The following is a 69,343-nucleotide window of genomic DNA, read 5'->3' as shown; positions in this document are numbered from 1 at the left end:
GGCACCGTCACCGGGCTGGCAAGCCCGGAGCCCCCGTGTCTGTGGGGCTGTGGAAGGGCTGCCAAGGGAAAGCGAGGGCCAGCAACACCTGGCAGCCCTTGCCTCTTTGGTGGGGGAGCAGGCGCTGGACGTTGGCCATTTCGGAGGTGGGCTCTGGCGGCGGCGCTGAGAGCGAGCAAGGCAACGTCAGCGCAACCACCGGGCTGGCGAGCCCGGAGCCCCTGTGTCTGTGGGGCTGTGGAAGGGCTGCCAAGGGAAGGCGAGGGCCAGCAACACCTGGCAGCCCTGGCCCCTTTGGTGGGGGAGCAGGCGCTGGACGTTGGCCATTTCGGAGCTGGGCTCTGGCGGCGGCGCTGAGAGCGAGCAAGGCAACGTCGGCACCATCACCGGGCTGGCAAGCCCGGAGCCCCCGTGTCTGTGGGGCTGTGGAAGGGCTGCCAAGGGAAGGCGAGGGCCAGCAACACCTGGCAGCCCTGGCCCCTTTGGTGGGGGAGCAGGCGCTGGACGTTTGCCATTTCGGAGCTGGGCTCTGGCAGCGGAGCTGAGAGCGAGCAAGGCAACGTCGGCACCGTCACCAGGCTGGCAAGCCCGGAGCCCCCGTGTCTGTGGGGCTGTGGAAGGGCTGCCAAGGGAAGGCGAGGGCCAGCAACACCTGGCAGCCCTGGCCCCTTTGGTGGGGGAGCAGGCGCTGGACGTTGGCCATTTCGGAGCTGGGCTCTGGCGGCGGCGCTGAGAGCGAACAAGGCAACGTCGGCACCGTCACCAGGCTGGCAATCCCGGAGCCCCTGTGTCTGTGGGGCTGTGGAAGGGCTGCCAAGGGAAGGCGAGGGCCAGCAACACCTGGCAGCCCTGGCCCCTTTGGTGGGGAAGCAGGCGCTGGACGTTGGCCATTTTGGAGCTGGGCTCTGGCGGCGGCGCTGAGAGCGAGCAAGGCCACGTCGGCACCATCACCGGGCTGGCAAGCCCGGAACCCCCGTGTCTGTGGTGCTGTGGAAGGGCTGCCAAGGGAAGGCGAGGGCCAGCAACACCTGGCAGCCCTGGCCCCTTTGGTGGGGGAGCAGGCGCTGGACGTTGGCCATTTCGGAGCTGGGCTCTGGCGGCGGCGCTGAGAGCGAGCAAGGCAACGTCGGCACCATCACCGGGCTGGTGAGCCCGGAGCCCCCGTGTCTGTGGGGCTGTGGAAGGGCTGCCAAGGGAAGGCGAGGGCCAGCAACACCTGGCAGCCCTGGCCCCTTTGGTGGGGGAGCAGGCGCTGGACGTTTGCCATTTCGGAGCTGGGCTCTGGCGGCGGCGCTGAGAGCGAGCAAGGCAACGTCGGCACCATCACCGGACTGGTGAGCCCGGAGCCCCCGTGTCTGTGGGGCTGTGGAAGGGCTGCCAAGGGAAGGCGAGGGCCAGCAACACCTGGCAGCCCTGGCCCCTTTGGTGGGGGAGCAGGCGCTGGACGTTCGCCATTTCGGAGCTGGGCTGTGGCGGTGGCGCTGAGAGCGAGCAAGGCAACGTCGGCACCATCACCGGGCTGGCAATCCCGGAGCCCCTGTGTCTGTGGGGCTGTGGAAGGGCTGCCAAGGGAAGGCGAGGGCCAGCAACACCTGGCAGCCCTGGCCCCTTTGGTGGGGGAGCAGTCGCTGGACGTTCGCCATTTCGGAGCTCGGCTCTGGCGGCGGCGCTGAGAGCGAGCAAGGCAACGTCGGCACCATCACCGGGCTGGCAAGCCCAGAGCCCCCGTGTCTGTGGGGCTGTGGAAGGGCTGCCAAGGGAAGGCGAGGGCCAGCAACACCTGGCAGCCCTGGCCCCTTTGGTGGGGGAGCAGTCGCTGGACGTTCGCCATTTCGGAGCTGGGCTCTGGCGGCGGCGCTGAGAGCGAGCAAGGCAACGTCGGCACCATCACCGGGCTGGCAATCCCGGAGCCCCCGTGTCTGTGGGGCTGTGGAAGGGCTGCCAAGGGAAGGCGAGGGCCAGCAACACCTGGCAGCCCTGGCCCTTTTGGTGGGGGAGCAGGCGCTGGACGTTGGCCATTTCGGAGCTGGGCTCTGGCGGCGGCGCTGAGAGCGAGCAAGGCAACGTCGGCACCGTCACCCGACTGGCAAGCCCGGAGCCCCCGTGTCTGTGGGGCTGTGGAAGGGCTGCCAAGGGAAGGCGAGGGCCAGCAACACCTGGCAGCCCTGGCCCCTTTGGTGGGGGAGCAGGCGCTGGACGTTGGCCATTTCGGAGCTGGGCTCTGGCAGCGGAAATGAGAGCGAGCAAGGCAACGTCGGCACCGTCACCGGGCTGGCAAACCCGGAGCCCCCGTGTCTGTGGGGCTGTGGAAGGGCTGCCAAGGGAAGGCGAGGGCCAGCAACACCTGGCAGCCCTGGCCCCTTTGGTGGGGGAGCAGGCGCTGAACGTTCGCCATTTCGGAGCTGGGCTCTGGCGGTGGCGCTGAGAGCGAGCAAGGCAACGTCGGCACCGTCACCGGGATGGCAAGCCCGGAGCCCCCGTGTCTGTGGGGCTGTGGAAGGGCTGCCAAGGGAAGGCGAGGGCCAGCAACACCTGGCAGCCCTGGCCCCTTTGGTGGGGGAGCAGGCGCTGGACGTTCGCCATTTCGGAGCTGGGCTCTGGCGGCGGATCTGAGAGCGAGCAAGGCAACGTCGGCACCATCACCGGGCTGGCAAGCCCGGAGCCCCCGTGTCTGTGGGGCTGTGGAAGGGCTGCCAAGGGAAGGCGAGGGCCAGCAACACCTGGCAGCCCTGGCCCCTTTGGTGGGGGAGCAGGCGCTGGACGTTGGCCATTTCGGAGCTGGGCTCTGGCTGCGGAGCTGAGAGCGAGCAAGGCAACGTCGGCACCGTCACCGGGCTGGCAAGCCCGGAGCCCCCGTGTCTGTGGGGCTGTGGAAGGGCTGCCAAGGGAAGGCGAGGACCAGCAACACCTGGCAGCCCTGGCCCCTTTGGTGGGGGAGCAGGCGCTGAACATTCGCCATTTCGGAGCTGGGCTCTGGCGGTGGCGCTGAGAGCGAGCAAGGCAACGTCGGCACCGTCACCGGGCTGGCAAGCCCGGAGCCCCCGTGTCTGTGGGGCTGTGGAAGGGCTGCCAAGGGAAGGCGAGGGCCAGCAACACCTGGCAGCCCTGGCCCCTTTAGTGAGGGAGCAGGCGCTGGACGTTGGCCATTTCGGAGCTGTGCTCTGGCAGCGAAAATGAGAGCGAGCAAGGCAACGTCGGCACCGTCACTGGGCTGGCGAGCCTGAAGCCCCCGTGTCTGTGGGGCTGTGGAAGGGCTGCCAAGGGAAGGCGAGGGCCAGCAACACCTGGCAGCCCTGGCCCCTTTGGTGGGGGAGCAGGCGCTGGACGTTTGCCATTTCGGAGCTGGGCTCTGGCGGCGGCGCTGAGAGCGAGCAAGGCAACGTCGGCACCGTCACCGGGTTGGGAGCCCGGAGCCCCCGTGTCTGTGGGGCTGTGGAAGGGCTGCCAAGGGAAGGCGAGGGCCATCAACACCTGGCAGCCCTGGCCCCTTTGGTGGGGGAGCAGTCGGTGGACGTTCGCCATTTCGGAGCTGGGCTCTGGCGGCGGCGCTGAGAGCGAGCAAGGCAACGTCGGCACCGTCACCGGGCTGGCAAGCCCGGAGCCCCCGTGTCTGTGGGGCTGTGGAAGGGCTGCCAAGGGAAAGCGAGGGCCAGCAACACCTGGCAGCCCTTGCCTCTTTGGTGGGGGAGCAGGCGCTGGACGTTGGCCATTTCGGAGGTGGGCTCTGGCGGCGGCGCTGAGAGCGAGCAAGGCAACGTCAGCGCAACCACCGGGCTGGCGAGCCCGGAGCCCCTGTGTCTGTGGGGCTGTGGAAGGGCTGCCAAGGGAAGGCGAGGGCCAGCAACACCTGGCAGCCCTGGCCCCTTTGGTGGGGGAGCAGGCGCTGGACGTTGGCCATTTCGGAGCTGGGCTCTGGCGGCGGCGCTGAGAGCGAGCAAGGCAACGTCGGCACCATCACCGGGCTGGCAAGCCCGGAGCCCCCGTGTCTGTGGGGCTGTGGAAGGGCTGCCAAGGGAAGGCGAGGGCCAGCAACACCTGGCAGCCCTGGCCCCTTTGGTGGGGGAGCAGGCGCTGGACGTTTGCCATTTCGGAGCTGGGCTCTGGCAGCGGAGCTGAGAGCGAGCAAGGCAACGTCGGCACCGTCACCGGGCTGGCAAGCCCGGAGCCCCCGTGTCTGTGGGGCTGTGGAAGGGCTGCCAAGGGAAGGCGAGGGCCAGCAACACCTGGCAGCCCTGGCCCCTTTGGTGGGGGAGCAGGCGCTGGACGTTGGCCATTTCGGAGCTGGGCTCTGGCGGCGGCGCTGAGAGCGAACAAGGCAACGTCGGCACCGTCACCAGGCTGGCAATCCCGGAGCCCCTGTGTCTGTGGGGCTGTGGAAGGGCTGCCAAGGGAAGGCGAGGGCCAGCAACACCTGGCAGCCCTGGCCCCTTTGGTGGGGAAGCAGGCGCTGGACGTTGGCCATTTTGGAGCTGGGCTCTGGCGGCGGCGCTGAGAGCGAGCAAGGCCACGTCGGCACCATCACCGGGCTGGCAAGCCCGGAACCCCCGTGTCTGTGGTGCTGTGGAAGGGCTGCCAAGGGAAGGCGAGGGCCAGCAACACCTGGCAGCCCTGGCCCCTTTGGTGGGGGAGCAGGCGCTGGACGTTTGCCATTTCGGAGCTGGGCTCTGGCGGCGGCGCTGAGAGCGAGCAAGGCAACGTCGGCACCATCACCGGGCTGGCAAGCCCGGAGCCCCCGTGTCTGTGGGGCTGTGGAAGGGCTGCCAAGGGAAGGCGAGGGCCAGCAACACCTGGCAGCCCTGGCCCCTTTGGTGGGGGAGCAGGCGCTGGACGTTTGCCATTTCGGAGCTGGGCTCTGGCGGCGGCGCTGAGAGCGAGCAAGGCAACGTCGGCACCATCACCGGACTGGTGAGCCCGGAGCCCCCGTGTCTGTGGGGCTGTGGAAGGGCTGCCAAGGGAAGGCGAGGGCCAGCAACACCTGGCAGCCCTGGCCCCTTTGGTGGGGGAGCAGGCGCTGGACGTTCGCCATTTCGGAGCTGGGCTGTGGCGGTGGCGCTGAGAGCGAGCAAGGCAACGTCGGCACCATCACCGGGCTGGCAATCCCGGAGCCCCTGTGTCTGTGGGGCTGTGGAAGGGCTGCCAAGGGAAGGCGAGGGCCAGCAACACCTGGCAGCCCTGGCCCCTTTGGTGGGGGAGCAGTCGCTGGACGTTCGCCATTTCGGAGCTGGGCTCTGGCGGCGGCGCTGAGAGCGAGCAAGGCAACGTCGGCACCATCACCGGGCTGGCAAGCCCGGAGCCCCCGTGTCTGTGGGGCTGTGGAAGGGCTGCCAAGGGAAGGCGAGGGCCAGCAACACCTGGCAGCCCTGGCCCCTTTGGTGGGGGAGCAGTCGCTGGACGTTCGCCATTTCGGAGCTGGGCTCTGGCGGCGGCGCTGAGAGCGAGCAAGGCAACGTCGGCACCATCACCGGGCTGGCAATCCCGGAGCCCCCGTGTCTGTGGGGCTGTGGAAGGGCTGCCAAGGGAAGGCGAGGGCCAGCAACACCTGGCAGCCCTGGCCCTTTTGGTGGGGGAGCAGGCGCTGGACGTTGGCCATTTCGGAGCTGGGCTCTGGCGGCGGCGCTGAGAGCGAGCAAGGCAACGTCGGCACCGTCACCCGACTGGCAAGCCCGGAGCCCCCGTGTCTGTGGGGCTGTGGAAGGGCTGCCAAGGGAAGGCGAGGGCCAGCAACACCTGGCAGCCCTGGCCCCTTTGGTGGGGGAGCAGGTGCTGGACGTTCGCCATTTCGGAGCTGGGCTCTGGTGGCGGCGCTGAGAGCGAGCAAGGCAACGTTGGCACCGTCACCGGGCTGGCAAACCCGGAGCCCCTGTGTCTGTGGGGCTGTGGAAGGGCTGCCAAGGGAAGGCGAGGGCCAGCAACACCTGGCAGCCCTGGCCCCTTTGGTGGGGGAGCAGGCGGTGGATGTTGGCCATTTCGGAGCTGGGCTCTGGCGGCAGCGCTGAGAGCGAGCAAGGCAACGTCGGCACCGTCACCGGGCTGGCAATCCCGGAGCCCCTGTGTCTGTGGGGCTGTGGAAGGGCTGCCAAGGGAAGGCGAGGGCCAGCAACACCTGGCAGCCCTGGCCCCTTTGGTGGGGGAGCAGGCGCTGGACGTTGGCCATTTCGGAGCTGGGCTCTGGCGGCAGAGCTGAGAGCGAGCAAGGCAACGTCGGCACCGTCACCGGACTGGCAAGCCCGGAGCCCCCGTGTCTGTGGGGCTGTGGAAGGGCTGCCAAGGGAAGGCGAGGGCCAGCAACACCTGGCAGCCCTGGCCCCTTTGGTGGGGGAGTAGGTGCTGGACGTTCGCCATTTCGGAGCTGGGCTCTGGTGGCGGCGCTAAGAGCGAGCAAGGCAACGTCGGCACCATCACCAGGCTGGCAAACCCAGAGCCCCTGTGTCTATGGGGCTGTGGAAGGACTGCCAAGGGAAGGCGAGGGCCAGCAACACCTGGCAGCCCTGGCCCCTTTGGTGGGGGAGCAGGCGCTGGACGTTGGCCATTTCGGAGCTGGGCTCTGGCGGCGGCGCTGAGAGCGAGCAAGGCAACGTCGGCACCATCACCGGGCTGGCAAGCCCGGAGCCCCCGTGTCTGTGGGGCTGTGGAAGGGCTGCCAAGGGAAGGCGAGGGCCAGCAACACCTGGCAGCCCTGGCCCCTTTGGTGGGGGAGCAGGTGCTGGACGTTCGCCATTTCGGAGCTGGGCTCTGGTGGCGGCGCTAAGAGTGAGCAAGGCAACGTCGGCACCATCACCGGGCTGGTGAGCCCGGAGCCCCTGTGTCTGTGGGGCTGTGGAAGGGCTGCCAAGGGAAGGCGAGGGCCAGCAACACCTGGCAGCCCTGGCCCCTTTGGTGGGGGAGCAGGCGCTGGACGTTTGCCATTTCGGAGCTGGGCTCTGGCGGCGGCACTGAGAGCGAGCAAGGCAACGTCGGCACCATCACCGGGCTGGCAAGCCCGGAGCCCCCGTGTCTGTGGGGCTGTGGAAGGGCTGCCAAGGGAAGGCGAGGGCCAGCAACACCTGGCAGCCCTGGCCCCTTTGGTGGGGGAGCAGTCATTGGACGTTCGCCATTTCGGAGCTGGGCTCTGGCGGCGGCGCTGAGAGCGAGCAAGGCAACGTCGGCACCATCACCGGGCTGGCAAGCCCGGAGCCCCCGTGTCTGTGGGGCTGTGGAAGGGATGCCAAGGGAACGCAAGGGCCAGCAACACCTGGCAGCCCTGGCCCCTTTGGTGGGGGAGAAGGTGCTGGACGTTGGCCATTTCGGAGCTGGGCTCTGGCGGCGGTGCTGAGAGCGAGCAAGGCAACGTCGGCACCGTCACCGGGCTGGCAAGCCCGGAGCCCCCGTGTCTGTGGGGCTGTGGAAGGGCTGCCAAGGGAAGGCGAGGGCCAGCAACACCTGGCAGCCCTGGCCCCTTTGGTGGGGGAGCAGGTGCTGGATGTTCGCCATTTCGGAGCTGGGCTCTGGTGGCGGCGCTGAGAGCGAGCAAGGCAACGTCGGCACCGTCACCAGGCTGGCAATCCCGGAGCCCCTGTGTCTGTGGGGCTGTGGAAGGGCTGCCAAGGGAAGGTGAGGGCCAGCAACACCTGGCAGCCCTGGCCCCTTTGGTGGGGGAGCAGGCGCTGGACGTTGGCCATTTCGGAGCTGGGCTCTGGCGGCGGCGCTGAGAGCGAGCAAGGCAACGTCGGCACCATCACCGGGCTGGCAAGCCCGGAGCCCCCGTGTCTGTGGGGCTGTGGAAGGGCTGCCAAGGGAAGGCGAGGGCCAGCAACACCTGGCAGCCCTGGCCCCTTTGGTGGGGGAGCAGTCGCTGGACGTTCGCCATTTCGGAGCTGGGCTCTGGCGGCGGCGCTGAGAGCGAGCAAGGCAACGTCGGCACCGTCACCGGGCTGGCAATCCCGGAGCCCCCGTGTCTGTGGGGCTGTGGAAGGGCTGCCAAGGGAAGGCGAGGGCCAGCAACACCTGGCAGCCCTGGCCCCTTTGGTGGGGGAGCAGGCGCTGGACGTTTGCCATTTCGGAGCTGGGCTGTGGCGGTGGCGCTGAGAGCGAGCAAGGCAACGTCGGCACCATCACCGGGCTGGCAATCCCGGAGCCCCTGTGTCTGTGGGGCTGTGGAAGGGCTGCCAAGGGAAGGCGAGGGCCAGCAACACCTGGCAGCCCTGGCCCCTTTGGTGGGGGAGCAGTCGCTGGACGTTCGCCATTTCGGAGCTGGGCTCTGGCGGCGGCGCTGAGAGCGAGCAAGGCAACGTCGGCACCATCACCGGGCTGGCAAGCCCGGAGCCCCCGTGTCTGTGGGGCTGTGGAAGGGCTGCCAAGGGAAGGCGAGGGCCAGCAACACCTGGCAGCCCTGGCCCCTTTGGTGGGGGAGCAGTCGCTGGACGTTGGCCATTTCGGAGCTGGGCTCTGGCGGCGGCGCTGAGAGCGAGCAAGGCAACGTCGGCACCATCACCGGGCTGGCAATCCCGGAGCCCCCGTGTCTGTGGGGCTGTGGAAGGGCTGCCAAGGGAAGGCGAGGGCCAGCAACACCTGGCAGCCCTGGCCCTTTTGGTGGGGGAGCAGGCGCTGGACGTTGGCCATTTCGGAGCTGGGCTCTGGCGGCGGCGCTGAGAGCGAGCAAGGCAACGTCGGCACCGTCACCCGACTGGCAAGCCCGGAGCCCCCGTGTCTGTGGGGCTGTGGAAGGGCTGCCAAGGGAAGGCGAGGGCCAGCAACACCTGGCAGCCCTGGCCCCTTTGGTGGGGGAGCAGGTGCTGGACGTTCGCCATTTCGGAGCTGGGCTCTGGTGGCGGCGCTGAGAGCGAGCAAGGCAACGTTGGCACCGTCACCGGGCTGGCAAACCCGGAGCCCCTGTGTCTGTGGGGCTGTGGAAGGGCTGCCAAGGGAAGGCGAGGGCCAGCAACACCTGGCAGCCCTGGCCCCTTTGGTGGGGGAGCAGGCGGTGGATGTTGGCCATTTCGGAGCTGGGCTCTGGCGGCAGCGCTGAGAGCGAGCAAGGCAACGTCGGCACCGTCACCGGGCTGGCAATCCCGGAGCCCCTGTGTCTGTGGGGCTGTGGAAGGGCTGCCAAGGGAAGGCGAGGGCCAGCAACACCTGGCAGCCCTGGCCCCTTTGGTGGGGGAGCAGGCGCTGGACGTTGGCCATTTCGGAGCTGGGCTCTGGCGGCAGAGCTGAGAGCGAGCAAGGCAACGTCGGCACCGTCACCGGACTGGCAAGCCCGGAGCCCCCGTGTCTGTGGGGCTGTGGAAGGGCTGCCAAGGGAAGGCGAGGGACAGCAACACCTGGCAGCCCTGGCCCCTTTGGTGGGGGAGTAGGTGCTGGACGTTCGCCATTTCGGAGCTGGGCTCTGGTGGCGGCGCTAAGAGCGAGCAAGGCAACGTCGGCACCATCACCAGGCTGGCAAACCCAGAGCCCCTGTGTCTATGGGGCTGTGGAAGGACTGCCAAGGGAAGGCGAGGGCCAGCAACACCTGGCAGCCCTGGCCCCTTTGGTGGGGGAGCAGGCGCTGGACGTTGGCCATTTCGGAGCTGGGCTCTGGCGGCGGCGCTGAGAGCGAGCAAGGCAACGTCGGCACCATCACCGGGCTGGCAATCCCGGAGCCCCCGTGTCTGTGGGGCTGTGGAAGGGCTGCCAAGGGAAGGCGAGGGCCAGCAACACCTGGCAGCCCTGGCCCCTTTGGTGGGGGAGCAGGTGCTGGACGTTCGCCATTTCGGAGCTGGGCTCTGGTGGCGGCGCTAAGAGTGAGCAAGGCAACGTCGGCACCATCACCGGGCTGGTGAGCCCGGAGCCCCTGTGTCTGTGGGGCTGTGGAAGGGCTGCCAAGGGAAGGCGAGGGCCAGCAACACCTGGCAGCCCTGGCCCCTTTGGTGGGGGAGCAGGCGCTGGACGTTTGCCATTTCGGAGCTGGGCTCTGGCGGCGGCGCTGAGAGCGAGCAAGGCAACGTCGGCACCATCACCGGGCTGGCAAGCCCGGAGACCCCGTGTCTGTGGGGCTGTGGAAGGGCTGCCAAGGGAAGGCGAGGGCCAGCAACACCTGGCAGCCCTGGCCCCTTTGGTGGGGGAGCAGTCATTGGACGTTCGCCATTTCGGAGCTGGGCTCTGGCGGCGGCGCTGAGAGCGAGCAAGGCAACGTCGGCACCATCACCGGGCTGGCAAGCCCGGAGCCCCCGTGTCTGTGGGGCTGTGGAAGGGCTGCCAAGGGAACGCAAGGGCCAGCAACACCTGGCAGCCCTGGCCCCTTTGGTGGGGGAGAAGGTGCTGGACGTTGGCCATTTCGGAGCTGGGCTCTGGCGGCGGCGCTGAGAGCGAGCAAGGCAACGTCGGCACCGTCACCGGGCTGGCAAGCCCGGAGCCCCCGTGTCTGTGGGGCTGTGGAAGGGCTGCCAAGGGAAGGCGAGGGCCAGCAACACCTGGCAGCCCTGGCCCCTTTGGTGGGGGAGCAGGTGCTGGATGTTCGCCATTTCGGAGCTGGGCTCTGGTGGCGGCGCTGAGAGCGAGCAAGGCAACGTCGGCACCGTCACCAGGCTGGCAATCCCGGAGCCCCTGTGTCTGTGGGGCTGTGGAAGGGCTGCCAAGGGAAGGTGAGGGCCAGCAACACCTGGCAGCCCTGGCCCCTTTGGTGGGGGAGCAGGCGCTGGACGTTGGCCATTTCGGAGCTGGGCTCTGGCGGCGGCGCTGAGAGCGAGCAAGGCAACGTCGGCACCATCACCGGGCTGGCAAGCCCGGAGCCCCCGTGTCTGTGGGGCTGTGGAAGGGCTGCCAAGGGAAGGCGAGGGCCAGCAACACCTGGCAGCCCTGGCCCCTTTGGTGGGGGAGCAGTCGCTGGACGTTCGCCATTTCGGAGCTGGGCTCTGGCGGCGGCGCTGAGAGCGAGCAAGGCAACGTCGGCACCGTCACCGGGCTGGCAATCCCGGAGCCCCCGTGTCTGTGGGGCTGTGGAAGGGCTGCCAAGGGAAGGCGAGGGCCAGCAACACCTGGCAGCCCTGGCCCCTTTGGTGGGGGAGCAGGTGCTGGACGTTCGCCATTTCGGAGATGGGCTCTGGTGGCGGCGCTGAGAGCGAGCAAGGCAACGTTGGCACCGTCACCGGGCTGGCAAACCCGGAGCCCCTGTGTCTGTGGGGCTGTGGAAGGGCTGCCAAGGGAAGGCGAGGGCCAGCAACACCTGGCAGCCCTGGCCCCTTTGGTGGGGGAGCAGGCGCTGGACGTTGGCCATTTCGGAGCTGGGCTCTGGCGGCGGCGCTGAGAGCGAGCAAGGCAACGTCGGCACCGTCACCGGGCTGGCAATCCCGGAGCCCCTGTGTCTGTGGGGCTGTGGAAGGGCTGCCAAGGGAAGGCGAGGGCCAGCAACACCTGGCAGCCCTGGCCCCTTTGGTGGGGGAGCAGGCGCTGGACGTTGGCCATTTCGGAGCTGGGCTCTGGCGGCAGAGCTGAGAGCGAGCAAGGCAACGTCGGCACCGTCACCGGACTGGCAAGCCCGGAGCCCCCGTGTCTGTGGGGCTGTGGAAGGGCTGCCAAGGGAAGGCGAGGGCCAGCAACACCTGGCAGCCCTGGCCCCTTTGGTGGGGGAGTAGGTGCTGGACGTTCGCCATTTCGGAGCTGGGCTCTGGTGGCGGCGCTAAGAGTGAGCAAGGCAACGTCGGCACCATCACCGGGCTGGTGAGCCCGGAGCCCCTGTGTCTGTGGGGCTGTGGAAGGGCTGCCAAGGGAAGGCGAGGGCCAGCAACACCTGGCAGCCCTGGCCCCTTTGGTGGGGGAGCAGGCGCTGGACGTTTGCCATTTCGGAGCTGGGCTCTGGCGGCGGCGCTGAGAGCGAGCAAGGCAACGTCGGCACCATCACCGGGCTGGCAAGCCCGGAGCCCCCGTGTCTGTGGGGCTGTGGAAGGGCTGCCAAGGGAAGGCGAGGGCCAGCAACACCTGGCAGCCCTGGCCCCTTTGGTGGGGGAGCAGTCATTGGACGTTCGCCATTTCGGAGCTGGGCTCTGGCGGCGGCGCTGAGAGCGAGCAAGGCAACGTCGGCACCATCACCGGGCTGGCAAGCCCGGAGCCCCCGTGTCTGTGGGGCTGTGGAAGGGCTGCCAAGGGAACACAAGGGCCAGCAACACCTGGCAGCCCTGGCCCCTTTGGTGGGGGAGAAGGTGCTGGACGTTGGCCATTTCGGAGCTGGGCTCTGGCGGCGGCGCTGAGAGCGAGCAAGGCAACGTCGGCACCGTCACCGGGCTGGCAAGCCCGGAGCCCCCGTGTCTGTGGGGCTGTGGAAGGGCTGCCAAGGGAAGGCGAGGGCCAGCAACACCTGGCAGCCCTGGCCCCTTTGGTGGGGGAGCAGGTGCTGGATGTTCGCCATTTCGGAGCTGGGCTCTGGTGGCGGCGCTGAGAGCGAGCAAGGCAACGTCGGCACCATCACCGGGCTGGCAAGCCCGGAGCCCCCGTGTCTGTGGGGCTGTGGAAGGGCTGCCAAGGGAAGGCGAGGGCCAGCAACACCTGGCAGCCCTGGCCCCTTTGGTGGGGGAGCAGTCGCTGGACGTTCGCCATTTCGGAGCTGGGCTCTGGCGGCGGCGCTGAGAGCGAGCAAGGCAACGTCGGCACCGTCACCGGGCTGGCAATCCCGGAGCCCCCGTGTCTGTGGGGCTGTGGAAGGGCTGCCAAGGGAAGGCGAGGGCCAGCAACACCTGGCAGCCCTGGCCCCTTTGGTGGGGGAGCAGGCGCTGGACGTTGGCCATTTCGGAGCTGGGCTCTGGCGGCGGCGCTGAGAGCGAGCAAGGCAACGTCGGCACCGTCACCCGACTGGCAAGCCCGGAGCCCCCGTGTCTGTGGGGCTGTGGAAGGGCTGCCAAGGGAAGGCGAGGGCCAGCAACACCTGGCAGCCCTGGCCCCTTTGGTGGGGGAGCAGGTGCTGGACGTTCGCCATTTCGGAGCTGGGCTCTGGTGGCGGCGCTGAGAGCGAGCAAGGCAACGTTGGCACCGTCACCGGGCTGGCAAACCCGGAGCCCCTGTGTCTGTGGGGCTGTGGAAGGGCTGCCAAGGGAAGGCGAGGGCCAGCAACACCTGGCAGCCCTGGCCCCTTTGGTGGGGGAGCAGGTGCTGGACGTTCGCCATTTCGGAGCTGGGCTCTGGTGGCGGCGCTAAGAGCGAGCAAGGCAACGTCGGCACCATCACCGGGCTGGTGAGCCCGGAGCCCCTGTGTCTGTGGGGCTGTGGAAGGGCTGCCAAGGGAAGGCGAGCGCCAGCAACACCTGGCAGCCCTGGCCCCTTTGGTGGGGGAGCAGGCGCTGGACGTTGGCCATTTCGGAGCTGGGCTCTGGCGGCGGCGCTGAGAGCGAGCAAGGCAACGTCGGCACCGTCTCTGGGCTGGCGAGCCCGGAGCCCCCGTGTCTGTGGGGCTGTGGAAGGGCTGCCAAGGGAAGGCGAGGGCCAGCAACACCTGGCAGCCCTGGCCCCTTTGGTGGGGGAGCAGGTGCTGGACGTTCGCCATTTCGGAGCTGGGCTCTGGTGGCGGCGCTGAGAGCGAGCAAGGCAACGTCGTCACCGTCACCAGGCTGGCAAACCCGGAGCCCCTGTGTCTGTGGGGCTGTGGAAGGGCTGCCAAGGGAAGGCGAGGACCAGCAACACCTGGCAGCCCTGGCCCCTTTGGTGGGGGAGCAGGCGCTGGACGTTGGCCATTTCGGAGCTGGGCTCTGGCGGCGGCGCTGAGAGCGAGCAAGGCAACGTCGGCACCGTCACCGGGCTGGCGAGCCCGGAGCCCCCGTGTCTGTGGGGCTGTGGAAGGGCTGCCAAGGGAAGGCGAGGGCCAGCAACACCTGGCAGCCCTGGCCCCTTTGGTGGGGGAGCAGGCGCTGGACGTTGGCCATTTCGGAGCTGGGCTCTGGCGGCGGCGCTGAGAGCGAGCAAGGCAACGTCGGCACCGTCACCGGGCTGGCAAGCCCGGAGCCCCCGTGTCTGTGGGGCTGTGGAAGGGCTGCCAAGGGAAGGCGAGGGCCAGCAACACCTGGCAGCCCTGGCCCCTTTGGTGGGGGAGCAGTTGCTGGACGTTCGCCATTTCGGAGCTGGGCTCTGGTGGCAGCGCTGAGAGCGAGCAAGGCAACGTCGGCACCGTCACCAGGCTGGCAAACCCGGAGCCCCTGTGTCTGTGGGGCTGTGGAAGGGCTGCCAAGGGAAGGCGAGGGCCAGCAACACCTGGCAGCCCTGGCCCCTTTGGTGGGGGAGCAGGCGCTGGACGTTGGCCATTTCGGAGCTGGGCTCTGGCGGCGGCGCTGAGAGCGAGCAAGGCAACGTCGGCACCGTCACTGGGCTGGCGAGCCCGGAGCCCCCGTGTCTGTGGGGCTGTGGAAAGGCTGCCAAGGGAAGGCGAGGGCCAGCAACACCTGGCAGCCCTGGCCCCTTTGGTTGGGGAGCAGTCGTTTCCTAACAACAGCAATGTCCAGGACCAGAGTCACCAGCTTCATCGCATTTGTTTTACACAGGTAGCTCGCGGCAATGACCCCAAACCCCCGCTGGTGGCACCCTGTTCCCTTAGGTACTGCGTTGCATTGACGGTATCAGTTGCGCCACTAGAGACCAGGAAAAGGCGAAAGCACAGCACACAGAAACTACCCTCGACAGCAAAACAGCAGCACCCGTGTAGAAAGCCACACGTGGAATTCAAAAGACACTGAAGGAACTGAAGTGGATACTTCTGGTTGTTACGGATGCGGCAAAGCAGCGCACCCTCTCCGTCACAGCCTACCTTTGTGGTAGGTGACAAATGGTAGCACCTTCCTCACCTGGTTGCTGCACTAGCAATGAGCAATGTCCCCCATTACGTAGCTCTCCCCGCCAACACCTTCCCACCAAGACAAGGACTGTGGCAGATTCTTCCAACAGTTGTGCCTTGCGCCTCCTTCACACCTTTTTCAAGAGCTTTTTGTCAAAACCACCGGAGTGATCCCAAACCTCAGGGCACCAGGACACTCAGGGGCAAGTTGTCAGTGCACACATACCTCGAGCAGCGGCTGTGGCACTGCTGTGCCATTGCTGTGCTGAACACTGAGCATCCAGCCTGGCTGACGCACAGCTGCCGTCTCCAGGTGTCCAGCTCAGTGCTCCGACGAGCTTCATGACCAGAACGGCCAAATTAACACCCTCTTAATGATGCGCTCTGGCACTTCTACACCAAACTGCAATCGCACAGCTCATGAGGTAACCTAGATGAAGGCTGGTGTCTCAAATTTCTTATTTGAGACGGAGGCCTTCCAAAAGTTTCCAAAAGAGGACCAGTGGAAGTTCTCCTTCTCGTTGCCATGTGAGGAGAGGCTGAGAGAGCTGGCACTCTTCAGCTGGGAGAAGGGAAGACTGGGTGGGGGGGTGGGGGGTGCTGTGTGTGTCTCCTCAATGTGTATACAAACCTGCTGAGAAGGAAAGAAGATGAGGGAGGCAGGCTCTTCTCAAGAGCGTGCGCTGAGAGGACCAGAGGAAAGGGGCACAGATTAAAAGACGTGATATTCCAGCTGCACATGAGAAAGCAGTATTTTACGGTTGGGGTGATCCATTTTACTGGCTCCAGGTGAGCCTGCTTGAGCAGGTCCTGCTTGGACCCAGATGACCTCCACAGGTCCCTTCCAACCTCCACCCTCCTGTGTGACTCTGTGCTTTGGTTTCACTCCTAAGGCACCTGAACTCAGCCCTGATGCCCGCCGGAAAGGATTCTGGACCAAGGGATGATCCCAAACTCCTCCCCGAGTATTCAGCACAAAACAACAGCTCCCCACTCCAGAACATCCTATGGGAGACGCAGTCAGAAGAGAGGAAAGATCCTTTTATTGTGGACATCAACTGTGGGGGCCCAGGAGTCACAGCGGTTCAGCCGGTGAAAATGAATCGGCACCTGCAACGACAGAGTCAGAAAGATCGGCTGAATCCATAAGGGCAGGAAGAGGCAGGATTTTGTTCCCCTTTCTTTGGGGAACACAGCTGACGAGGAGTTGTTTATGGCCCAGAAGAGGGAGCTGGTGCTGGCATTGACTACAGGATGGCTCTGGCGCCTTATCCCCATGGGCAATACCCTTAGAGACCTGTGAGTGTACAGAGGTGCACCGTGCCCCTGTGCCAGGCAGCAGGGCTCCATGGGGAGCCCCTGGGGAGCTGCCGTGGAGCTATTTCCAAACGCTGCGCAGCACCATCCCTCGCCGTCCCTTGCCAGCGCGTTGGACTGACTTCGAGCAGCGTCAGAGTTGGGAAAGGTGGGCAGCAGAGCCCGGTACCCACCTGGGCTTCTTCACCTTCTGGACCTCCCTGCTTTTTTTCAGCCCCCATCTTTTTCTTTCTTCCTTCCTTCTTTTCTTTTCTTGTTGGCATTCCCTCTCCTCTGCCCAGGCCTCTTTTCTCTTTCTTTTTCTTCGGTCTTCATTTTCCTGGGGGGAGCCTGCAAACCTTTCCATCCCACCCCACAGTGTGATTAGATAGGTAAAGCCAGGACCAACTGGAATCAGTTCTTGATTTCGCCAAAGCTGACTCATGTTACCTCCTTTCCTCCGAAAGGCTCTTCAGTTCTACACGTACCAGGGAGGCTACCGTGGTCTCTGGGGTGCTTGGAGGCAAAGCAACGGGTGCCTAAAACAGAAACGTCGGCGTTAGCAGGTGGCAAGGGACGCCCCAGAGTAGGAAGCGACCGTTTGGCAAATTGCTACCTGAGCCCTACGGAGAAGATCCCTTTGGCTGGTTTGCATGAGCCCTTTCTTCCAAGGGCCTCACTTTGGAACACAGTGTTCACACGGGTGTGTGACACTCGGTTAATTTGGGGGGGCATTCAGCAGGGAGCCTGCGGTCCCCCTCCGGGCAAGAAAAGGCTTGCCCACTTCATTCTGCCGGGGTTGCTGCTGCCCTCCCGAGACAGAGCTCTGCGGATATCCCTTTGGTGCAATACCATCTTCTGCGGTGGGAGGCTCTGCTTTTGAAATCTGTCTTTCCGCAGGGATTTGGTAGGGTTTCCTTTGATTAAGCACATGCCTAAGGCATTGGAGAAACAACCTGTCCACTTTTACTTACTATGTATCACACCAGGGGGGAAAAAAAACCCACACAAAGCCACAAAGCCACAAGAGACCGAATGCCAGGAAGAGGCACAGCAGCTACTTGGACTCATCAGGAACTACCCTCCTACATGAGACCCGTTGTCCCAGTGTTTGGGGAGCCGCCATACCTCTGCTGTTTCCGATCCCACCACCGTGTCTGCCCCTGCTGCTTTCGGGAGGACGAGCAGAGAGGGTGGTGCGTCCAGGAGGGCTTTTGCCTGGTGCTGCATGTCTGCTTCACCTGCAGGGCCACGTTGGTCTTCCAAAGGCAGCTCTGGAGAGCAAAAGCACGTGCAGCCAAGTGACTTCTTGGAAGTGGACAACAGCTAAAGCAAAACCCACCAGAAGCCCTACACCAGCTTCACCTGTCTGCTCAGGCTGTGACAACCCTCAGCCCCTCCTCATACCTGTGGATCTGCCCGTGGGCACCGGTGACTCCACAGCTGGGGGACTGGAAAGGCCAGCCATCTCCTCCCCAAAGATTTCACAGCAGTTTTCAGCCAGAAATTCCACCAGCGCCTTCACCTGCACACATGAAAGCCTTGCTTTCAGCGCGGGTGCCTGAAAACATGACAAGCAGCCTTTCCCACTCCTGACCCTTCCCTCTGCGCAGAAGGCTGTGGCTGTGGGGCTGCTCTTCCCGGCAGCCACCCCACCAGCATTTGTTGGAGAGAGGGGGCAGCCAGGGACCTCCGAACAGCCAAGCTCTGACGGGCCGGGAAGGCTGCAGCCGGCTGGTGAATACAGCGTACCTTCTCAGCCACCTCCAGCATGGCCTCCAGAGGGAGCAGGTCCTCGTTGGCTGGGCTCAGCAGGTTAGGCCCAACGCAGATGGCCAGGTTGCTGCAGCTCATCCTGCTGGTGGACGCGCTGTGGCCAATGTGCTGGAGGAGGGACAGCAGCTGCTTGAGCAGGAGGAGGTTTGCTGCAGGCAACTTGTTGGCCACCCTGAGGGAACAGGAACACAAGGTTAAAAAAGAGATGTTGCCCACAGCCGTCCCCGAAGCTTGCGCAACGACACAGGCGGGAGCCAGCGGCTGTGCTGCGCAGCTTTCCAGGTGCTCTCAGCCAGCGGTCAGTGCTCCTGCGCTTCAGGAAGGAAGCACGGCGTTGCTTCCCAGCTCCTGATTTCACCCAAGCCCACGCAAGGGAAGGCTCCCTGTCCATGCCCTTTCCCTTGAAATGCAACAGCGGGTGGCCAGAAAACATGGCTTTTTCAGGAGCCCCTCCTTTTGCAGGCAAGTCCCAGGCCCCTACCAGTTGCTGCTCAAAAGGCAGGCTGCCAGCCACACTTACGCTTTCAGCTCTTCCACCTTTGCCTGCTTGCTTGGCTTCTCCATGGCTCGCATCCAATCCTTGTAGAGGTCGATGACGAGGAGCTTGGCGGGGATGCTTCGGAGGAAGTCCTGCAATGCCAAGGGCTCCAGGTGAGCCTCGGAACACTCCAGGCCAGCCGGGAGCCCTTCCAGCTGCCGGTCAGAAGCGCTCACCTTCAAGATGACGGCCAGCAGGAGCACAGGCTGGCTTCCTAGGTCGACGTCCACACCGCTGTCAAGGGCTTCCTTGAGCTCCCGAACTGCTGTCCCGCTGGCAGCTCTCCGGAATATCCCCTCTGTCGATGGCCCTTGTTGGTGCAGGATATTCAGGAGCTCCTGCAGGAGATGCAGGAGGACAGTTGCTTGGCTGAAGAGCTGCCTTCTGACAGCGGTGGCCATGGCCAGAGCTCTGCCCCAGACCTGGCTCCCTCCCTCTGCAAAGGGACTGGGATCAGGGTGTGAGCCAGGGGTGAAAAGCCCAGTTCCCCGTCCCCGGAGCCCCTGGGGACACTCCTTCTCCGGAGCAGCTGGAGGGCTGGGGACCCCCTGTCCAGGCTGGCTTACCTGGATGGGCTGGGGCAGCGTGCCATCCTCCCCGCAGAGGGCTGCCAGGGGCTGTCCAAAGAGCGCCCTGCTGCAGCCGGAGCCTGCCTGCCCTGGCGCCTGGGCAGCGGCCGGGGTCCACCGCAGAGCAAAGGGCCAGGGCAGCCCCCTCCTCCTCCTCCTCCTGCTCCTTCCTGCTACAAAGGAAAACAGAGAAGAGCCCATCAATGGAGACCACCAGGCCAGCGCTCTCAAAGCCTGCCCTGCCCTGCCCTGCCCTGCCTGCAGCACGGTGCTGAGCGGTGCAGCAGGACAGGCAGGGAGTGGGCAGCTGGAACCACAGCTCCTGCGCAGTGGCTCCAGCTCGGAGGATCCTGAGAGCTGGCGTGACACCGTGACAGCCTGGCCCGGCCCTCGCCCTGTCCTCCTCCAAGCTGTGCACAGCAGCAGAGGCTCCGTGTCCTCGGAGAACCATGTTCAGTGGCTGCTGCCCAGCGGGTGTCCTTCCTCGTCCAGGTGACGTCCTCCCTTGGGGTGCCAAACCTGCATGGCGACACTCAGGGGACAAGTGAGCAGAGCTCCTGCCGACTCCCGCCGAGGAGCAGGGACCCATCTGCCTGGCTCTGAGGATGGAGCAGAGGCAGGCACCACCTCGAGCGCTCGGCAATGTGCCCTCTGCCCCTGCGTGCAAGGGAGAAACATTAGGTGGGAACGAAGGGACCCCGAGGGCTCAACGCTCTCCTGCTGCAGAGCGATGGGGAACGACTTGCTCGGGGCGAAGGACAGCCGCAGCAGCATCCCATCTTCTGCAGAAGTGCCGGTTGCAGGAGGAAAAGGAGGCCCTCCCTGCCTTTCTTTCCAAAACTCACCTGCCGAGTGGCAACGTCCCCCTCCATTGCCAGAAGGGACCGGCAGAGGCCCTTGCTTGGGATCATCCTGCAAGAACCAGGCTGTGCTTAGAGCAGCCCCACAGCCAAAAGGGCCACCGGTGAGCTGCCACCTGGCACTGGCAGCCTGAGTGTGGCAGACCTGGAACCGTCTGCCCTGCCGGGCTCTCTGCCCCGCGCGGCAGGTTTCCTCCCAGTGCCACCAGCAAGGACACGCTGGTGTTCCTGGTGGCTCCCCAACCCTCTCAGCTCCCCAAGTGGCACCGCGGGACCCTCCCACAGAAGGTCACCCCACTCGACAGAGATCCCTGGCACGCCGGCACAGTGAGAGGTGGGTCAAAGGCAGCCATTCTCACCTTTGCCTGGCCCTCGATCAGGGTCTCCAGGCTCCTGGCGCTTAATGTCCTCCACTGGGCAAGAGAGAAGGAGTGGAAGAAGGTGAGAAGCGATGCCTCTGCTGCTCAGCTGGAGGGCCAGTGCTCAGGGGACAGAGCCGAGACAAGAGAGACACTCACGGCATGGCGGCGGCTCAGCTCCTTCTCCAGGAGTTTGACGGAGGGCAGTCGCGTCACCCGGGCTCTCTTCGCTCCTTCTGGTTGCCTGTGCACGGGAAGGGACAGAGAAAGAATGAGCCCCAAGCCACCTCCTCTCTCTCCAGCAAAAGGGATCCCAAACCCCCCCGGGTACCACCCCGGAGCCAAGCAGAGAGCAGAGCTGCCTGCAGAGCTCCTGCCTGCCACGTGCTCAGCCCTGCTTCCCCACCTGCCTCTCCCTGCTGCAGAGGAAGAAGAAGCTTTCCATCCACGCTCATCCCCCGTCTGCCCAAGAGCTGCCCACAGCCGTGGGGGCACCTCTCCCCAGCTGGAGAACTGTGTTCCCCCGTACGGCTGCGCCTAGAGCATCCCCCCGGCTTACCCCAGCAGTGTGCACACCCACAGCTCCTTCAGCGTCCGGGAGCTGCAGAAAGAGAGGAGAAACAGCAGGAGAAACAGCATCAGGCCCTGCTGCCCCCCAGCCCGTAGGCAGAGGCCGGTGCCTTCACAGCCCTACCCCGCGGGGAAGGACACAGGGGCAGGATGAAGCCCCCTGGGGCAGGACAGAGGCGCTGCCAAAGCCCTGGCTCCCTCTGTCCTGCCAGAGGAGCTGCTTTCGGCCTTCCCTTCTGGGGACCAAAAGGTGTCCAGGGGATGCACGACGTAGAAATGTCCCCCATCCCTCTCGTTCCAGCTGCCTGCATGCCCACCCCTCAGCCCCCACCTGGCCAACCCGGCCTCCCTCCCTCCCTCCCTGCCGGCGTGCAGAGGGCAGAGGCCATTCACAGGATGGCGTGGGCATGGTTGGGCAACTCTCCTGCCCCTTGCCAGCCCTGACCACAGCTGCCAGACCCCAGAGAGGACGGGGGCCAGCACCGCACTGCCCGGCCCTGCCGTGAGACGTGGCACCACGACTCACTTGAAAGTGGCAACACAGGAGCCGGTGGGCCAGATGAGGATGATGGAGGTCCTGTCCTCATCGCTGCCTTCCTCCTCCTCCTCCTCTTCGTCCTCCCCCGCCGCCTCCTTGCCGCCGCTCACCACCCACAGCTGGTCCAGGGCCAGGCAGAGCTGTGGGCGCACGGTGGTGCCACCGTGTCTGCAGAGAAGAGAGGCAGCCCTGGTGAGAGAGGTGGCCTCCTTGGGTGGCCCCGCGCAGAGCCCTGTCCCCCGCCTGCCGTTGGGACGGACACGGGTGCATCCAGCACCAAGGTGCCGGGGCCTGGGGCTGGTGCCAGGGTGTCCCTGCCCTGGTCCCAGGGCCAGGGCTGGGGGAAAGGCAGCTGGGCTCTGAGGGTCTTACTGCAACTTGGCGATGACCAGTTCCTCCTGGAGGAGGAGAAGGCACCTCTCGCTCCTCTTGCAGCCCCAGGTCAGCCGCACGTCTGCGCTCAGCACCGCCTCGGCATCGCTGAGAGCCTCTCTGCAGAGCAGAGAGTGGCGGGAATGAGGAAGGCAGCTGCTGCGGCACCCGGCCATGCCCGCCTGTCCCCGACCCCCAGGGAGAGTCCACCTGGAGCCGCAGCAGCAGTTGGCCTGGCCCATCCTGCCCGGGACAGGAGGACCCTCGCCGTGCACCAAGGACGCTGCCCAGCCGGCGACAGCGAGGATGGGAAGCGGGGTGCTGGTGCCGGTGCCGGGGCAGCGCTGCTCGGCCAGACCCTGCCTCCTCCCAGCGCTGCTCTGTGCCAGCACAGCTCCGTCCTGCTCTCTCTGCTGGCTGTTGGCTCCAACTGACCAACATTCCGAGCCCAATGGAAAGTGGGAGGGGCCCTGGGGGGGCCCTGGGGTGGGGGTTCTCTCCACTATGGCCATGTCTGCCTTGCACTGGGGAGCCCAGAGCAGGACACAGCAGGGGGGAAAGGACCACCTCCCTCCACCTGCTGCCAACGCTTTGCCTAGTGCAGCCCACAATGCAGGTAGCCTTCTTTGCCCCAGGGGCACTTTGCAGGCTCCAAATTGGTCAGCTTGGGGTCCACCATGACCCCAGGTGTCTGCACAGCTGCTTTCCAGCTGGGTGTCCCCCAGCATATACCCATGCAAGGGCTGGTTCCTCCCCATGTGCAGGACTTTGCTCTTCCCCTTGATGAACTGCAGGAGGTTCCTGCCAGCCCCTTCCTCCAGCCTGTCAAGGTCCCCCTGCTTGGCAGCACGACCCTTTGGTGCACGAGCCTCCCTGTCGTGTGCCATCGGCAAGCTGTCTGAGGGTACACTCTGCCCCATCATCCAGATCACTGAATGGGAACAGGACCCGCAGAGTGCAGCACAGGGCGTTGCAGACATGCACTTGATATGACACAACTTGTCACGGAAGGCTCAGAAATTTACTTTATTTTACTATATTTTTTCATTTTATATACAGCGCTTCCCCTTTTTATTCCTGCAAGCTATTAGAAGGTGTTCAAACTGTCTCATTTTTCATTTGAACATCACATCTCTTCATCGTGCTGATGTTATGTGTACCATCGGATCGGGTTATACTCTCGCATAGATCATTAGACAGTAGGTAGCCTAGACTATTGGACAGTAGAGAGCAGATTATCTGCAGTAATTGTGCTAACACCAGTGACAGGAGGTTGCATCTAGCTCTTGAGCCAAAGGATAGAAATCAAAGGCGTCTGTTGAACTCAGTGGGCTATTGATCAGCAGATTGAATTCACCACGTTCAAAAAAGAAAAGGTAGGTGAGAAAGGCATACTCTGTCTTGACTGCTACAATGCATGTTTTAGGAGCTGTGAAGACAAAGCATCCATGCCCCTCCCCCCGCCCCCTTCCTTAGAAAAGAAAAAGGACTAGAGAAAAAAGATTCAACTTCTAGAGCAATGGGGCTTTCAAGAGCCGACTAACTTTCCCTGTATCGTTCCCATTCTATGAGCCACTTTGTCTGACATTCCGCCTCTCCTCAGTACCAACATGAGACTCTTCCAGGAAAAACTAAACCAAGGAAAACAACTTGCTGTACAGCCAGTACACCTGTGCTGTGCTGTGGAAGCCACTCTCCATCATTTATCAGCAGTCCTGTTTAACGGGGGAGGTCCCGGGCAACTGGAGGCTTGCCAATGTGACGCCCATCTACAAGAAGGGCCAGAAGGAGGATCCGGGGAACTACAGGCCTGTCAGCCTGACCTCGGTGCCAGGGAAGATGATGGAGCGGTTCATCTTGAGGGCGCTCACAAGGCATGGGCGGGACAACCAGGGGATCAGGCCCAGCCAGCACGGGTTCATGAGAGGCAGGTCCTGCTTGACCAACCTGATCTCCTTCTATGACCAGGTGACCCGCCTAGTGGACGAGGGAAAGGCTGTGGATGTGTCTACCTGGACTTCAGCAAGGCCTTTGACACCGTCTCCCACAGCATTCTCCTAGAGAAGCTGGAGGCTCACGGCTTAGACAGGTGGACTCTGCGCTGGGTCAAAAACTGGCTGGACGGCCGGGCCCAGAGAGTTGTGGTGAATGGAGTTCAATCCAGTTGGCGGCCGGTCACGAGCGGTGTTCCCCAGGGCTCAGTTTTGGGGCCGGTCTTGTTCAATATCTTTATCGATGACCTGGATGAGGGGATCGAGTGCACCCTCAGTCAGTTTGCAGACGACACCAAGTTGGGTGGGAGTGTTGATCTGCTCGAGGGTAGGAAGGCTCTGCAGAGGGACCTGGACAGGCTGGATCGATGGGCCGAGGCCAACTGGATGAGATTCAACAAGGCCAAGTGCCGGGTCCTGCATTTCGGCCACAACAACCCCATGCAGCGCTACAAGCTTGGGGAAGAGTGGCTGGAAAGCTGCCTGGCAGAAAAGGACCTGGGGCTGTTGGTCGACAGCCGGCTGAACATGAGCTGGCAGTGTGCCCAGGCGGCCAAGAAGGCCAATGGCATCCTGGCCTGTATCAGAAATAGTGTGGCCAGCAGGAGTAGGGAAGTGATCGCCCGCCTGTACTTGGCACTGGTGAGGCCGCACCTCGAATACTGTGTTCAGTTTTGGGCCCCTCACTACAAGAAGGACATCGAGGTGCTGGAGCGTGTCCAGAGAAGGGCAACGAGGCTGGTGAGGGGTCTGGAGAACAAGTCTGATGAGGAGTGGCTGAGGGAACTGGGGTTGTTTAGCCTGGAGAAGAGGAGGCTGAGGGGAGACCTCATCGCTCTCTACAACCACCTGAAAGGAGGTTGTAGCGAGGTGGGTGTCGGTCTCTTCTCCCAAGGAACAAGCGATAGGACGAGAGGAAACGGCCTCAAGTTGCGCCAGGGGAGGTTTAGATTGGACATGAGGAAAAATTTCTTTACTGAAAGAGTGGTGAAACATTGGAACAGGCTGCCCGGGGCAGTGGTTGAGTCACCATCCCTGGAAGTATTTAAAAGACGTGTAGATGAGGCGCTTAGGGACATGGTTTAGTGGGTATGGTGGTGTTGGGTTGACGGTTGGACTCGATGATCTTAGAGGTCTTTTCCAACCTTAATGATCCTATGATTCTCTCCCCTCCTTTTCCCTCCCACCCTTTCTGCTCTGTCCCTCTGTCCTGCTCTCTGTCCCATTTCTCTGTCACTCCACTCCCCTGGCGCCTTTTCTGCCTCTCTGCCCCCCTGGCCCGCTCCCTCACCCCGCCCGTGTCAGTCTGTCCCTCTGTCCTCCTTCCTGCCCTTCTCCTTCTCTCTCTGTCCCTCTGTCCTGCTGCTTATCACTATTTTTCGCCCTGCACCCCGCTGTCCCCCTTCCCCTCCAGCTCTTTCCCGCTCTGTCCCTCTGCCGGCTCCTCACCAGGATTTTTCCTTCCTCCACTCCCTGCCCAGCTCCTCCTCCCCATTCTCTTCGTCCCTCTGACCATCTCCACTCCCTCTGTCCGTCTCCCGTCCCTCTCCGGGCACCCCACCGCCCGGCCCCACCCCTCTCTGCCGCTCTGTCCCTCTCTCCTCCTCCTCCCTGCTCCACCAGGGCTCCAGAGCCTGGGCAGCCCCGCGGAGGCGGCCATGGGGCCTGCGGGGGGCGGGGCCCAGCTGGGGGACGGTGTCCCCGCAGGGTCAGACAGCAGGGAGGAGCACCCCGCGGCATGCTGGGAGCTGTAGTCCTGGGGCACGGGGCTGCCGGGCGGCCATGTTGGTCTCGGGAGGCGCGGTCCCTGCTCCAGCCGCGGCCCGGCTGAGGTGAGGGCTGGGGCCGCCCGTGAGGCGAGGGCAGGCAAGCAACTGGAGCTACAGAAGAGGAAGGGAGGAAAGGACAGACAGGCAGAGAAAGAAGTGCCTGAACTGAAAAATTTGCCAGGCGGTGCAGAGAGCGGGAGCTGCGGTGAGTCCCAGGCGCTTGGGGCCATGTCAGCCCTCTTCTGCCTCTCAGTCCCTCCCAGTCCCCAGCCCCCCCATCTCCCTCTGTGTCATGTTTTTGCTTCCCCGTACCTCTCTTCTTCTGGCATTGTGTTCTGCTCCCCGTCCCTCTCTTCTCCAAGGCCCTCTTTCCCTGTCGCTCTACCCGTCCCTGTCTCTTTCTCGCTGTCCCTCTCTCCTGCTCCCTGTCGCTCTTTTTTCCTTCCTCTGTCTCTGTCCTGCAGCACATTGCTCTTGTTTTCTTCTTTTTGTCCTGATCTGCATCCCGCTCTGTTTTTCACAGTCTCTCTGGCCTGTTCCCTGTCCTTCTTGGTCTCCCTTTGCCTGTGTCCCGCTCCCTGTCCTTGTCTTCCCCTCTCCCTCCTTCCTTCTGCTTCTCTTTGTTTTTCTCTCTTTCTCGCTCTGTCCTGCTCACTGTCACTGTGTTTTTTCATGCCGTATCCCACTGTCCCTGTCCTTCTTCCTGCCCATCTCTCCTCTCTCTGTCTCTCTCTGCTGCTCCCTTCTCCTTCCCCTCCCCGCTTCCTCCGTCTCTCTGCAGGGCTCCTGATGCCTCTCTTTCTTTCTCCATCCCTCTGTGCTGCTCACCGTCCCTGTTCTTCTCTTTCTCTTTGCTGTTATTCTTGTCTGTCGCTCTGTCCTGCTCCCTACCCTATCGTTTCTCACTATATCCCTCTGTCCTGCTCCCTGCCCCTATTCTTTTTTACTCCCTCTCCGTCCTGCTGCCCACCCCAGACTTTCCCCAGACTTTTTTGGCAATCTCTATCCTGCCCCCACTCCTTATTTTTCTCTCCCTCTCCTGCTCCCTCTCCCTCTTTCTGCCTCTCTTCCTCTTGCCCTGCTGCTTCTTTCTCCACCTCTGTCCTGCTCCCTGCCCATTTCTTCCTTGCGCTGTCCGTCTGTCCTGCTCCCTGTCCCCATCTTCTCTGTCTTGATTTCTCTGTCTTGCTGCCTGTCCCATCGTTTCTTGCTATACCCCTCCGTCCAGCTGGCTCTCCCTTTTATTTGTCCTCTCGTCCTCCTTCGTGCTTCTCAGCCCTCTTTTCCTCTTCGTCTGTCTCTGTCCTCCAGCCCATTGCTGGTTTTTTTTTTTCCCCCTTCTCAGTCTCTTCGTCAGGATCTGACCCTCGCTTTATTTCTCAGTCCCTTTGTTCTCTTCCCTGTCCTTCTCTCTCCATCTGTATGTCCCACTCCCTGTCCCTGTCTTTCTCTACCAGCCCTTCCTTCTTCCTCTCCTTCCGTCCCCACCTCTCTGTCCCGCTCCTGGTCCCTGCTTTTTATTCCTCCATCTCTCTGCAGGTCTCCTTGTCCCTATTTCTCTCGATCTGTCCATCTCTCTTGCCTTTCCCCTGCACCTTTCTTTCTCGGCTCCTCAGTCTTCTCCCTCGTCATATTTTTCTCTTTCTAGTCCTCTGTCCTTCTCCCCGTTGGCTTAAACTGAATGACCAGGTGTCCCTGTGCGCTGGTATTTCCTTAGCACTGCCCTAGGGAAGATCAGTGTTTTTAGGACTAGGGATCATTTAGGAGCTGGTCTCCTTATGGAGGTGGTGGTGCTCGGTGTAGTTACAGCAGAGGATACCCTCAGCTGGTGCTCAATGCCTCCTGTTGAAAGAGCAGGCTGTGGGCCTTATTTTGAAGGAAGGTTTCTTGTTCTGCGCTTACTGCTCCTCGGGAGGCTGCACAGGAGTGGTGCTGGGGTCTGCAGGGATGGATGGGACCTGCTGTGATTCCTGGTAAATGTGAACTTGAACTTATCTGGACTTGAATGAAGCCAGGCTGACTGCATATGGTTTTCTTCCCAGCTCCAATTCCAACCTACGTGCTCGGCGCTAAAGAACAAGAGACCCCGAGCTGCAAATCAGCTGAGAACATCACTCACTTAGGGAATGGGGCAGTTGGTCTGTGAGCAGGGATGTGTACTTGCATGATGGGGCTTTCATGAACGTTCTCTGGTCTTGCCGTTTCACAGCTCTTCCTTTTCCCGGGATTTTTGAGACGGCATTTCTTATTCTGGGGTTCAGACTGGAGCTGGACTTAGCATTGAATGGCTGTTATAATGGGCTCTGACAAATGTGAGAGAACCCTGCTTTTTTGCTCTTGTTTTCTAACACTGTCTGAACTGTGGTAGGCGAAAGGAAGAGTGTTTGAAAGAGCCTGTTTTTTGAGAGTAATGTAGTCCTGTAGCATGCCTGTCTTTGTATGGTGAAGGTTTCCTACCTGCAGTATGATTTTGCTGGGCTGTGAGGCTGTATTGGAGTAGCAGAGGTAAGAAGTGTTGTCTCTAAAGGTAATGAAGCTGTAGCAAAACTAGCAGGAAAAGAGCTTTTGGTATTGATTGATTTCTGGGAAGCAAGGCAGCAGTGAGGAAAGAAAACTGGGGCTTGTCTAAACAGCTTCTTCACCATAGGCAGGTTTTGAGCATTTGCGCTAGAACAGGCCTTTACTACGGTTTACAAACGCAGAAAATGAGCTGCCTGTAAGGAAAGTTTCAGCAGAAGTAAGGTTCAATTTGCTAAACTGGGTCCTCTGTATGTGATGCAAATAAGAGATGACTTGTCAGTGTTTACATCCCAAGTGCGTGCCGGTGTGTTAATGCAGGCCGCTGAGGTCTTTTCAGGGGTACTTCCGGACTGCAGGTCGCGTGCCTGAGCGGTACCAAGTCCCAGGATGAGCCAGCTCCTGCCGGCAGCTTTAGCTCAGAGGATGTGACAGAATGGAAACCATCATTGTGGTGGACCCCAAACGTGAAAGGTGCGGCTATGTTGCTGACGTCCCCCCAGCCAGGAGATGTGGGGAGTTCTGCCAACAGTCGGGTAAGGATTCAGTTTTCTGCTGGAATGGTTCTCCAGATGGATTTAACAAACGATTGCCTTTCTGCTTGCTGTGGTGACCTGCAGAAGGGCCCTGTTGTTCCTTTGGATTTACCAGTGTAAGGGCTTTGGAGGAGAACTAGCTAAACCACCTTTCCCTCTCTATGGAGATCACTAGCATTTGTGTAGAAAAGTAGAGGTTCAGTCAGTAAAGCTTATAGCGTAGTGCTGTGCTCAGAGCATGGGCATCCTGTTCATTTGGACTCGTTATTTTCTCAACTAAGATTTTCCGAGTCTTACAGACTTGAGCCCCTTGGGATTGTGACGTTGTAGTTCACGTGCTCAAGTGGAAATGTTTGGTTTGCCGTCACAAATCATCCAAGTCCAGGCTGCCCCCAGGCCCTTCCCTTTGCAGCCCAGGTCAGGCCCGAGTTGGGAAGTGCCCCATCTTATCAGAGGAGCAGAAACAAGAACCAGAGAAAGTCCTTGCTGCCTCCTTTCCTACTCACCTGCACTGCACAGTCTTCCCCAACCTTGGAAAAAAGGCTCCTCCTCCAGTTAGGGTAGGACTTTGCTAGCGGCTTGGTACGGCTGGAGCAAAGGACAGCACGGGCCATTTGCAGATGCAGACCCGGGTTGGTCCAGGACAAAGGAGTTCCTAACAGATAGGCGGGCAAGGCCAAAGGAAACATCCCGCCTGTGATTAGCCAAGGCTTGGTGGAGGGGAGGGAGACTGTAAAAGGAGAGGAGGGATGCTTTAGTCCTGGAGAGGTGGTTGTTGCAGGGGGGTAGGAGAAACGAATAAGCGAAGGTTTTCGACAGGGAAAAGCAGAGCACAAGTGAAAGGTTTGTGTGGTGGGAAGCGGAGGTTTGGTCTGAAAAGAAAAAGACCTTCTTGGTTTAGGTTTGGTGGGGTTTTTTTCCTCCTTTTCCCCAAAAGGCACATTATTTTTACAGCATGGGATGGCATGCACGTGAAACTCTGCCAGAGTGGCAAAGAATTTTCAGCTTAATGCCGTTCAGGCATTTTCATTTTGACTCCTGGCCTGTTCTCCTTAATCACAAACTGCTTGTAGCTGCTGCTCATTTTTCTCCTGGGATATTTCACAACCTTCTCTGCAAGAGAAGGACCACTTCCTGCTGATTCAGGGCTTCTCCTTTAAGCTCTCTTGCCACTACCTCTTTTAGGCCAGTTCTCCCTTCTCCTGAGTATTTCACCCAAATACTCAGTCCCAGGGACAACAGGTAAAACAAGGATCGGAGGGGTGTGCGGCACATTGAGGACACCCGTGGTAAAATCAGCTACAAACCCGTTTCCCTTTACCCCACCCCTCCCTGCCCCCTTTTTCCTTATAAAGCTCTGCTTTGCCATGGCTGGGAGAGGGCCACTTTTCTCACCAGTAAAAGCACCTGACTGTGCAGCATTTGCTGGTGATCCTCCCACCTGGGCTCCCGGGAAAGCAAAAAATCACACAAGAGTTCTTTACACGTGCTTCAAGTTAGCTTACCAGCTGCTTATAGGGCTAAAATACTTCATAATGATAGAATAGCAGTGATGTTACAATTAATTAGCAAGTGCCTACGTTGGTTTTGGTTTTTTTTCCCTTTCTCCATGGCTATGACTGGAACCAGGCTGGCAGGAGGTCCAGTTTCTTTTTAAGATTACTTAGCAATGCAGTTGCACAACCGTTTGTGCTTAGAGATTGACTCTTGGGCACTACAAGGCACTGTATAGCTCGCCTTTATTACTCTTGGAGGAAAAAGTCCCCCAGGAAGGGAATTTCATGAGCTGGGCAGCTCAGTCTCCCCCAGTTACAAAGGAGCTTTGAAATGCAGCTGCCTGCAGGTGTCCTTTCATATGCTGTTCTTCCTAGGTTACCTGAACCACAATCCCACCAAAGCCAAAGCCCCCGCTTACACATGTAAAGGGGCAAAACCTCCCACGGAAGACAGCTGCTCTCCAGGTCCTCATTATTGTGTGGAGCCCTCCATGACCGGGAATGGGAAGTATGTGGCTCCAGCCTATGCCATCTGTGGACTTCCCAAGAGAAACACCAAGATCATGCTTGGACCAAGTGAGTGACGTTTCTCCAGCTCTTTGTTCAGACAAGACAAGCAGGCTTTCATGTTTCCCTGCAAAAGTGGGGTACAAAAGACTCAGCTCACCCCTTGAACGAGCTGTAGATGTTTTCAGGCAGCTGGCTGTTCTGCAGCTGTTAGGGAGAGCACCTCCTGGTGAAGTTGCCTCCTTGGCTTGAGTAAAAGGCCAGAACTTCACTGCTTTTGTGCTGTTGTCCTCTGCCCTAGGTGATTACTTCCCTGAGAAGTCCAACAGTCACATCTATAAATGCCTGCCTGTGCAGTCCACATCCTTCCAGCACAGGGCCATCAAAACCGACCTCCCTCCAGGTAAGTGACCTCTGGGAGATGCATACCCTTGCAGCGCAAGTGTCCTCTAGTGACCATCTGCTGGTCACCTGTTTCGCCAGGGCTAGTTCAAAGCCTACGCAGCAGGACGCAAATGTTTCCTGACAGGTTTCCTTTACGTGCATGGGAGCTCGGTGGTGATAACGCCGTTTCTAGCTTTGCTTGGGAGGCAGGGGGACCAAAGCCCTTGTGTCACAGCTTGGCTTGGTCTTGGAAGGCAGAGTGAAATTGGCAGAGGTGCCTCCTCTCTGGCAGGAGGCTGCCCAGCTTTGGAGCAGGCATGCTCTGGTGGGGTCAGACCAGGGGTCTTTGCTGTCCCCAGGTCTTCACGTGGTTCTCCTGCTCGTGGACAGCCCCATCACTGTTGACAATCTTTCAGAAATAGGGATTTCCAGACATGGAGGTTGTTTCTCCCTCCTGGTGAGAGCATGCACTGGGGCTCTGTTGCCAGAGAAGCCAGTGGGGAGCGCTCCTGGTTGCATCCTGGCCGATGCTTGTGCTCCTCTCTCGGCCCCAAGGTCTGATACGAGCCTTTCCCCCCACCCAAGCTGTGCTGCCAGCTTTTGGGAAATGGGGGTACCAAGGGTGGATGGTTTTACCACAGCCAGGAAGGTCCCGTCAACTTGTCAGGGATTTTTTCTTCCTGGTTCTTGCAGTTACAGGTTTTAAAACAGCCAAGCAAAGAAGTTTTCCAAGGAAACGTTACCAAGGAAAGTGCAGGTTTTAGCTCTGATTGCTCTCTGTGGGTTGTATCTGTCCTCAGCCAGACGTGCGGTAGCTTTCAGACGAGGAGTGGGACTATTCCAGGGCAAAGTGAGCAATCAGGATGCCAAGCCTGTTTTGTTTAAGGTGTCCTGATTTTAGCAGGGATAGAGTTAATTTCCTTCCTAGTAGCAGGTACAGTGCTGTGTTTTGGATTTAGGATGAGAACTAAGTTGATAACGCACCGATGTTTTAGTTGTTGCTAGGTAATGCTTACACGAGCCAAGGACTTTTTAGTTTCCCATGCTCTACCAACTGAGAAGGCTGGAGGTGCACAAGAAGCTGGGAGGGGGCACAGCCAAACTGGCCAAAGGGACATTCCATACCATGGGACGTCATGCTCAGTACATAAACTGGGGAAAGCTGGCTGGGGGGGCCGCTGCTCGGGGACTGGCTGGGCATCGGTCGGCGGGTGGTGAGTGATTGCACTGTGTATCACTTGCTTTGTGTATTACTATTATTATTATTATTATTATTAACATATTATTATCATTTTATTTCAATTATTAAACTGTTTTTATCTCAACCCACGAGTTTTTCTCACTTGTGCTCTTCCAGTTGTCTCCCCCATCCCACGGGGTGGGGGGGAGTGAGTGAGCAGCTGCGTGGTGCTCAGTTGCCGACTGAGGTTAAACCATGACAAAGGCAATCAGGTAAAAATGTGCAGTGAGAGCTGTCTGCCTCACTTACCCTTTTGATTTCAGTGCTCTCCTCTAGTCCGAATCTTGCAGTGTTTTTACTGAGGCATAAAAATTAAATAGAGAAAGCAGATCTACCTCACCCACATGCACCCCCTCCTCACGGCTCAGGGTGAACAAACGAAATCTCTGGGGGGTGCATTATTTTATGAAACGTGTATCAGACATCCAGTATCAGGGGAGTTGTGTCCCGCGAATGGTGGACTCCAAACGTGGCTGCAGGTGCCTGGGGCTTGATCAGCATCACTTGGAAGGAGACAAGGGAAAAAGGACCTCTTGTGCCACTGGCAGTCATACTGGCTGACCCTGGGTTGTCCTGTCCTCTTGCAGGATGGTATGTGTTTGTCTAATGACAGGAGCCACAAGGGCTTTTTTCCATTCCATTCCATTTTTCATTTTCCATTTTCCATTCCATTTTTCCATTTTTCCAAAGGCTTAATTTCCATTAAGTACATTATTTTCAGTTAGGTGATGTTCATTGCCCTATAATTCACCGATTTCCCCTGTAATACTCACTTCTACTACTCGACTCCATCAGGTTTAAACCTCTGTAAGTTGAGGCTGCTCTTTGCAGCTGTGCATTTGTACTTGATTCTTCACAAACTTGAAAATTCAGATTGTACAGAGCTCAGCCTGTAGCCCGATGCGCTCAGGTTTCCTCCTGCTTTACAGCCAGTACCACTATCGACTTGATAGCTGGGAGTGATCTGTTACTTGCCGGAGGTCTTGTGCATACTCTGGTGAGCCTCTCTTTTCATCCCCCAAAGGACAAACTCGGTCACTATGCCTGCAGCCGAGCCATTTACGCCTTCTAATGTTTTGTGAACATCTTTTTTTCCCAGTCCAATCGTTCCTATTAACCCAGGATTTCCTAGCACAGCTCCTGTTTGGGTGCCCACATAATGCTCTAGGAGCTGGGTTACAAATTTATCCCTGTGGGCACATTATCAAGGGATCAGTCCCCCATTGCATAAGGATTATAGGCACGTCATCTTGGGAATGCTCACGGCTCGGCCAGATCTTGTCAACTGTGAAGCTGTTAAGGGATGTCGGTAGCAGCCGCCTCCTCCAGCAGCCCCATCCCGGGACCCCCCTGCCCGGCCGCTGGAGCCCAGCCCGCTGCCCAGGGACCGGGGGTCTCTGCCCCAGCTGAGGGACGCAGCTGCCACTTTCCCCGTTGCAGGTTCAGTCAGCAGCAAAGCGGAGCTCGTGTCCGCGAGACACACACACGCACAGGACACACACAGGACACTGACATGGGCGGTCACACAGCCTACCGTGGACAAGGTGCTGCCTTCAACAGCCTTCCACTTTCCCCCTACCCCAGGACCCACATCACACATGCTGACTCCTACTGCGTGTGCTGGATCTGGCATGTTGGTGGCACGTCTTGAGTGTTACAGCTCAGGGTTATCCCTGTCTCTGCAATGGGAAGACCATGAGGTGCAGAGACTTTGTTCTCCTGCAGAAGCACCTTCTGCTTCAGGAGCAGGTGATCAGCGTGTGAGCGCAGAACGGAGAAGAAACTCCTCCTGCACTCAGACCGACTCACCCTGGTGTGTGTTTTCAGACTGCTCGCACGATGCCTGCTTGCAGTTCTTAGTTCAGACCCAGCCTGGGGCTCCCAACTGCCCCCCTTGGCGACCAGGACTCCCCATAGGAGAGCACGAGGACATCTGGAGTCCCTGGAGGGATCCAGGGAGAGGCTGACTGAAGAAACATGGTCAGGCAAGGCATCGTCAAAAAAAACCCCCACGGTCAAACGTGCCAAAGGCACATCACTGGTAAGGGAGACTGAGAGTTGGCTCGTTGTTTGGAGATCTGGTGAGGAGAATATTAACTGATGATCTTGGTAAGAGCAGCTTTAATACAAGGCATGGGCAGCCTGGAGGGAGGAACGGGATGGCTTGGTTCACGTGTGTGGATCTCAGGGAGCTGGGCAGGAGAGACTTGTAGGAAGCAATTCTAAACAGCACGTTGAATGGGAAATAGGAGTACGGGGCAATTCATTCAGGAACAAAGTGAAATCTCTGGAATTTTCAAGGAGCAAAAAGCTAAAATATACCGGTATAATGAAAAGTATTCCAGAAAGAAGAGAGAAAAGTGTGTCAGTGTTGGTGTGAAGGAGATCGGTGGCACAAGTGGAAGGATGGGAGGAGCAGAACAGCAGAGAAATTAATGTCTTTGGGATAGGAGTGCTGGAGTTCCATGGAACAGGGATGGTGGCAGTCACAGACTCGTTTCTCCGTTCTCCCATGTATACCCTGCGTATACCCCATGTAACTCATCCTGCATTCAGAAAGCAGTGCTACCCTTTTGGGGAAAACAAAAAAAAAGAAAGAAGAGAGAAAGGTAGTTCTTTCCAAGGAGTAAAATGTAATCAGTTTTAGTGAGCAGGTAGGTGAACAGAGCATGTACATTCTTTACCTGGTGTGCAGCTACAGACATGAGAGGGTATTATTAAGAACCTGCTAGATAATGATACTCTGTTTTTTGCATTTTTGCCATCTTTCCTGAAAAAACTTCAAACTACTTTACAGAAGCTAGTGGCATAAACTGTATGCATTTGACCTCGTTTTCTCAGTGAGGAGGTTCAAACCTGTGACTTGCCCATTATGGCTCATGTAACCTGTGGCAGAGCTGAAACATGGAGCGAGATTACCATGCTTAGTCGTACCCCTCCAGAGTATTAAACACATTTCCTTGAAGTGCTTTCCCAAAAGAGCAAGACCTGACTTTCTGAAATAGCTCTTTTCCTAGGAGCTGCGTCTGAGCTAAGCCAGATGAGAGAGTCTTGCCTGCTGTTAGTCACTGAGGCTGACGACAGGTCACCCAGCAGTTTTGGCAAGGACAGAACAAGATCAATGCACGTGCTCCCCTGTGCTGATTGTAATTTCTGGAAGGTGTCTTGCATAAATTAGTCTGCAGGTTTTGCAGGTTGCAGGTTTGGCAGCACCTACTGTCTCATTAACGTGATGGTACTAGCAAAACCTGGAGGCATCCATGCAGGGCATTTTGGATTTCGTATAATTTGCACGAGTACTTGAACAGTTTAATGTTCCACTGAGGCACGGTAGTTATAGTGTCACCAGAAGAAAGTCTTGGCAAAGAAGATGAAGATGGCGACAATCCTCAAAAGCATTATAATCTTTGAGAGCAGAAACGTGTCATGTACAGTTTATATGAACACCTTTCCTTCAACGTACTGTTCTTTTCAAAGATTTACAGAGGACGTTTTGCTATTCCCATATCAGAACTGAGTGATATGCTCTCCACTGAGATGTAAAAAAAAATGACCAATGTGTCCTGGAAAGGAGTACTTACACAGACTCAATAGTCTTACTATTGTAGTTTTAATTTCTCCTTAAACAGCAGGTGTGTGTTTTTTCACTTGTGATTTAAAAAAAAAAGAAAAAACCTTGAAACTTCCTCTGAAATTAGAGGTGGGTGAGACACATCACCTTTTCTGCCTCTTCTGCTATCCTGCTTTCTCTTGAAACTGGCTTGTATCATTATTCTAAATTCTTTGCTTTCACTAGAGCCAAGACAACCTAAGATACTTTTTTCAGGCCGGTCATCTCCTTTCAGGCAGAGATGTCCGTGTAGACGTGCGGGGTCGCAGAGGCAAAAGGACTATGGGGTGGGTGCGTGGTTAGTGATGGTTCTCCCTTATCCACAGTGCTGTCAGTCATGTCAGGGAATGATGCTTTGGAGGGGTTTCAAATGGGTGGTAACTGCAGAAGAACAGTATGAAAATTACCATGGTAGTCGGAGGGTATGAGGGAAACAAAGATTTGGGGAGGAGAGGATAATTTTAATTAGCTGTTAGATTTTTTTACAACGCAGCTTTTGTGGGTCAGTGACAACAATCATGGAGGGGGTGGCTGAGGTTCTGTAACGGAAATTCTGTTGCTCTGGAATTGAAGCCCAAATCGCGCTCTGACAGTCTTAGACTACTGAATCTGGAAGCATACGGTTCTTTTCTCAAACCTGAAGATAATTCAGTTAGAGGGAGAGCCTGTTTGGAAGTTGTAGCGGTTTGGGGGCAGAGGACAGTTGGGGTTTGGGGCCCTCGGGGGTGGGGGCTGTTTCTGCCCCGTGCCCTTGGCCTGGCGCTCACAGCTGGGAATGGGCTTTCCAAAGTCCTGCTGGAAGGAGCCAGATGTGGCCACCCCTGGCACGGCCTCAGGGTCTGCTGCCAACCTGCCTTCAAATCAGCCCTTCCCAGCTGGACGTTGCCCAGGAGTCACTTTGAGTGTTGCTGTTCTCCTTCAGGAAGCATGGTACGCACCAAGCACACCAGAGCTGTGCCTGTGCCAGGAGAAGTCTTCAAGCACAGCCGGGCTGATGGTGACAGTTCCCACCAGCTGTCCAGCTCAGGAAGATGCAGGTAAGGTGCCACAGAGGGGGCACCAACTGATTGTCACTTCTTTTGCAGGAACAGGATTTTACAGCAGAAGGGAGGCAGCCCTTTGAGATGAAAAGTGCATCAGACAGCTGGCGCAGTCACGATGAGAGCAGAGAGAGAAGGAGATGCAGGTGAGCTGGCTGAGACAATGCTTCCCAGGTAACATCTGCCACACAAACACAGAGACAGGCAGAGGCATTGGGAGGTCGTGGAGAGGGTGGGAAAGGTGCCTGGGAGCGAGGAGAGCACGGGGAGATGGGAGACTGAGATGGAGATGGAGGGGACAAAGCCGGGGTGTTGGAAAGCCGGGGTGTTGGAAGTGAGGACGCTTCTGCTGTGCAGGTGCTTGTGAGGTCACTGGTGTCGGAGGAGCTGATGGGGCAGGAACAGGCAGGTGTGAGCAGCCACAAAGGCGGCTGGTTAGAAGGGGAAATGACTGAGCAGAAGAACGTTCCTGCGAGCCCAGGAGCTGTGAGCGTGGCGATCAGAATCGTCCTTGAAACATGCAGCTGGTCGCTTTGCAGCACAGCCAGGTACCGAGAATCCAGATGCCTCCAGGTCATCTCTGAAGTGAGACTCGGTTACTTTATTGGTCCCCTTTGGGCTCACTTTTGGAGTCGGTTAGGTTTATCCGCCCACCTGTGGGATGGCTGGGTCCCCTCTGGGATCAGTTTGTCCTCCCCACTGGGATGCTTTGGCCCTTTCTGAAATCTGTCTGATTCACTTTATACCAGTATTATATATCCATATAAGTAATCTATCATCAGGATATCTGCTGCTATTTCGAGGATAACTTCCCTGCCTAATGATAAGTTTGCAGTCACCTGCAGTAGTATACACCTACTTGGTTGTTGCTGTTCTGTTGATTATTGCGAAAAGATTGGTTGTTGCTATATGATTGATTGCTGCTGTTATTGGCTGCTGCCATACTACTGATAGATACTCTGTCACTGACTGCTGATAGAAATGGGAAGCAGATCCATGCCCTGTACAGGCATCTGCCAAAGTGTTTTGTCCTGCTCTGGAGGGAGCTGAAGTCCTGGGTAGCAGCCCCAGACTCCACCAGGGGAGACAGGCGAAGAATTTGGTGTATGTTGGAGGCAGGTCCATGCCCAACAGCACTCTGGAACTCCTCCCAGGAAGTTCCTGGACTCTGGGTTTCCTCCGGAGACGAGCAAATTCCCAGGCAGCAGCCCCAGAATCTTCTAAGGTAGCTACCCAAAGAGCATTGTGTATGTTGGCAGCAGGTCCATTCCTGGTTTTGCTTCAGGACTTTTCCTTTAGACACCTAAAGTCCCAGGTAGCATCACCACAGTTTTCCTGGTTAGTTAGTTAGTTGAAGAGTTTTCTTTGTCTTGGAGGCAGGTCCATGCCCGGTAGCTCCTCAGGGATCTTCCAAGGAGTCTCCAGAATGTTTTGACCCCCCCGGGGAGACATCTGAATCTCGCAGGTAGCCACCCCAGACCTTTCCAAGTACTTACCGCAGGTGTTTTGTGTATGCTGGAGGCAGGTCCATGCCCAGTAGCTCCCCAGGACTCCTCTCAGACATCCCCAGGAGCATATTGGTTTCTCTGGAGAGAGGTGAATTCCCAGGTAGCAGCCCCAGACTCTTCTATAGTAGCTACCTGAGGAGCTTTATGTAAGCTGGGTGCAGGTCCATGCCTGGTAGGTCCCTGGGAATTCTCCCAGTCATTCCAGGAGTGTGTTGGCCTCCCCTTGGGACACCTGAATGTCGCAGGTAGCAGACGCAGACCCTGCAAGGTTGTTAGTTGAAGAGTTTTCTTAAACTTGAAGGCAGGTCTATGGCTGGAAGCTTTCCCGGGACTGCCAAACAGCTCAAGAATGTTTTAGCCTCCCCTGCAGACAGCTGAATTTTGAAGGTAGCAGCCCCAGATTCCCACAAGGAAGCTAAGCAAAGAGTTTTGCATATGTTGGAGGCAGTTCCATGGCCTGTAGCTCTCTGGGGCTCCTCCCAGGCAGCTTTGGAGTGTTTCGACTTTCCCTGGAGACAGCTGAAGACCTCGGTAACAGACGCAGCTTTGAGCTAGGTGAGACCTGAAGAGTCTTGTTCATGTTGGAGGCAGGTCCATTCCCAGAAGCTCCGTGGGACTCCTCCCAGGCATCTCCAGGAGTGTTTTGGCTTCCTCTGGAGACAGGTGAATTCCCAGTAGCAAGCAGCCCCCAGACTCTTTGAAGGTAGCTACACAAAGAGCATAGTGTATTTTGGGGGAAGGTCTATGCTCTGTAGCTCCCTGGGAATTCTCCCAGGCATGTTCAGGATTGTTTTGGCCTTCCCTGGATATAGCTGAAGTCTCAGGAGCAGCCCCAGAGTCCTCCTAGTTAGTTACTGGAAGAGCTTTCTTCATATTGAAGGCAGGTCAGTGCCCAATATCTCCCTGGGACTCCTCTCAGGCATCTCCAGGAGTGTTTTGGCTTCATCTGGACACAGCTGAAGTGGTGGGTAGTAGCCCCAAACTCCTTCTAGGTTGCTAATGTCCTTGTTTTGTCCATGTTGGAGGCAGGTGCATGCCTGGCAGCTCCCCAGGATTCCTCCTAGGTGTCGTGGTTTAACCTCAGTCGGCAACTGAGCACCACGCAGCCGCTCGCTCACTCCTCCCCGCCCCCGGTGGGATGGGGGAGACAATTGGAAGAGCACAAGTGAGAAAAACTCGTGGGTTGAGATAAAAACAGTTTAATAATTGAAATAAAATGATAATAATAATAAAATAACAATAACAATAACAATAATAATAATACACAAAGCAAGTGATGCACAGTACAATTGTTCACCACCCGCCGACCGATGCCCAGCCAGTCCCCAAGCAGCGGCCCCCCCGGCCAGCTTTCCCCAGTTTATGTACTGAGCATGACGTCACATGGTATGGAATGTCCCTTTGGCCAGTTTGGCTGTGCCCCCTCCCAGCTTCTTGTGCACCTCCAGCCTTCTCAGTTGGTAGAGCATGGGAAACTAAAAAGTCCTTGGCTCGTGTAAGCATTACCTAGCAACAACTAAAACATCGGTGCGTTATCAACATTGTTCTCATCCTAAATCCAAAACACAGCACTGTACCTGCTACTAGGAAGGAAATTAACTCTATCCCTGCCGAAACCAGGACAATATCCACCCCTTATTCTATACTATCTATGTCAAGCTCGTCTCATATTTTCCAGTACATTTTCATTAATCACCACCCCCCTTTTTTTTTTTTTATATATATATATATACACACACACACAGAGATATCATTCCCTTAGTCTGTGGGCCATCCCTCTAAAACATTCGGTGAGTTCATTTAGTCCATAACTTCAGGCTCCATCTGTCGTAATAATCTTCCAGGGCAGGAAAAATGGAGATGGTATGTGGTGTTGGATTGTTTCATGTTGAAGTCAGTTCTGGTACCATCATCACTGTGCTTTGCTTGGTTTCACTGAAGTTATTCTTCATAGTCTGGGTGATTCTTATTGTAATAACATTAGTATGGCATATAATATTATTAGTATGATTAGTATAACTATTATAACTATAATTAGTACTTAACATCACATAATTCAGATCATTGGCTATTCTCACCCAAAATCAAATCCCCTTGAGGTACACATCGGACTTCCCCATCCTTCCGCATTATCCACCAAGTGCACCCAGGTCCTTGAGCAAAAGCAATCCCACGGATGGGTTTGCCTTTGCCCGAGGCAGGAATAACCCAAACTGTTTTCCCCAACATATTTTTTGTGTGCACTACAGGGACTTTATTCCCATCTACAGTACGTAAAAGTTCTGACTGGGCAGGGCCTGCTCGATTGGCAGATCCCCGAGTGTTGACTAACCAGGTGGCCTTTGCTAAATGCGTAACCCAATGTTTGAACGTCCCGCCACCCATTGCTCTCAGTGTAGTCTTTGTATCATTCAATTTTCCCGGAGGCTGGTGCAGGACAGGGGATGTGATACACCCACTCAATGCCGTGCTCTTTGGCCCAGGTGTCTATGAGGTTGTTTTGGAAATGAGTCCCGTTGTCTGACTCAATTCTTTCTGGGGTGCCATGTCGCCATAGGACTTGCTTTTCAAGGCCCAGGATAGTGTTGCGGGCAGTGGCATGGGGCACGGGATATGTTTCCAGCCATCCGGTGGTTGCCTCCACCGTTGTAAGCACGTGGCGCTTGCCTTGGCAGGTTTGTGGGAGTGTGATATAATCGATCTGCCAGGCCTCCCCATATTTATATTTCAGCCATCGTCCTCCATACCAAAGAGGCTTTAACCGCTTGGCTTGCTTGATTGCAGCGCATGTTTCGCATTCATGGATAACCTGCGCAATAGTGTCCATGGTCAAGTCCACCCCTCAATCACGAGCCCATCTGTATGTTGCATCTCTTCCTTGGTGACCTGAGGTGTCATGGGCCCACCGAGCTATAAATAATTCACCCTTATGTTGCCAGTCCAGATCCACCTGAGCCACCTCAATCTTAGCAGCCTGATCCACCTGCTGGTTGTTTTGATGTTCTTCAGTGGCCCGACTCTTAGGTATGTGAGCATCTATGTGACGGACTTTTACAACCAGGTTCTCCACCCGGGCAGCAATATCTTGCCACAATGCGGCAGCCCAGATGGGTTTGCCTCTGCGCTGCCAGTTGCTCTGCTTCCATTGCTGCAACCACGCCCACAGGGCATTTGCCACCATCCATGAGTCAGTATAGAGAGAGAGCACTGGCCACTTTTCTCGGTCAGCAATGTCTAAAGCCAGCTGGATGGCCTTTACTTCTGCAAATTGGCTCGATTCACCTTCTCCTTCAGCAGTTTCTACAACTTGTCACATGGGACTCCATACATCAGCTTTCCACCTCCGATGCTTTCCCACAAGACGACAGGACCCATCAGTGAACAGGGCATATTGCTTCTCATTTTCTTGTAGTTCATTATACAGTGGGGCCTCCTCAGCACGCGTCACCTCCTCCTCTGGCGATATTCCAAAATCTTTGCCCTCTGGCCAATCCATGATCACTTCCAGGATTCCTGGGCGACTGGGGTTTCCTATTCGAGCCCGTTGTGTGATCAGTGCGACCCACTTACTCCACGTAGCATCAGTTGCATGATGTGTACAGGGGACCCTCCCTCTGAACATCCAGCCTAGCACCGGCAGTCGGGGTGCCAGGAGGAGCTGTGCTTCAGTGCCAATCACTTCCAAAGCAGCTCGAACCCCTTCATATGCTGCTAATATCTCTTTTTCAGTTGGAGTATAGTGGGCCTCAGATCCTCTGTATCCCCGACTCCAAAACCCTAGGGGTCGACCTCGAGTCTCCCCTGGTGCTTTCTGCCAGAGGCTCCAGGTAGGGCCGTTCTCCCCAGCTGCAGTGTAGAGCACATTTTTTACATCTTGTCCTGCCCAGACTGGCCCCAGGGCTACTGCATGAACTATCTCCTCTTTAATTTGTTCAAAAGCTTGTCGTTGCTCAGGGCCCCATTTGAAATCGTTCTTCTTTTGGGTCACTTGATAGAGAGGGTTTACAATCAGACTGTAATTTGGAATATGCGTTCTCCAAAAACCCACGACGCCTAAGAAAGCTTGTGTTTCCTTTTTGCTAGTTGGTGGAGACATGGCTGTTATTTTGTTGATCACATCCATTGGGATCTGATGACGTCCATCTTGCCATTTTATTCCTAAAAACTGGATCTCCTGTGCAGGTCCCTTGACCTTACTTTGTTTTATGGCAAACCCGGCCTTCAGCAGGATTTGGACTATTTCCTTCCCTTTTTCAAAAACTTCTCCTGCTGTGTTGCCCCACACAATGATGTCATCAATGTATTGCAGGTGTTCTGGAGCTCCACCCTGTTCCAGTGCAGTCTGGATCAGTCCATGGCAAATGGCAGGGCTGTGTTTCCACCCCTGGGGCAGTCGGTTCCAGGTGTACTGGACGCCCCTCCAAGTGAAAGCAAATTGTTGCCTGCACTCCGCTGCCAAAGGGATTGAGAAAAACTCATTAGCAATATCAGTTGTGGCATACCACTTGGCTGCCTTTGATTCCAATTCGTATTGAAGTTCTAGCATGTCTGGCACAGCAGCACTCAGCAGTGGCGTGACTTCATTTAGGCCACGATACTCTACTGTTAGTCTCCACTCTCCATTAGATTTCCGTGCTGGCCATATGGGACTGTTAAAGGGTGAGCGAATCTTGCTGATCACTCCTTGGCTCTCCAGTCGACGAATCAGCTCATGGATGGGAATCAGGGAGTCTCGGTTTGTGCGATATTGCCGCCGGTGCACCGTGGTGGTAGCGATTGGCACCTGTTGGTCTTCGACCTTCAGCAACCCCACAACAGAGGGGTCCTCCGAGAGACCAGGCAAGGTGGACAGCTGTTTAATTTCCTCCGTCTCCAAGGCAGCTATACCAAAAGCCCACCGGTACCCTTTTGGGTCCTTGAAATACCCTCTCCTGAGGTAGTCTATGCCAAGGATGCACGGAGCATCTGGGCCAGTCACAATGGGGTGCTTCTGCCACCCATTCCCAGTTAGACTTACTTCGGCTTCCAATACAGTTAGCTGTTGGGATCCCCCCGTCACCCCAGATATACAGATGGGTTCTGCCCCTATATATAGCTTGATGGCATTAGGGTACACTGTGCACCGGTGTCTACTAGAGCCTTATACTTCTGTGGGTCTGATGTGCCAGGCCACCGAATCCACACAGTCCAGTAAACCCGGTTGTCCCTTTCCTCCCCCTGGCTGGAGGCAGGGCCCCTCTAATCCTCATCACAGTACTCGTTTCTCACTTCTTGTACATACGAGTCAGAAGTTTCTTTATTAAGATCAGGAGTAAGATCAGCCCTTCTACTCTGTCTGGGGAACCGCTCGCTGGAAACTGGAGCAGCAATTTTCCTGGAAGAACCCCTTTCTGTGATTGTTTTCCCTTGCAATTCACGTACCCGTGCCCCTAGGGCTGCAGTAGGTTTTCCATCCCACTTCCTCATGTCCTCTCCGTGGTCACGCAGGTAAAACCATAGGGTGCCCCGTGGTGTGTACCCTTTATATCCTCTCTCTTGAGCAAAAGAACGCTGACTCCTAATAGCTGAGATACTGGTCTGTACAGGTAGGGAGTAGGAGCTATCCTCTTCGAGTTGCTGGACCTTCTGGGACAGTTTCTCCACAGCCGAGACGAAGGAGGAAGAAAGACTTTCCTCATATTGCCGGAGTTGACCAGCCAATTCATCCACCGTTTGTTCCTCTCCATCTTTCCAGGTCATCACTGCCAATGAATTGGCGTATGGCGATGGTGCGCTCCTTACAAACTTCCGCCACATGGGTCGTGTGCACTTGACTTCGTCTGGATCTTTGGATAACTGCTCGTTGTTCAGGTCATCATAAATCACCTCCAGCACAGCTAATTCCCTCAGGTACTGGATACCCTTCTCCATGGTGGTCCACTTGCCTGGGTGACATAAAATATCTTCCTTGAAGGGATACCTTTCCTTCACGCTTGACAGGAGTTGCCTCCAAAGGCTGAGGACTCGTGTCCCTTTTTTAATTGCTTTCTCAATGCCCCCTTCCCTAGAAAGGGATCCCAACTGCTTGGCTTCCCTACCTTCTAATTCCAGGCTACTGGCCCCATTATCCCAGCATCGGAGCAGCCAGGTGACAACATGCTCGCCTGGACGGCGGCTGAAATCTTTTCGTATATCTCACAGCTCACTCAGGGATAGAGATCGGGTGGTCACTGCCTTGTTTATGAGTTCTTCCTCTTCTTCCTCCCCAATCAGCGGCTGGCTCTCCTCGTCCTGTTCTCGTGATGGCCCTTCTTCAGGGTTGTCTGTCTTGTCCACTTCTTCCTTTGGCTCCCTTTTAGAAGAAGTTTCTTCCTCCCTTACTAAACGAGCCAACTTCCACTTCCAAAATTTCTTCTTGTGTACAGGGGCGACTGATACCAGCACAGGCTGGTTCTTTGGTTCAGCCACAGGGCCTGTCGCCCGGGTCGGAGTGGCCGCAGTGCCTGTCGTTTTGCTGTCAGAGCCAGAGACCTTCTCTTCCCTTTGAGGGTACTGAATGGTGTTGAACAGGGCTCGGTAGGCATGGGCCAGGCCCCAGCACGTTGCAATGAGCTGCATCTCTCTGGAGTTGCCAGCGTGACAGCATACTTTGTCCAAATATTCTACTAACTTTTCAGGATTCTGCACTTGCTCAGGGGGGAAGTTCCAAAACACTGGGGGTGCCCATTGGCCTAGATACTTGCCCATCTTGTCCCACACACCCTGCCACTCATAACTATTCAGCCTTGGGGCAGATCTCTGGATGATATTCTTAAATTGCTTACCAACTTTAGACAAAACCGAAACAATATTCCCAAGAAGTACCAATAGAAGTATCTTAACTACCCAAGGATGTTCAAAATACTGAAAAGTTACTGTAATGAAGGAGGAAACATCATAGAAGAAGGTAGTGACACTGCCATCCTGTATTTCCTCCGTAAAAAAACTCTCAGAAAAGTTACTGCAATTGCTAGTTGTCTCCACGAAATGGTATCTGTGGTACAGTAATGGCTTCATTGCGAAGTTTACATACCACACTAAGGTCAAGGTCAATGTTTGTGGGAATGGGAGTCTCACTAACGGACATTCCTGAGTTTGATTTTAATGAGCAAACACTGCACCACCTGGCATGACAAGGCACTTAAGCAGTAAATAACGGAGAAAGGAATGTGCAGTTGAAAGGAGAAAAACAAGATAAAGACCATGAAGGCATTTCGCATGATCAGAAAGAACGGGCCAATCTGCTAGAGCATAGATGCGCGTGAACACAAGGCTGTAACCTATCTGCAAGCGGCAGGTAGCGCGTGTCCATAGTAGTTAACTATATAAGCCCTGTTATAAGTGTAAATAAAGGAGAATGACCATACTCATATTGAGATCTGTCATTACTCCGGAATCGCAACTCCCGCTCCGTCGTCGACACTGAACAAAGGGAAACTCCGACATCTGGTAGCAGAGGATGGTTCGGCGCATATCTTCGAGACTGCGGTAAGAGCAGCGAGAGAAGGGGAGCGGGAGAAAAGCGGCTGGGAGTTGTACTATCCCGATGATCGGAGGGGGATAAGATAACGGAGCAGTCTGGCCAACTGCCTCCCAGTGAGCGACCGCTATCATGGAAACAGAGGCGGCAGCTGTGTTGCTCGTAAGCATCCTCTCCAAGAGAGGGATTGAGACAACGGTAAAGCAACTATGTACGTTGATTAGGACAACGTTGGGGACATTTTAAGGACAGTCAAACTATTTTTTCTGACCTTGAGTGGCGAGAGCTTGGCAATACTATGTGGGAGCAGACTATCACAGGGGATGAAAAGTCAAAGAAGGAGATTAAAACAGTGCGGGAACTATGGAGGTCTGTGTCAGAGACTTTAAAAGCCATGAAAGCTGAAAGAAAGGTGGCTTGTGCAGCCACTCAAATGCTAGCCCCAGAACCCTTGCCTGATAGACCGAAGAATACAACATCTGGACTGTTTCGGTTCTTTGGGCCGTCTGCAGTCCGAGGTATGTCGGGTACCCCCAAACGAACTGCCTTGGAAGCCAAGTATAGTGTTCTGGGGGGTGACGGCGCTTCTGAACTGCTTGAAACGTACCCTCCGCTTACGGACTGCAAAGATGCAGAAACTAGCGGTAACGGGGCCCCTCTTTCACCTGAGGCGGTCGCGGAAGAGCGACGACCCGGAGAGGAGGAGTGGCTAGTTCCGTTAACCCCTCCGTGGCCAACAGCCCCGCCTCTAGGAGTCTCTTCAGGTGCGTCTACTCCACCACAGGGTGACAGCAAAGCACAGAGTATGGCTGAGACTAATGAGCTCCTGAAGAAGGTAGTGCAACAGTTACAGGACTTAACAATTACAGCCCAGAGGGGAGGGATGGAGCACCTGTCCCGGGCATCAGGGGAATCCCTACCCCCTTGCCTCTCTGGACCACCAGCGATGGTTCAGCCCAGACGCTGGAGCGAAGTGGCTAGAGACGCTATGCTGGACGGGCAGTGGCAAGCGGCATCCAGCTTGGGGGCGAGTGCTTTTCCTGTGCTGCAAGAGAATAACGGCAATAAGTGGGCACCTCACGATTGGAAAATCCTACAGCAAGCAAAAAACACTGTGTCCCAGTATGGGATAAAATCAGAAGCTTCACGTCAAATTGTAATCTGGATTTTTTCGGCTGACCTGATGTGCCCTGCTGACTGCCAAAACCTTATGAGGCTTTTATTGTCACCTACGCAGTATTTGTTGTGGGGGTCGGAATGGTCACGGCGGGCGGCAAGTGCTGCGGCACAGCATCAAACGCAGGGGGATCCCCTCTATGGGATTACCGCGGAAATGATAACGGGGACGGGAAGGTTTAATAATATTAATGCTCAGTTGGTTTTTCCTATTGCTTTGTTGCAGTTGTCTGCCAAACTGGTGCTAGATGCCTTTTTAGCCTTACCCGGTTCGTCCACTCCATCTTTTAGTTCTGTACAGCAAGGTGCCACTGAAGCGTATAGTCATTTTGTCGATTGCTTGTGGGGGGCGATACGTGGGGGGGGGGGGGGGGGGGAAGAGCGAGAAAAGAGAAAAAAAAAAAAGAGAGGGAAAAAAAAAAAAAAAAAAAAACAAAAAACAAAACCAAAGAGTGCCTACGGTGTGTACCGTGAGTATTGTGTCAGTGTTACCATTGTGATAAGAAGTGGTGGGCCCGGTGCACGCGCGCACAAAGGTGATTTGAAACTTGCTATCTGAAAGAAATAGTGCTGTATAGAATATTAATAACCACTGGACACGAAATACAGTTCACGAAACTGCCAAATTGATTATTGTTTGTAAAAAAAAAAACAAAAAAACAAAAAAACAAAAAAAACCAAACAAACAAAAAAACCAAACCAAAAAAAGAAAGGCAATTCGCCTACAAGAGAAAATGTTGAGCCAGGCAGATGTGATCGTAATTGGGCTAATCTTAATAATCCCAGGGTCGGCAACTATACATCGCATTAACCCAAGGGAAAATATGTGGGTAACCTGGGCAAATAAAACAGGGCAGCCTGCGTTTTGCCTTTCCCTCGCCTCAGCAACTGAGCCGTTTAGGACTTGTTTGTTAGGTATGCCTGGATATAAGGAGGGTGACTTTGCCGGGTTCAGTAATGGCAGCTGTACTAATGTGACTGCAACTAGCAACTGTAGTGCTAACTTGATAAAAGGATTAAATCACTCGCTACCCTGGAATCCCCAGGAGTTGGAACTATTAGGGTCGATGCGAGTTGGAAATACATCTAAAAATTGGACTCAGACATGTTTTATATTTGGGGGACCCCTACAGACGGGTATCCACTTCTACCAGGCAAGAAATTGGACAGGGTGGACTAATGTCACCTCTCACGCATCTTACTACAAGTATCAGGATGCGGGCGATTTTTGTGGTACCAATGACAGTGGTAATAGCTATGCTTTAGGAGCGGCTGGAGCGAAAACAAAGGGAGGAATAGGGATCTGGAACAATGGTACCCCAAAGGCGTTGCCCCCACAGGTATTTTTAATATGTGGGGACAGGGCCTGGCAGGGTATCCCAGCAAATGCTGTAGGAGGGCCATGCTACTTAGGAAAATTGACCTTGTTGGCCCCGGGAGAAAATTGGTGGAAAACCATAACAAGAAAAGGGCAACAACAAAGACGAAAAAGAGCCGCCACGGGTCTTTCCCCAGACTGTCGTGATGACGTAATTCTGCCTAGCGACACCGAAAAAGTCTTCCTTTCACTATTTGTACCAGGCGCTGCAGCTGCGAGGGCCCTAAATGAGGTAGGGAAATTAGCTTGTTGGGCTAAAAAGCAGGCTGATATGACAACAGAGCTTATTGAAAAATTACTTGCAGATCAGGATAGCTTCCATCATGCGATTTTACAGAATAGAGCTGCTATTGACTTTCTGTTACTAGCACAAGGACATGGGTGTGAGGATTTTGAAGGGATGTGTTGTATGAATCTGTCTGACCATGGGGAGTCAATCCACAAACAGCTACAATGGTTAAAGGACCACACCAAGAATATTCAACAAGATCACGGGTTATTCGATACCTGGCTTAAGAATATATTTGGGGAACTGCCATCTTGGATAATAAGTTTAATAAAAGAAAGCTTACGCATTTTAATTGTTATATTAGTAATAAGTATATGCTCTTGTATAATTTTTAGCTGTGTGAAGAAAGCAATTATGAAAATTGTTAATCAAGTCTGGGTTGCTCAAAAACAAGAAGGGGGAATTGTGGAGGAGTGGCTGGTACAGCAGGGGCACGATCTAGTATCCCTGAGCAACCCATGTTTTTAACAGTAGCAGGGATATGCTGACAAAGACGGCTGGTGACCTTGACCATCCTTCCCTGAGCAGAAGAAGGAGCCTCACTACGTGATGAACAACAACAGCGGAACAACACCCAGGATAAGGAGGAGGCACAGATCGGCGAGACCAGCCGGCAGCTACCAATGAGAAGGGTATTGTGAGTGCGTGGACAGCTGTGATTAACCAATTATAGGTTGTTATGAAGAGCGTGCCCAGCCACCCCATCCGTTCCGATGAATGATGGGGGAGTGACCGGGGAGAAAGACCCCCTGGCTGCTGCGTTTGCAGACTTGCGGGTATCAGACAGCTCCTCCTCGTGGCTGGTTAAAAGGACTAGCCAAGCTAAGAGGGATATGTGTAATAGTATTTATATGCATTTTTGTTTTGTGTACCCTGTTTGTTGCAATGTATACGAAAAATGATTGAAAGATCGGTTTCAGCAGTGTTTCTAGTAAAACAAAAAGGGGGAGATGTGGGAATGGGAGTCTCACTAACGGACATTCCTGAGTTTGATTTTAATGAGCAAACACTGCACCACCTGGCATGACAAGGCACTTAAGCAGTAAATAACGGAGAAAGGAATGTGCAGTTGAAAGGAGAAAAACAAGATAAAGACCATGAAGGCATTTCGCATGATCAGAAAGAACGGGCCAATCTGCTAGAGCATAGATGCGCGTGAACACAAGGCTGTAACCTATCTGCAAGCGGCAGGTAGCGCGTGTCCATAGTAGTTAACTATATAAGCCCTGTTATAAGTGTAAATAAAGGAGAATGACCATACTCATATTGAGATCTGTCATTACTCCGGAATCGCAACTCCCGCTCCGTCGTCGACACTGAACAAAGGGAAACTCCGACAAATGTTCTAAAAACAAACCTCACAAGCGAGACATCACTATTCACTGCAGACCACAGCAAACTGCAAAACCCAACACCAATCTTTAACATGTACAGCAGGAAAAAGAGCGCGATGCAGATTATACAAATCAATATCGAGAACAGAGAAACCAACATTGTGACCCACAACTACTAACAGATATAAGTTCCTTAATACACTCCGGTTAATCTGTTATTATCTCAAACCCTTCGAGCCCCACGTTGGGCGCCAAAAAGGACTGTCGTGGTTTAACCTCAGTCGGCAACTGAGCACCACGCAGCTGCTCGCTCCCTCCCCCCCACCCCGTGGGATGGGGGAGAGAATTAGAAGAGCACAAGTGAGAAAAACTCGTGGGTTGAGATAAAAACAGTTTAATAATTGAAATAAAATGATAATAATAATAATATGATAATAATGATAATACACAAAGCAAGTGATGCACAGTGCAATTGCTTACCACGCACCAACCGATGCCCAGCCAGTCCCCGAGCAGCGGCCCCCCCGGCCAGCTTTCCCCAGTTTATGTACTGAGCATGACGTCACGTGGTATGGAATGTCCCTTTGGCCAGTTGGGGTCAGCTGTCCTGGCTGTGCCCCCTCCCAGCTTCTTGTGCACCTCCAGCCTTCTCAGTTGGTAGAGCATGGGAAACTAAAAAGTCCTTGGCTCGTGTAAGCACTACCTAGCAACAACTGAAACATCACTGCGTTATCAACTTAGTTCTCATCCTAAATCCAAAACACAGCACTGTACCTGCTACTAGGAAGGAAATTAACTCTATCCCTGCCGAAACCAGGACAATATCCACCCCTTATTCTATACCATCTGCGTCATGCTCAAGTCTCATATTTTCCAGTACATTTTCATTAATCACCACCCCCTTTTTATATATATATATATATACACACACACACACACACAGATATCATTCCCTTAGTCTGTGGGCCATCCCTCTAAAACTTTCATTTAGTCCATGACTTTGGGCTCCATCTGTCGTAATAATCTTCCAGGGCAGGAAAAATGGAGATGGTATGTGGTGTTGGATTGTTTCATGTTGAAGTCAGTTCTGGTACCATCATCACTGTGCTTTGCTTGGTTTCACTGAAGTTATTCTTCATAGTCTGGGTGATTCTTATTGTAATAACATTAGTATGGCATATAATATTATTAGTATGATTAGTATATCTGTGTATTATTAGTATAACTATTATAACTATAATTAGTACTTAACATCACATAATTCAGATCATTAGCTATTCTCACCCAAAATCAAATCCCCTTGAGGTACACATCGGACTTCCCCATCCTTCCGCATTATCCACCAAGTGGATAATAAGCATTACCTAGCAACAACTAAAACATCGGTGCGTTATCAACTTAGTTCTCATCCTAAATCCAAAACGCAGCACTGTAGCAGCTACTAGGAAGGAAATTAACTCTATCCCTGCTGAAACCAGGACAGCGAGTTAGGATTAAAGTGTGTTATTGTTATGGACAGGATCTGGGTTTGTTGGCCCTGGGTTCCTGAGGTTAGGTTATTTTTGCCTTATCTCGTGATCTGGGTGGTCTTTTTTGGGGGGAGAGTCCTGTTTTAGCTTGTTTTCCTTTTTAGGGTTTGGATAGGGGCATTTGGTTTTTGTATGATGTGTCTTCTGCTTGGTTTTTTTTGCTCTTCTGGTGGATTGTGTTGCATTTTCTGTCTTGTAACCACCATTTGTGGTCTAATATGTCTGACCGGGCCGGGCAGCATCACTTCTGTTGCGGTCCAACTCATTTCCACTGAGTCAGTAGGTAGGTGGTTAGGTATGGTGGACTTGCAGTTCATGGAGAATAACTGCCAGATGACTGATGGGCACTTCTGGGGTGTGGGAGGACTTCTGGCCCACAGGTAATGACTGTCAGAGGACTTAAGTGTACTTCTGAATTTGTGTGGACTCCCCATATTCATGGTCATTTCTCCTGCCTTGAGGAAGAGCCCTGGGAAGACATCGGCCGCAGGGAAGGACAAGCGTTTCCCCAAGGGTATGTGGCTTTTTGGTTTTTGCTTTTGAGTCAGAAACCTGCAAAGAGGCTGCTGTCGTTAAGTTTAGTGACGTTTTGTAAAGTCCTGGACCGAGTATCACGTGACTTGAAACATCGCTGAAAAAAACGGTAGAGGTTTGTCTGTGTGTTCTGGATGCTTCAGTTTTGCACGTCTGCTCGTGGTGGTGACTTCGTACAGTCCTTAGCTGCTATGTCAAGGCAAGACGTGTGCTTAGGGCAAGGTTCAGCATCCACGATAGTGGATGTGAATCCATATTTCAAATAGACTTCTTGATCATTTTGAATTTTTGGGGGCCAAATTCTTCTCAGATCTGATTCAATCATCCTTGGTTTTGCCTGTTCACGTAACTGGTGAAGAGCTCGTAGGAGGAGCAGGAGAAGGGTCAGCACTGCTGTTTCCACGTTGGTTGGTTGCTTGTACTGGTGTTACCAGGGTTATCTTCCATCTGCAGTTTCTTTGCAGGAATCTCCTTAAGCCACTTGTCTCTTTTGTGAGGGGTCGTGGACTTGACGGGAGACCTTTTGTTCCTCAGTAATGCCTTAGGGATTTACCTGTCATTTTTTGTTTGCTTGCTTTTTATTTGCTATGCTTAATTTAAAAAGCTTTTTGTAGCTCTTTGGATTTCTGTCCTTAAAGGAAGTCTCTAGGATTTCTACCCAGAGGTGTCCAGAAAGGACTGTGCTTGTACACTGCTGTCAGCCTTCAGTCTAGGGAAATGGCTGGTAGTGGTGAATGTTTAATGGTAATGTAACTCAAATGCATCTTAAATATTCAAGCTTTGCCCTCGTTCCTGATATGCCTGGCGGATGATTCTCAGCAGCTCATAAACAGTATGTTCTGCTGTGCTTTACCTGTTTAAAATAGTGTATCACCAGAAATGTCTTCCTTAGTGCCTACACAGAGCAAGAACCTCCAGTAGCAAGGGCATGCTGACCCTCGGGCAGCTTCAAAACAATGGATAAATGTGAATAGGTTAAAAACCCAGTCCCTTGGTAGCAGAGAGAGAGAGAGAGAGAGAGAGTGTGTGTGTGTGTGTGAGAGTGTGTGTGTGTGTAAGTCCAGCTGACTCTCCACGCTTGCTCAGCATGTCACAACTTCATGTGGGTAGGGGTGGATGGAGTCAGTATAAGCAGGTGTTGTAACTGGCCAGGCAGTTGACCTAAAGAAATGAAAATAACCTTTGAATAGAGTGGCATGCCTTTAGATGTAGGGGTGTATTGCCTTTTCCTTCCTTGGTCTGAGCACAGCGTACTGAGAGGTGTTTCCATCTGGGGGAGGGAAACCCATCCAACAGCCACCGTCAGCCTCAGGGCCTGTGGTCCCTGATGGAGGCGTAAGTGCTTGGGACAATTTGACTTGTGTGGTGTTTCTCATTCTGCTCCTAGTTTTTCCCATTAATGCTTGCTCTTTGCTTTATTTGTCTTTGTAGTGTTTTGTAAATATTCTCCATTCATAGCTCTGAGCACTGAACTACGTGTTCCTTTCCCTGAACACCCATAAATAGCTCTGGATTTTTCCTTGGGAGCTGTCGTGGATGGAGTGAGACTGCACTTCACTCCTAAGAGAGAAGCAACAGTACAATTTTATTGGTATAAAGTGTGAGTTAACAAAGTTCAATGGTAAATGCAACAGTGATTTAGCAAGATTCGATGGCAAGGTACACTTGAGTCTTTGCTGCATAGAGGACAGGGTCAGACAAAACTGTCAGGGAGACCCTCCCGTTGAGCCATGCAGTTCAGAAAGGACCCCTTGCTTTCTAGACTCCTTCCCAGAGAGAAGGCTAGGTACGGCTGGATCCAATCCTAGTCCCAGACTTGGTCAACGGTTTATGTCTAAAGGATTATATATGCGCAATCAATCCTTTATACCACTTAGCTAAGATTTGAAAGTTTAGCATGCTATTATTCACTTACCAAGTATCTGTCGCGGCAAGGAATCTCTCAACCTCGAGGAGTAACCTTGAGAGGCGTCCCGTCAAGGGGAGATCCTGGCATGCAGCCCGCTGCCGTGCAGGAGAACTCAAAGGGCTCCTGGGCTGCTCACTATTTTTAGGGGTAGGATGATTGACTCATAGTCATATTTGCATACCGATAATTGTGGTTAGGTGGGCATATTTCTCACAATAGCCCTTGGCTATTGTGTTGTTATCTGGCTCTTGAATCCACTTTGAATGGACGCAGCTATCACGACCAGCATCCATAACGGCCGCCCCTGGTAGTTACCGCTTGAGCAGGGTTACAGGAGAGAAAGGTCAGGTTGGGCGGGGAGCACACCGTCACAGGAGCAGAGAAAATGAGGACCCTTTAGAGTTGAGAAGAGAATTTAATATGAGAAATACTTCAATGATATGCATCTTGTGAGGATGAAAGGACCTGCTTTAAATTCTTTTCATTGTTTTTGCAATCTTTAGCAGTACCTTCTTAAAAGTCTACTGAGGCTTAAGAAACTTTTTGACTACAGGAAATTATCCAAGATAAATATGAGGCGTTACTTTGACAGAAATGTGTTTCTTTCATTAGAACAAGGACATTTCTGACGGATTTGGCTGCTGCTTTTCCTGCACCTCGAGGTAGATCCCTTTGCTGGTCCTTCTCCAGGAGCAGCTGACGCTGTGGTTTCATGACAGCCTTTCCCTGGCCGCTGTTCAGTGAACGCTGCTGCTTCACAGACCTTCTCCGTGTGCCGCTGGCTTGCTCCAGTGCGTGCTGTGCTGCTGTATGGGGCTGGGGAGCTTTGACTTCTAATTGGGGTTAAAACTCACCTGGCCCAAGCAGCGGTGTAGTTTTGGTAGCCAGCGTTACCCCTAACCTGTGTGTTACCTCCTGCAGCTCGCGGTGCTGCTGCAGAAATGCATGTTCCGGCAGGACGGGGGGAGAGGCAGGACCAGGCAGATGGGGCTGCTTGTGTTCCTGGGAACTGCGAGCGCCCCGCAGAGAGGCAGGGAGCTGGTGCAGGGAGCTGGTCCAGTTGGGAGGGGAGTGGGGAGGGTGGGAGCACGCAGGCGAGGGTGGAAGGAGGGTGGGGTGGGGACAGTCTAGGGTGGGGACCCTGCACGCACCGGGGAAGCTGCACGGGGAATCCTCTCTGCTGAAACAACACCGACGGGGGTTCCTGGCTCCTGTCAGCGGCAAACAAACCGGCAGGAATCGTGGTCCATTTGTTGCTCGGTACGAAAGCAGGGAAGGAGCTCGGGAAGTATTTGTGTCAGAGACACACAAATTACATTTTTTGCGAATCTTTTTCAATTTTTCAGCGAGCTGTGAGGCTGGGAGGAAAGACGGTGGGTAGGAGGGAATGTGCTTAGTGACATGTCTGAGGAAGACAAAGAAAATAAATATCTAAGTAAGGGTCAGCCTAACTGTTCTGAGTTTTGGCTGTTTAAATGTTGGCCTGAACTGCGGCAGTATCAGGCCTGTGTCTTGTAGGTAAAGCCTGAATGCAACCTTTTGCATCAGCCTTTACAGTGCCCAGTAATTGTTTTATTATTGTTTTATTCACAATGCACAAGCGTTGTGAACAGGAGTTGCCTCTTACATTGACACAGTCATCTCTGTAGGTAGATGCTGCACATGTTCATGCAGATGCTGGACAGACCAGAAGCTGTAGTGCCAGTATAGAAGGGCAGCTTGGCACGAGGATCATGCTGTGGCTCTCACAACCAAGGCCATTTGTGCTTGTTAGTTATTGTCGTGCTAGAGGAATTTCCCAGGTTTGGCATCTAGTGTGAAACTCCAGGCATCCTCCATTTTTTCAGGTCTGGTGAAATGATCGTACGTATCCAGGTGGCTGCTGGAGTCTGGGAGTGTCAGTCCACGCTCACTAAATTGCTCGCAGGCAATTAGCGCCCTGGGGGGGAGTGATGTGGGTCAGGCTGTGTTGGATCTGTGCAAGGGTGTACAGCAGCTGCAGAACCTGGACGTTCAAGCCTTGGGTGTAAACCCTGAGTAAGAACAGAGGAGGGGAAAATGGTCTTCAGAGGCTGTAGTCATGATCAGTTTTCTTCCCAGGGTCTCTGGGGCTTTGTGAGCAGAAAACTCTCCCTGAAACAACTCCTCCTGAAAGGTCTGTTATGCTCTCTACCTCCTGCTCCATTTTGGATCTTTCTTACAAGAAAGGTTGGGTTTTTTTTTGGTTTGGGTGTTTCTTTCCCCTCTCTGGGATGTGAAAGGCCTCTGTTTTGGAGAAAAGCAAGCAGGTCCCTCTGGATGGCATCCCTTCCCTCAAGCGTATCGACAGACCACTCAGCCTGATGTCACCTGCAACCTGGCTGAGGGTGCACTCGATCCTACTATCCACGCCATCGATATTAAACTGTATCGGTCCCAGTATGGACCCTTGAGGGACACTGCTCCTTGCTGGTTTCCACTTGGGCATTGAGCCACTGATTGTTCCTCTTTTGTTAACCTTTTCCATCCCCATGAGGAGCTGGGGAGGCTGTTGGGGGTGGGGTGGAACACGGGGAGCCCCCACATTGCCTCCTGGGAGTTGCCCAAACAGAAGGTCAGAGCCGGCAACCCCAGAGAGTCCTTAGCAGCCAACAGACAGAACGGACGTGGTGCTGCCAGCCCTGCAGCTCCCACCGCATGGCCCCTGGGCTCCCCCGGTGCCCCGGCTGCTTCAGCCTTTTGTCCGTCCCGAAACCAAGGCAGGGACTGACCCTGACCCCTGCAGCCCAGGGACACTCCTGGGGGAAGGAGTGGAGGTGACCACCAGCGATTGCGCCCGGCTCTCTTTCAGGCTCAGCCAAGCTGTGCTGGCTGCATGGGCAGGAGCAGCCCTTCCCTGCAGCCTGGGCACCCCAGGCACCCCCAGCAGGTATGGCACCCCCAGCAGATATGGCCATCTGTCCCATTTCACCTCCTATGAGCGAGTCTTCTCCCCAGTCTGCAACCCTGTCCCACTGGCACAGCAGCTCACACCGTGGGAAGTGCCCCAGCCACAAGGTCCCCATGTACCTAGCACAGATCCGGGGGACGTCAGCAATCAGGGCCAGCTCGGCAGGTGCCCCTGGAGGGTCTCCCCGGCACAGCACACTCCCAGTCACCCACGCAGGTCTGCAGATGGCTCCATGCGGCTGCTTCTTCGACTCCCAGGTCTTCTGCATCCAGTGGACGAGCACCAACCCACCTCCACCAGCCACCAGCACGCTTGGCCACAGCGCCGCTTCTCTGCCAGGTTCTGCCCTGTGGGGCCACGGGGGCTGTGGTACCCCCCTGGCCTGGGCAGCCCCTGGGATCCCCCAGGGCCAACCGTGACACCTCACACCCTACAACCATCAGGGGAGAGCAGTGGCTCCAGCCAGGGGGCACTGGGAAACAGCACCCAAGGGGTGCAAAAGCCCCGCTGAGCCCCAGATCAGAGCTGGCAAACCCTGAAGGGCACCGAGCTGCCCCCAGGGCTGTGTCACCGCCAGCGGGGCAGGCAATGGTGGGGGGTGATTCCCCTGTCCCCTTCCCCAGGGGAAGCAGCCCTTTGGCGGTGGAGCCAGGACAGATGGGGCCCTGTAGGACTCACGGGGACAGCCCCACACAGAAAGCAGCACTGAGGCCCTGGGACAAGGACAGACCTGGGGGGCCAGAGGCAGGACGGACACACACCACAAGGGCTGCAATGCCTTCATCTGGAACACAACCAGCATCCCCTCCAGCGAGGACAGGGCTCGGTGCAAAGCCCTTAAAAGCCTCAAGACAATCACGCCCTTCCTCGGGTCCCACTGCGCTCAGCTCCAGAGCCTGGCTTTGCCTCACTGGCACAGTAAAATAACCCCAGATCACCCCAATAATGCCAAGGGTGGGAGCTGCAGGCCAGGCAGGGACCCTGCTCCCCTTGTCTGGCTGCACCCTGGGCAGCTGCAAGACCCCGACGGGGGGAAATAAAATTGAAAATAAAGTCGTTGCACTGCGCAGAAAGTGCCTGGAAACCTCATCTCTCTTTATTGACCATTTCCCACCCAAGCTCCACAACTTGGGGCCGATGCAGCCAACGGTGTCTTCAGGAAGCGGCCTCACCTTTCTGGGTCTGGCTTGCAGAAGGTGCAGGGTGAGGTCCCCGTCGGGGCAATCCCCCAGCGCCGGAGGTCGGGAGGGGCTGAGCCCCACCTTAGGGCAGTCCCAGCGATGCCGCTGGGGTGGTGGGAGCTGGTCTGGACCCCAGGCAGGCACAGTCCTGTTTGCGTCAGCACGGCACGGCACGGCTCCCTGTGCCGCTGCTGCTCAGCGTCTTGCCCCGAGCATTGTCCTTGCCCCAAAACTCCCGTCCCCTGGAGCAGCTGCACCACCACCGCCCGCAGCTCTCGGGGCCCACAGAGAGTTATTCTGCTTGAGAGAAGGAGGAAAATGAAAGAAAAGAAGAATCCCAGAACACAAACTTTAGGGCTGACCAAAAGCTAGAGCATGTTATTAAGGACATTGTCCAAATGCCTCTTAAACGCTGACAGTCATGGGGCATCGACCACCTGTCCAGGAAGCCTGCTGCAGGGTTTGAACACCCTCTTGGTAAAGATATGCTTCCTCATGTCAAGTCTGAACCACCCCTGGCGCAGCTTTGACCCCTTCCCAGGCATCCCGTCCCTGGATCCCAGGGAGAAGAGATCAGCACCTCCCTCTCCACGTCCCCTCCTCAGGAAGCTGTAGAGAGCAGTGAGGTCACCCCTCAGCCTCCTTCTCTCCAAATGAGACAAACGCAGAGTCCTCAGCCACTCCTCAGAGGACATGCCTTCCAGCCCTTTCACCAGCTTTGTTGCCCTCCTCTGGACACATTCGAGGACCTGAATGTCCTTCTTAAATGGTGGGGCCCAGAACCGCACACAGAACTCCAGGTGAGGCCGCACCAACACTGAATACAGCGGGACAATCCCCTCTCTTGACCAGCTGGTTTTGCTGTGTTTGATGCCCCCCAGGATGCAGTTTGCCCTCTTGGCTGCCTGGGCACACTGCTGGCTCCTATTGAGCCTGCTGTCGACCAGCACGCTGAGATTCCTTTCTGCAGGACTGCTCTCCAGCCACTCCTCTCCCAGGTTAGACTTGTGCCCGGCGTTATTCCGTCCCAGGTGCAGAATCTGGCATTTGGACTTGTTCAATTTCATGCCGTTGATGATTGCCCAGTGCTCCCATTTATCTAGATCCTGCTGCAAGGCCTCTTGTCCCTCAAGAGAGTCAACAGCACCTCCCAGTTTGGTATCGTCAGCAAGCTTGCTAATGGTGCATTCAACTCCTGCATCCAGATCATTGATCAAAATAGTGAACAGCACTGGCCCTAGGGTTGAGCCCTGAGGAACACCGCTGGTGACCGGTCGCCACCCAGATGTAGCCCCATTCACTGCAGCCCTTGGAGCCCTGCCCTCCAGCCAGTTCTTCACCCAGCGCACTGTGAACCTGCTCATCCCACAGTTGGACAACTTCTCCAGAAGGATGCTGTGAGGGACAGCATCAAAAGCCTTACCAAAATCCAGAAAAACTATGTCCATCACCTTCCCTTCATCCACAAGGCGGGTGGCCTTATCGTAGAAGGATATCAAATTGGTTAAACAGGACTTTCTTTTGTGAACCCATGTTGACTCTGCCTGATGATTGCTTTGTCCTTTAAATGCCTTTCAATAGCATCCAGTATAATCTTCTCCATAATTATTCCAGGAACTGAGATTAGACTAACAGGTCTGTAGTTCCCTGGGTCTTCCCTTACGCCCTTTCTGTAGAGTGGAATAACATTGGCCGGCTTCCAGTCAGCAGGGACCTCCCCAGACTCCCAAGACCTTTGGTAGATGATAGAGAGGGGTCCTACTGTAACATCTGCTAGCTCCTTCAGAACTCTGGGATGAATCCCGTCAGGCCCCATGGATTTGTGAACGTTCAGCTGATACAGCTGGTCCCTGACAATTGCAGTGGCCACAAAAGGAAAGTCACTGTTCCCACACTCGTGGTCCTCCAACTCAGGGGACCGGGCAGCCCAAGGTCTATCAATATTATTAAACACTGAGGCAAAAAAAGCATTGAACGCCTCCACTGCTTCTTCATCCCTATTAGTCGGATGACCATCTTCAACAAGTATTGCTCCAATGTTTTCTTTAGACCGCCTCTTGCCATTAACATACTTTAAAAATCCCTTCTTGTTATCTGAAACAATACCGGCCAGTTTCAACTCTAATTGAGCTTTGGCCATTCGTGTCTTCTCCCTGTATGTGTGAACCACGGCTCTGTAATCTTCCTGCGAAGCCTGACCTTGCTTCCAGAGATGGTACAATTCCTTTTTCCTCTTGAGCTCCGTGAGGAGTTCCCTGTTCAGCCAAGCTGGTCTTCTGCCCTGCTTGCTTGGCTTATGACACAGTGGAATTGCCTGCTCCTGTGCTTCTCAAAGGTGCTTCTTAAAGACTGACCAGCACTCATGGACTCCTAAGCCCTCAGAAGCAGATTCCCAGGGTACTCTGCTGAATAGCTTAAAGTTTGCTCTCCTGAAGTCCAAGGTGGCAACTCTGCTGTCCTTTTCTCTCATTACACTGACAAGCTTGAACTCAACCATTTTGTGATCACTGTGGCCAAGACAGCCACCTACCATCACATCCCCCACAAGTCCTTCTCTATTCACGAATAGCAAGTCTAGGAGAGCATCTTTCCTAGTTGGCCCACTGAGTACCTGTGACAAGAAGTTATCTCCTACAAACTTCAAGAATTTCCAAGACCTGCTTCTCACAGCAGTACGATATGCCCAGTTGATGTCTGGGAAGTTGAAATCTCCCATAAGGACAGGGGCTACCCATCCAGAAATGTCTCCTAATTGCCTGTAGAATAACTCATCAGTGCTAACATCCTGGCTGGGTGATGAGTAATAGACACCCACTATGACATCTCCTTTGTTTTCCATCCCCCTAATCCTCACCCAGAGGCTCTCAACCACATCATCACTAACTGTAAGGACTGTGCAAGCAAACCTCTCCCTTACGTACAGTGCAACACCTCCACCTCGCCTGCCCTGCCTACACCTCCTGAACAGCCTGTAGCCCTCAATCACAGCACTCCAGGCGTGGAACTCATTCCACCAAGTCTCACTAATACCAATGATACCATAGCTCTGGGAACGGACCAAGGCTTCCAGTTCATCCTGCTTGTTTCTCATACTGCCTGCATTGGTGTACAAGCATTTCAGATAGGCTCCTGCGCCCTCTGTGCTCCCAGGAGCAGTGTAACTGATCCCACCAGCACTGCCACCCTCAGGTGATGCCACGCCAACCCTTGGCTTACCTACTGCAGTCCTGTGGGCATCCCCTTCCCCCATTAATTCTATTTTAAAACTCTCTCCATCAGCCCCATCAGCTTATGCCCAAAGACCCCTTTTCCCGATCAGGACAGGTGGATCCTGTCAGGCCCCAACAGACCTTGTCTTTCGAAGGCTCTTCCATGGTTTAAAACCCCCAAGTTTTGGTGGAGGCACCAGTCCTGGAGCCAGGTATTGACATCCTGGGCTCACCTGTTTCTTCCAGAGTCTCCTCCCATTACTGGGAGGACTGAGGAAAATAGTACCTGTGCTCCCGAATTTTTTAGACTTCTTCCCAGGGCTCTGAAGTCTCTTTTGATTGACCTCAGACTTTTTGTAGTGACATCATTCGTACCTACGTGAAGGAGCAGAAATGGATAGTAGTCGGAAGTTTGAACTAGGTTCTTCAGTCTTGTGGTGACGTCCCTAATTCGGGCCCCAGGGAGTAGGGGAGCTTGTTGAGACAGGTCGTCAGGTTGGGGGCATCGGGGACATCGGGGACAGTGTCCTCGTTGTCCCCCAACCCCACTGCCACCGCTCGCTCCTTGGGGCAGCCGCGCTCCGCCATATACTCGGAGAGGTCGGGGAGTTCATTGAGGAAAGCAGTCAAGTCGGGCACATCAGGGACAGTGTCCTCGCTGTCCCACAGCCCCGCCATCACCGCTTGCTCCTTGGAGCAGCCGCCCTCTGCCACGTACTCAGAGAGGTCGGGGAGCTCATGGAGGAACACAGTCAAGGTGGGGCTGTCGGGGACATCGGGGACAGTGTCCTCACTGTCCATGGTGTCAAGCCAGGTGAGCATCTGGTTGATGGTGGTGTCCTCTGCCTGCTCAGGAAAGGTCTCAGCGAAGGTGGCTGGCCCCTGCTCGGGCAGGTCCACGGGCTTCCCTGGGGCTGCCGGGGTAGTGACCGCTGCTGAAAAAGCAAACAAAGCCAACCCGACCCCGGGCTGATGCAAGCTTTCCTCAGCTTGGCCGCCCACCTGCGGGTTCTGCCACCCCCCAAATCTCACGTTCGGGCTTTGTCGTGGTTCTGCCGGTTGGTGGAGCCAGGGTGGTCTGGTGGGGACTGGCAGCAGGGACACTGTCCTCAGTGGCCACCCCATCCTTGTTTGAGGCCTCCAATGGCTTCTGGGTGCTGCTGGGCACGGTGTGGAGCACAGGGAGGCCCTTGCACCCAATGCTGAGCTGCAGGGGGTGGGGTGGCAGGAGGCGGGGTGGGCAGGGACATGCAGCGGGTGGGAGCCCGTGGGGTACAGGGTCTCCCCCTGGACCACAGCCCAGGGCCCCAACCCCATCGGCTGGTGGGGCACCACCATCCCCATCACCACCTGCTGTCCCCAGCCATAGCGGGGACAGAGAGCAGGCACACAGGGGAGCTGCACCATGGTGGGGAGCAGTACCCCGCGGGGGATCTGCACCACGGGTGGGAGCTGCACCACCTGCCCCGGGGCCCCCAGAGGCCCTGGCACCCGCTGCCAGATGGTGGCCTGTGCTGGCTGGTAGGTGGCAGTGTGGACCTGGGCAGGCTCAGAGGACACCAGCAGCCCCGAGACAGGGGGCAGCACACAGGCAATGACTGGTGGCGGTATGGCCAGGGTGGTGAAGCTCACGCTGGGCACCTCCGACGCCATCAGCAGGCAGATCATAGAAGAAGAGAGTGACACTGCCATTCTGTATTTCCTCTGAACAAGACACGAGATGGGGGGATGGAGTGGGCAATGGTGCTGCCGTAACCCAGACACGTGTGCTGGGGCCACAGCGCTGCCAGGGTGAGCGCCGTGGGTGAGGATGGCCTGTTGTGACGTCCCTGAGCAACGGACAGTGATGTCACCAAGCGATGGGTTCTGATGTCACCACGTCCCTGAGCGATGGGTTCTGTTGTCACCGAAGGATGGACTAAGATGTCTCCAAGCGATGGACTGTGATGTCACCTAGCGATGGACTGTGACATCCCGAGCAATGGATTGTGACCAGGCGTCCCTTGCTGCTTATATTTGGGCGCGGAGTCTCACCCAGCTGGCTCGTGCCTGCACTCCAGCTGAGCGAGTTCGCGAGGTTTGGAGTGTTGAGAGAGGCCTTGGGACTGGTGTCGTTCCCGATTCTCTCCCCCATCCCACTGGGGGGGGGGGGAGTGAGCGAAGGGCTGTGTGGTGTTTAGCTGCCTGCCAGGTTAAACCACAACACCCCCTAACCAGCTCTGCCCACCAACATCTCACCCCATCAGCCCTCTTAGCTTCCCCCAACAGAGAGGTTTCCTCTCCAGCTGCCGATGGCATCGGAGGTCCCCAGCGTGAGCTTCACCACCCTGGCCATGCCGCCACCGGTCACTGCCGGTGTGCTGCCCCCTGTCTCAGGGCTGCTGGTGTCCTCTGAGCCTGCCCAGGTCCACACCGTCACCTACCAGCCAGCACAGGCCACCATCTGGCAGGGGGTGCCAGGGCCCCTGGGGGCCCCGGGGCAGGTGGTGCAGCTCCCCGGCGGGGTGCAGCTCCCCTGCGTGCCTGCTCCCTGTCCCCCTGCCTATGGCTGGGGACAGCAGGTGGTGACAGGGACACTGGTGCCCCACCAGCCGATGGGGCTGGGGCCGTGGGCCGTGGTCCATGGGGAGCCCCTGTACTGGGTGCAGGGCCTCCCTGAGGTCCACACCCTGCCGGGCAGCACCCAGAAGCCATTGGAGGCCTCTGACAATGACGTGGTGGTCATCGAGGACAGCGTCCTCGCCACCAGCCCCCACCGGCCCGGCCCGGCTCTGCCAACCGGCAGAACCAAGACAAAGCCCAAAGGTGAGGTTTGGGGGGTGGCAGAACCTGCAGGCGGGCGGCCAAGCTGAGGAAAGCTTGCATCGCCCCGGGGTTGGGCTGGTTTTGATTGCTTTTTCAGCAGGGGTGACCATCCCAGAGAAGCCCCTGGACCTGCCCGAGCTGGGGCCAGATGCCTTCGCCGAGGCCTTTCCTGAGCTGGCAGGGGACAACCTGCAGTTTCAGGATGATCAGTCGTTCACCATGGACATCACCGATATGCTTGCCTGGCTCGACACCATGGATGGCCAGGACACCATCCCCGATGTTCCCAAAGTTCCCAACAGCCCGCGCTTGACCACCCTCCTCAACAAGCTCCCTGGCTTCTCAGAGTACGTGGTGGAGGGTAGCTGCCCCAAGGAGCAAGCGGCAGCAGTGGGGCTGGGGGACAGCGAGGACACTGTCCCCGATGTCCCCAATGTCTCCTACTTGACCACCTACCTCAACAAGTTCCCTGACCTCTTGGAATACAGGGCAGAGGGTGGCTGCCCCAAGGACCAAGCAGCAGCAACGGTGCCAGGGGACAGTGAGGACACCATCCCTGATGACCCCAACATCTCCACCTTGACCGCCTTCCTCAACAAGCTCTCTGAGTATGTGGCAGAGGGTGGCTGCCCCAAGGAGCAAGTGTCAGTGGCGGGGCTGGGGGACGGCGAGGACACCATCCCCCATGTCCTCGACATCTCCAACAGTCTCACCAGCACCGCCTTCCTCAACCAGCCCCCCGACTTCTCAGAGTACGGGGTGGAGGACAACTGCCCCAAGGACCGCATGGTGGCGGTGATGCTGGGGGACGCTGACCCCTTCTCAGGGGTGGCGACATCCCCCTTGCTGGACCCCAAGGGGAAGCAGGGTGGGGTGGCAGTGGTCCTCCCCACCTGCCTACCAGAGAGTCCCATGGAGAGTCCCTTGAAGGGTAGCCCAGAGGGTTCTCCGGAGAATCCCCTGAAGGGTCCTCTGGAGAGTCCTCTGCTGAGCCCCACGGCTGTCCCCCGGCATCATCCACCCCGCATGCCCCAACTGCTGGAGGAGGTGCTGTGGAGGCAGCCCCGGGTGGTTTTGACCCGCTTGCCACAGCTGCCAGGCGTTGTGTCCTGCCGGGTGGTGCCCAGATCGGGAGAGGTGGGTGGCAAGCAGGCCAAGCGCCCTGCGCCAGCCAGCACTTCCAAGACGCAACGGATCTCCCCGCGGGACAACATCCCACCCAAGAAGAGGAAGAAGATGGTGGTGTGCCGGGTGGTAAAACACTCAAAAACCCTGTGGGAGGGGAAGCCGGACGGGGATGGTGCGGCAGCGGGCAGCAGCAGGCAGCAAGCGGGCAGCAGCAAGCGGAGGGCATCCGATGGCAACAATGTGCCCACCAAGCAAGCCAGAACCCTGAGGGACGTTGGGGGACAAAGTGTCCCATGCCCCCCTGACTGCTGTTGATAGGTTGACAGAGAAGGTGTGGAGCACGGATCCCTGCAACATGCGACCTGCACCCGCCCACTCCAGCCCCAGCCCTCTCCCATAGCTCTATTTCTTTCTTAACTCATTAAAGGTTTGATGTTCATTTCACAGTGCCTCTGCCTGCAGTTATTCGTGCAGTGGGAGGCGGGGGGGTTAACGCAGCCCCTGCCACATACGTAGATCTGACCCTCCATCTCTTCACCCCAGTGTATGAGGAACCCTCCGTGATTCTGGATGGAGACGTTCAATCAGAACCTTGGTTCCCAGACTCAGGGTAAACGAACTAGAAAGAGCTCTTAAAAATCCATCCGCTACCATGGAAGCCACAGACAGTCACACAGTAGATGCCACTTTAGCCTTGCAACAGGAAAATTCTTCTTTACCTTTGATAGTAGGACAAAATCATCTAGTACTTGCTATGCTTACCCTGCAACAAGGAGGTGTCTGTGCATTGATTCATACCACCTGTTGCACCGACGTTAACAAATATCGACAAATCTGACACGACGTCCATGCCGTTTCCAAACATTTACAAACATTAGATCAAGTCTAACTGTTACTTACTCTAACTTCTTCAGTGCAGACTGGCCTAGCATGGAGGCAATGTGTTGTAAAAAGTTTTCTGTTTTATTATGACTCTGCATTAAATGCCACGTATGAATTTTGGTCTATTCCTAGTAATGTTTTGAGGGGTTTGGATGTGTTTTGTAAACTGTTTGGGTTCAAGCAAATTAGTCAAGTATCTGTAAAGTTTTCTGTAAATGTTAATGGAAATGAGTTCATAGTGTCTATGAAACAACCATTTAATAAAATGTTGACACTAGTGGGTTACTTTTGTGAATGAATGCATCTAAAACCAAAAACATGCATGGTTGATCTGAATGAGAGGTGCTTGAAGGTCCAAATAATTTACAGTCACTCCCTCGATACCTGCTGGTATCTGGACTAGTGTGTGATCAAAACGTGTGAAAAAATACTACTTAAAAGAAATCAGCTGGCTTCAATAATTTGAAGACCTAGCTCTGCATAAGGTTTATATTACAATTTGTGCATTAAAAGGACATGGTCAACTGGAAAAAACCTGCAGGTTTTGCTTACTGTCATTAAATCACTTAATATGAAGGAGTTCGTAGGGGAGGAACATGCCGTCTGGACTGCCTACAGCACATGGTGGTCAAATTTCTACTGAAAAGAATCTTTTGTCTTGCTGGGGAATTATAAAAAGCTTGATTCCTTTTAATGCTTCTGTGTCTGAAGCTGAATTTCAGCAAGCAGCAACAACTTCCCTGACTCCTAAGTTGTGTATCCTTTTAATGCTGCAAAATGTAAATAATGGTACTTGCATACATCTTTCTCAATTAAACGTGCAGTGGATATCTTCTCCTTCAAATAGTCTGGAGGTTAAAAATCAGTCTAAAAACACTGGATAGCTTAATTTGTTCTACACATAGCTTCAGTCCACTTGGGAGAAAACTGGATTGGTTACACAAGTCTTGATGCAAGGTACAAACAGAGGCCGAGGCTGCGAGTGCCCGAGAATGCTCTTTTCGAGTAGGCTACAGGCACCTAAACACCACGTAACGGCGTAAGGACCCCCCAGAACATCTTCAGGACAGCTCTACTGTATATAAGCAGCTGTGTTCATGCAACCTCAGCCAGCGTTGTGCTGCTCTTTACAGGACGGGGCGAGTGGTGGTGTCTGGGGCTGTGTGGGCTTACCTGTGTTTCTGACGTGTGTGTCAAATACTTACCTGTCACACAGACTGCCAATCTGGCCGAAGCCAATGCTTCCAACGAAGATAAAATAAAAGCTGTGATGATCCAGTCTTGCCGTGAATACGATCCAGTCAAGTAAGCGTTGATGATGTCAAACCTGGTCTTTGAAGATTGTGGAAAACTGGTAGAGATGTTTGTTCTAACAAGAGAGACACACGCATACCTTTTTCTTTTATTCCCAAAAACCTTTTAGTTACCTGAAGAAACCCTTGGGTCCACCTCCACCATCATATACTTGCTTTCATTGCGGAAAACCTGGCCACTATATAAAGAACTGCCCAACAAAGGGGGTAAGATTGTGGGGGGCTTCTGGTGTTACTTCATTTTTAGTTTTTTTACCTTGGCAGTTACTTCACGAATACAGGAATACTCATATTAAGAATTCTTTCTCTTGGGGTGAAATACAGCAGTTATGTGGCAACGTTGCAAAGTCCTTCAAAATTCAAGGGAAACCTGGCATTTTGAATGTAAAATTTTCTTTTTTCTAGGTCATAGACATGAAACATGTCCATAGATCTTTCTTTGTGAACTTTCAGGCCTGTTTTTATATATTTCAGTATCACTGGATTTTTTTCTGGTTTTAACTCTTTTTAATGACAGTTCACAGTTTTTAGTATTTCCTATAAAAACAAGATGTTCATCTATTGAATATTTGCGTATTTTAATTACACAAGCCTCTGGTTGAGCGTTCATGCCATTTAACGTTGGTCACTGAATGTAGACGCATGAGGTATGAATTCAACCGTCACGCACAGATGGTGAATACACGTTTCCCCAGTGACTAGTTCAGAGCACCGGATGAGGCTCTCGCTCTGAACTGCGCTGTGGAGGAGGAGCGGGCTTGTGTCTCTTCTCTGAGCGGATGGTGAGCTGGGGGATAGTTCACCCTTAAGGAACCTGAAGTTAAGCCAAAGAATGTCGACTGAGCTCAAAACACTGCTCAAGCCTTTGGAACATCCTGGCTATATTCATGCAGGAAAATAAGTATTTCAGTCGAGCAACCCTTACACTAGGTCAAAGGAGAGGATTAAAGGCTTTTGCTGCTTAAAATAACCATTGAAATGTCATTTTAAGTGTGTGAGGACTTAAGATGAGATATGTCTGCATTTCTTTTTGTAACAGGACAAAAATTTTGAGTCTGTTCCCAGAATTAAGAAGAGCACAGGAATTCCGAGGAGTTTCATGGTGGAGGTGAACGATCCCAATACAAAGGGTGCTATGCTGACAAACTCTGGAAAATATGCGATACCAACTATTAATGCATAAGTATGGAATTAAGTGGACTGACCAAAAAGTGAACGAGAGAAACCATGCGTAAATGTCCGGGTGGCAATGCAACCAAGTTGGCCAGCGCCTGCAATAACAGGGAGGAAGCATTGTCATTGTATCTTAACCTTAAAATCTGTGATACTTTCTGATATTACAATAGGGTGGTCCTACTGTTCATGCCCCTGGAAGTTGGTTAAACTTGTGGCATGCTAAGAATCTGTATTTCTGCAAAACATTTCAGCAGTGTGTACAGTGGAGTCGTTCTCTTTGAAAGCTTGTTTTGCTTCCGTTTCATGTTTCAAAGGCTTCTTGCAAAATTTAACAAACAGCTGTTGGACTGAGATTTCCTCTCCCTCAGACTTTTATCAGATCCCATGTGTGAAACAGACTGAAGTCTTCCTGTTGCTATAAACTAAGAAAATACTACTGTGTGCCGACAAGAGTGGCTGTTTTAAAATGCACTTGGTAGCACTTCTGTTTTTCTGTCATGGATCTCCGTTCGTAGAAGCTGTAACGTAGACTTCTTCCATTTATAAAATGTAATCACTCGGAGACTAACTTGATCTTGAGCCTGCAATTTACCCTTGGGCAAAGGAGAGGTGGGATTCATTTCACCTGATTTCTAGCTGTCAAAAAATTATTTTTCTAGTCTGAGCTAATTTCTTAGTTGATCCAATGAATGGGAGAGTTCTGCAGAAGGAAAATTGTTCCCCCTCCCTCTTCTAGCGTTGTGGCTATAGAAAAGTACTTTAAGGTAAATGCCTACGTTTTGGAAGGCTAATGTGGAGTGAGAAGAATACCACTATTATCTTCCTTTGGTAAA

At 55.5% G+C, this 69,343-nt stretch overlaps 1 protein-coding gene across 6 annotated transcripts; it reads left to right on the top strand.

Annotated features, from left to right (window-relative positions):
• The first annotated feature begins 28,258 nt into the window (after positions 1-28,258).
• Positions 28,259-49,386, top strand: LOC143173548 (ciliary microtubule associated protein 1A-like). Of its 6 annotated transcripts, XR_012997601.1 has the most exons (6): positions 28,259-28,455; positions 30,327-30,527; positions 30,760-30,861; positions 32,200-32,294; positions 36,778-36,878; positions 49,053-49,386. XR_012997601.1 is itself a non-coding variant. In XM_076363791.1 (4 exons), the coding sequence occupies exons 1-4, from the start codon at positions 28,356-28,358 to the stop codon at positions 49,220-49,222; spliced, it is 516 nt and encodes a 171-aa protein (XP_076219906.1). In that variant the 5' UTR covers positions 28,259-28,355; the 3' UTR covers positions 49,223-49,386. The 6 variants fall into 6 exon arrangements, 2 of the variants coding, with proteins under 2 accessions (XP_076219906.1, XP_076219908.1); XR_012997600.1 differs by lacking the exon at positions 32,200-32,294 and having other exon boundaries at positions 49,056-49,386; XR_012997599.1 differs by lacking the exon at positions 32,200-32,294.
• Positions 49,387-69,343: the final 19,957 nt, after the last annotated feature.

This window comes from Aptenodytes patagonicus, unplaced genomic scaffold (genome assembly GCF_965638725.1).
Source record: "Aptenodytes patagonicus unplaced genomic scaffold, bAptPat1.pri.cur scaffold_124, whole genome shotgun sequence".
Taxonomy (NCBI): Eukaryota; Metazoa; Chordata; class Aves; order Sphenisciformes; family Spheniscidae; genus Aptenodytes; species Aptenodytes patagonicus.
The sequence above is the reverse complement of the archived record's forward strand: the minus strand, read 5'-3'. Positions and strand labels throughout refer to the sequence as shown.

Bases quoted from the DNA above. Each gene is read 5' to 3' on its own strand.
- LOC143173548 (XM_076363791.1), top strand. From the start codon at position 28,356: ATGGAAACCATCATTGTGGTGGACCCCAAACGTGAAAGGTGCGGCTAT. The intron at 30,528-30,759 runs GTGAGTGACGTT...CCTCTGCCCTAG, and splicing joins CAAGATCATGCTTGGACCAA to GTGATTACTTCCCTGAGAAG. The intron at 30,862-49,109 runs GTAAGTGACCTC...TTCCCTGAGCAG, and splicing joins CAAAACCGACCTCCCTCCAG to AAGAAGGAGCCTCACTACGT.